This window comes from Euleptes europaea, chromosome 2 (assembly GCF_029931775.1).
Source record: "Euleptes europaea isolate rEulEur1 chromosome 2, rEulEur1.hap1, whole genome shotgun sequence".
Taxonomy (NCBI): Eukaryota; Metazoa; Chordata; class Lepidosauria; order Squamata; family Sphaerodactylidae; genus Euleptes; species Euleptes europaea.
In genome coordinates, this window is record NC_079313.1 from 80,705,037 (window position 1) to 80,776,955 (window position 71,919).

At 42.0% G+C, this 71,919-nt stretch overlaps 3 protein-coding genes across 4 annotated transcripts; 2 read left to right on the plus strand and 1 right to left on the minus strand.

Annotated features, from left to right (window-relative positions):
* Positions 1-3,723: 3,723 nt before the first annotated feature.
* PROK1 (prokineticin 1) lies at positions 3,724-12,281 on the minus strand. The gene is made up of 3 exons (XM_056845457.1): positions 12,196-12,281; positions 4,799-4,924; positions 3,724-3,843 (listed from the first exon to the last, which is right to left on the minus strand). Exons 1-3 carry the CDS (start codon positions 12,265-12,267, stop codon positions 3,724-3,726), a joined length of 318 nt encoding a protein of 105 aa, XP_056701435.1. The 5' UTR covers positions 12,268-12,281.
* A 19,850-nt stretch (positions 12,282-32,131) lies between these two features.
* On the plus strand, positions 32,132-36,724 carry LAMTOR5 (late endosomal/lysosomal adaptor, MAPK and MTOR activator 5). Of its 2 annotated transcripts, XM_056845256.1 has the most exons (4): positions 32,132-32,234; positions 32,368-32,429; positions 34,629-34,746; positions 36,548-36,715. In XM_056845256.1, exons 1-4 carry the CDS (start codon positions 32,200-32,202, stop codon positions 36,606-36,608), a joined length of 276 nt encoding a protein of 91 aa, XP_056701234.1. In that variant the 5' UTR covers positions 32,132-32,199; the 3' UTR covers positions 36,609-36,715. The 2 variants fall into 2 exon arrangements, with proteins under 2 accessions (XP_056701234.1, XP_056701235.1); XM_056845257.1 differs by lacking the exon at positions 32,368-32,429 and having other exon boundaries at positions 32,165-32,234; positions 36,548-36,724.
* Positions 36,725-38,865: 2,141 nt separating this feature from the next.
* SLC16A4 (solute carrier family 16 member 4) lies at positions 38,866-53,021 on the plus strand. The gene is made up of 8 exons (XM_056844798.1): positions 38,866-39,009; positions 39,577-39,709; positions 40,175-40,318; positions 40,993-41,154; positions 41,539-42,099; positions 44,256-44,467; positions 45,220-45,313; positions 52,879-53,021. Exons 1-8 carry the CDS (start codon positions 38,866-38,868, stop codon positions 53,019-53,021), a joined length of 1,593 nt encoding a protein of 530 aa, XP_056700776.1.
* Positions 53,022-71,919: the final 18,898 nt, after the last annotated feature.

Consider the following 71,919-nt stretch of genomic DNA (forward strand, 5'->3'; position numbering starts at 1 on the left):
TGTGGGCCCCATCTTTAACACACACACAAACACACCTCTCCGTCATGCTTTACAAAATCTTGTCCATCTGCCCTTTTCTTGCATGGAGTGCCAGTTATTCCTTGCTCCTTCAAACACCAAGCAAGCACTATGCATCTGACATAGGGTTGCCAGCTCCAGGTTAGGAAATACCTGGACATTTGGGGGCTGTAGCCTAAGGAGGGCAGGGTTTGGGAAGGGGACTTCAATGGGGTAGAATGCCATAGAGTTCACCTGCCAAAGCGGCAATTTTATGAACTGATCTCTGTCACCTGAAGATCAATTGTAATAGCGGGAGATCTCCAGCCACCACCTGGAGGTTGGCAAACCTAATCTGACTCCATCCCCTTATGAAAAGAAAAGGCAAGCAGGAAAATGCCAGTAACCGTAATACTAATTCAACTCACATAGACCTTTCTGAATCCTCCTTCTAGTAGACACTACTTCCCTTTTGCCCCACTGTCACAAACAAGTTTTGCAGATTTTTGAAACATTTTTTGTGTAATTTTTGTAGAGATAGAAGAAGGTTCCCCTGATCAGATTCGCTTTCCTTGCAACCACAGAACTGCTGCAGAGCTTGGATAAGAAACTTCTGTTCAGTCTCTGTGGGGAAAGGGAGTTGGTTTGGGGGCACCTGCACCTGACTCAAGGCCAGATGTGTAGTTTGGTCCTCTGTCTCCAGCCAAAGATGACTAAAAAATCATTACACAGTAAGACAGAAATTAGGTATCTACATAATTTATGATAAAATACAGGAAAATAATTCATATTAGTACACACGACAATAAGGGATGTTACAGGGAAACATTCAATATTGTACAACGGTTCATATTCAGTCTATGTAGGGCTGGGCTTCTGTCCACATTGAAAGTGATGTTCTTTATGTACATAAAATAAGTACTTCAGACATTGTGTTACAGAACATTAAAACCCTTGGCACTTTCATTGCCATCTTTTCAATGCATACATAGCCATCCATAGCTTCAGAGCAATGATGATTATTCAGACTTTACTAGTGAAAATCAGGGGTCCCTCCCACTTAATCAGGAAGTCTTTCTACATGCTTTCAAAACCTCCTGAGACTGAACACTGGCTGGTTCTAGTTTCAGTAGCCCTGACTTGGATGGCCTTGGCTGACCTGATCTCCTCAGGTGTCCTGGGAATGCATCAGAAGCTAAGCTGGGTCAGCCCTGGTTAGGCTTTGGATGGGAGACCACCAAGGATGTCCAGGGTCGCTACGTGGAAGCAGGCAATGGCAAACCTCCTCTGAATGTCTCTTGCCTTCAAAACTCTACAGGGTCATCCTAACTTGGCTGCAACTTGAAGGCACTTTGTAACACCACCAATTTAAATCAGCAGCAGGTGCCATTGATCATGCAGTAGCAGAGCAGCTGGAAGAAAGTTATGATACTTCTCCAAAGATTATTCAGTTTTCCCTGGAATTCTTCAGCAGAGATAGAACATACATTTCAGAGACCGAAAAGGGCCAACACCACACAGTCTTAAGAGGATCCTTTCAGTTCCAGCCATGCGTGTTAGTGGGATGGGTTTGAAATCAAAATATTTTGGCAGCCTTAAAAAAGAGTACATTTTTGCAAGGCATTCCATAGAGTTGCTTCCTTACAAGGGTCTGTAAGGTTCTCTTACGCTGCTCAAGGAAGCAGAATTTTAACTGTTTTTCTGCACTGCTCCTAGTGTTATTGAAATCCTATTGAAATCCAACAAAGCCCGAATCCCCACACCAAAAGATCTTAGTTAAATTTGCTCAGGAGTAAGTCCTATGTAGTCCAATCGGAATTAGCTGTTTCTTCCTTGCCACCAGCAGCTCTGTAATTTCATAATTTTCTAGTCAGTTTCAGGCAGCTTCAAGAATACATTTGTTTTCATTTTTTAAAAGGTGATCTGCACAATTTTACCTGGCTGGCTGCCTGGTGCCTCTCCTGGGCATCCATCAGCATAGTTCCTGCATGGTCAACAGCCATAATCGCCCAACCTTCCCTCCCTTCCAGCACCAGCTGCCTTCTGTGCCCCCCATGCCAGCCTTTTATTCAGGGACATTTCCCTGCAGTCACCCCCACCAACTTCTTTGGGGCTTCCTTTTGATTATGCATGCCTTTTCCACCACATTCAGAGGTCACCTTGCTCTCCCCGCGCATTTTACCCGTGTTTTCCAGTTGCTGTCATGCTTTAGCTGTTGTTTAAGGCATGCATAATCAAAAGGAAGCCCCGAAACAGTCAGCCGGGGGTGGGGGGAGAGCCTAAAATGTGGGGCTTTTAATATGGACTCTAATCTGGAGAATCAGGTTTGATTCCCCACTCCTCCACATGAGCGGCAGACCCTAATCTGGTGAACTGGATTTGTTTCCCCACTCTGGCACGTGAAGTCAGCTGGGTGACCTTGGGCTAGTCACACTCTCTCAGCCCCACCTACCTCACTGGGTGCTTGTTGTGGGGAGGGGAAGGGAAGATGATTGTAAGCCGGTTTGATTCTTCCTTAAGTAGTAGAGAAAGTTAGCACATAAAAACCAACTCCTCTTCTTCTTTTACTGATCATACGGGTGAAACCCAGTGGTGACTTACATGCAGCAGTTTGCTGGCAGATTAACAACTTCCACCAGTGAGCGCTGCTACCTGAAGAAGGGGCATGCACTAACCTTAAAGAGGGTGCGGTGGTGGCACAGGCAGGCAGGCTGCAACTTCAGCACCACACTGACTTCTGTAAGGGTTGCAGTGCCTTAGGCAGGCCATTGTCACCATTGTCTCTGCCCAGTGCTGCTTCCCACTTAGGGTTGCCAGGTCCCTCTTCGCCACCAGCCAGAGGTTTTTAAGGCAGAGCTTGAGGAGGGCGGGGTTTGGGGAGGGACTTCAATGCCAAAGAGTCCAATTGCCAAAGCGGCCATTTTCTCCAGGGGAACTGATCTCTATCGGCTGGAATATCAGTTGTAATAGCAGGAGATCTCCAGCTAGTACCTGGAGGTTGGCAACCCTTTCCCCACTCTATATAGCTGCACTTCAGCTAAAGTAGAAGCAAATGTGCCCTCTACAACTGCCTTGCAATCTCCTCAGGTCTTAGTGACTCCTTTCCTCCATGCAGCAACATTCACCAGTGGCAGTGGGTCATCTGCCAGAAACGGGCACATGCCCTGACTGCTGCTGTGGAGACCTCTTCCTCCCTCTGCTTCCAGACTCAGACGTTGTATGTCCATGCACGTACCTGGCCAGAATGTAACATGTAAAAAAGCTTGATTCATTACTCATCAATAAGGAAAAGGGAATTTCATGCTTTATTTTCTCTCTACCTAAGAAGTGGAAAACTGCTGCATTGGCCTTTCCTGATTGTCAGACTCACAGGGGAAGAAACAAACTGCACCTCGTACATTACAATGCCTATAAGTTATTTTGCACATATTCTTCCACAAACATAGACCTACCCAGATCTCATTGACAGTAATGCCCCCAAGCTTACATTTGCAACTCTGAAACCTCCCTTAATTTGTTTGTAAGCACGATTCTTGCATGTTGGCACTGAAACAATGAATTTTACAGACTTCCTACATTGCTGTAATCCCATGTAAGTCAATGGACAATGCTTGTGCAAATGGGAACTTCAATGACCTTACAAGTATTGAAGACAGACGTATGTAGTTAAGTGATGTACACTGTGGGAATTCTGGGATAGGAAGGTCCAGGAGACTCTACTTTTTATTAAAAGTCTATGTTTTTGAAGTCAACAGAACATCGGTATCGGCCATCAATGAATTTGGAACATATATAATTTGGCAAGCATGGGCAGGTATGATGTTGTCGTTTTCCAAAGAAAGGGACCTTTAAGAGAAAACAGAAACATGGAGAACATTAACAATATACCATCATTGGCAACCAAGGGAAACAGAGCATGGAACGAGGCAACAAGCATGGATAAAATAGCCCCTGGGTTTAATGCCAAATATTGACATCCTTGTCTGTGTGGCCTGAAACTAAACAACTACTATATAATGTTATTGTGATGTAGCTTGGAGCTGAACATTTAGAGTGAAGTGAAAGACAAATGAAGCAACGGATAAGTATTCTTTATCAGGAACATAAAAAGTCCTATTAAATCAGTTCATCTGATCATGTATCCTGATTCCCACAGTGGCCAACCTGATCACCTCAGAGGGTCTGAAAGCCAGGCACAGATACCAAATCCCCCCCCCCCCAAATCTCCAGGTATTTCCCAACTCAAAGCAGGCAACCCTAGTAGAGGTTCATTTTTACTTTACAGTAGCTTCATTTGCTAGCTTTTGATAACCTCTGGGTCTAACCTTCTAGGGGTATAGAAATATCTTGTCTTTGGAAGAAAGTAGTGGGATTTCCATGGCGCACGAAGAGCCGAAGGATCACATAAATGACAGGCACTAGATGGGCTGTTTATATGTACAGACCAACTCACTCACAGATTTTCCTGTAAGATCCCACACATGGGAGGGCACACACAATGAAAATAAGAAGTCAATATAAAAGTGAAAAATTGACTTAAGCCTTCCCCAAGAAAAATAAATTGTTTAACTATCTAGGAATCTTCTTTAATTAATCTCTCTTATTTCTTAGACTAGGCACAGAACAGTTGTAATAGTGGCTTGCATCGTACCATTCTTCTCAGCAACATTTGAAACTTTCCTCTAGCTTAAGTAGCTATTCTCCAACTAAAATAGCTCTTTGACTGGCACAACTGGAACCAGAAGCAGTTGGAACTGGCTAGTGTTGCAGCCAGGAAAGGGAAGAAGCCATTTATGAATACCTTGTGACTGATGGGGTGGCATTCATCTCCTTCTTGCCCTAAAGGAGTGCACATCCGCAGACCACGGAGCCACAAGCTGATGGCACAGCATGTCCCACCTCCACACTGGAGATCCCTCTCACAGGCCTAGAAGGAAGCACCACAACAGTACCCATTAGCCAAAACTTTTTAAGACAGTAAGAAAAATCTGAGAGTGATAAAAGATAAGAGATAAAAAGGGGTTTATAAGTAAACTTAAGAAAATATATAGGATGAAAAAGACAGTAAGCCAGTGCTTTCTGATTGCTTTGGTAATGCAAGGCACAATGTATAAAACCCACACAATGAGAATTAGGCACTAGGGTATCCAACCTCCAGGTGGTGGCTGAAGATCTCCTGCTATTACAACTGATCTCCAGGAGACAGAGATCAGTTCACCTGGAGAAAACGGCTCATTTGGAAGGTGGACTCTATGGCAGTCTACCCCATTGAAGTCCCTCCCATCCCCAAATGCCGCCCTCCTCAGGCTCTACCCCCAAAATCTCCTAGTATTTCCCAATCCGGAGCTGGCAACCCTATTAGGCACCCTGTAGGTTTTTTACTATCTTAAAACCTGTGCCATCTCTGCCTGTCTCTTGTATATATCAAGCCACTTCTGAAATCCAGAGGAGCTTATAGGTGAGTTTGTCAGTGCTATTAAGAAACTCTTGTTCTAAGGAAAAAAAACCAAAAGTTGTGTGCACTAGTGTATCCAAGCCCTTGGGCACACTTTGAGAAGCTCTCTGGACTATGGTGGTAGACAAGAGCTTATGTGTCCCTGTAGAGGTTTATTATTGGTTCTTTGAAAGGAGCGTTGGTCCTCAATAAATAATTTACGAAAAGCAAAAGTTAAGCCATTCGAGATGGATTAAGGTAAGCCAGAGAATATACTGTTTGAAAAATAAACGTTAAAGATAAGGGGATACATCCTGATCATAGTCTGTCTTATGGTAGGATATTGGTACATAATCCTTCTAGTCATCATGATTGATGAGACTGCTGATCCCCTGGAGGTGTTTGATGGAACTTAATTTTCTATGGAAGGCTATGGTGTTGTGCAAATAGCTTTAGGCAATTACGATTTGAAGTCAGAGGCCACACTTGGGGTGCTTCCACACTACCCATTGAGTCAGGAAATATATAAAACATCCATTACTGCTCCTTAGGTCCAATCCAATACTTCTTTCATTACAAATTCCAGAAAATGACGAAAGGAGACCAGCACTGAGCAAATACATCCTGCACTTGAGTCTTCTTAAGAAGGACTTGTTTCATCACTGCGATTTTATCCATGAGCATAACAAAGCACAGTTTTCAGAGCTGTATCTTCATTTTTGGCAGAGGAGGAGACCCAGGTTCAAATTACCATTCCATAACAGAAGCTTGCTGGGTGACCTTCGGCACATCCTACACTCAGGAAGGAGGGAGACATAATCCAAGGCACCATTGGCAAAGCAGCTCTTTGCTAGATGGAAGAGGCTGCTGCTTTCTCCTTCTGTTGCTATGTTGTGTGTGTAATCTACTTTAGCAATTTGGGCTGGAGGGGTAGCAGGGCAGGTGACTGCACAACTACATTTCATACATAACATTGTTTACAATACTATGGGATACAGGAATCCCATTTCTGAGAAACTAGATTTAGCGGTGTGAACTTGCAAGGGAATATCTTCCTAGGGAGCAACACCTGGGACAGGATCAGTAAATGCACTATGCAGCCTCCGCACAAACAACATGTCTGGAAAGGCCATCCACTGCATGTCCAGAGGGCAGGAACAGCCTCATTGCACAAGGTTTCCTACCTTCACACAATTGTCAGATTGACTAAGGATTTGAGGGCATCTTTTCTTGTACCAAGAGCAGTGCCACCTGTCTAAGAATAGTTGCACATGTATAAGAATTAAGGCCACCCAAACATGTTGCATAATTAGGGTTTACAACCTCCAGGTGGTTACCAAAAAAGCAGGTGGTGACTGGAGATCTCCTGCTGTTACAACTGATCTTCAGCCGATAGAGATCACCTGGAGAAAACGGCTGCTTTGGCAAATGGATTGTATGGCATTGAAGTCCCTCCCCTCTCCAAACCCTGCCCTCCTCAGGCTCTGCTCCCTAAATCTCCAGGTATTTCCCAGCGCAGAACTGCCATGGCTTAGTGGTAGAGCATCTGCTTTGTCTGCAGAAGGTCCCAGTTTCAATCCCTGGTATCTCCAGTTATGAGGATCAAATACTAGATGACATAAAGACCTTTACCTGAAACCCTGGAGAGCCACTGCCAGTCAGAGTAGACAGTACTGACTGTGATAGAACAACTAAAGCAGCTACATGTGTTCACGCAAGTGTACCAGTGCAGAATGTGCTGGCTTAAATGTTCTAGTTTGGTTCTGCATTAGGAATAAAATGGAGTTCTGGCCTTTTCTCTTCTCACCCCAGTACCAGCACCTACAATGTAAGGAACACTAATGCTGCAAACACACAAGATGATTTGAATTGCAAAGTGGGAGCTTTTCAACAATGGACCTGTTTGTGATGAGGGCGAGGCATACCAGACTGCCATTTGTGGATTCTTAGCTACCGGTAACACTTGATGTGCCAGGTTCAAGCTAAACCCTGTGAATACATTTGGGTCATACTAAACTTCTTCAAGAACTTGTTGGCCTGCTTGGTCATTTCTGATCGTCACTTACAGCACATGATAAGCTGACAAGTGTAGGCTACTCTGTAAGGGCACAATGGATCCTACTATATTGATCAATGACTTGGGTGAGATATCGGAGGATTGCTTCCAGCCATAATTTTTTATCATTGTAATTCCTTTTGTTAGTGTTTTACAGTAGTGGCTCTAACATGGGTTAATCCTTTTAAAATATCTACTTACGCTGTCATACAAAAAAAAATGACTGACTCACGCGCTACAGCTGTCATGATTTAAATAGATAAAAGTCAGGACAAATACATAATAATGCAATTTCCTGCATCTGTTAAAACTGAAACAGTTTAAATTAAGTAAAGACAAGGGAAAAATAAGCATCAGTCTCATTCAGGGAGATGCTAAACAAATACAAATCAAATCCTGCCAAGCCTATTCATGAGTTCTCATGCTGAAACCATTAGAAGTATTTAGGGAACAGGAAATAATCTATCAAGAATGAAGCTATCAGCACTTAGTTATTAGAATTCAAAGTCTGACAGTTCCTTCCTTGTTGGGTTTGTTATTTTGTTTGAGGAGGGGGCACAATGTTGAATTGTTGTTGAAATAGTTGCACTTGATAATAGGCATGTGCAAATAAACCCATTTTAATTTCTGCCTGCTTTTCTTTTTTTTAAATACTCATTTGGTTTCATTATATTTCTTATTAAAGCTATTTGTTTCAGCTATTCAATTGGCAATTTGTTTCTCTTGGTTTCAATGGGAAACGTATTTCCACCTGTAATCCCCCGTCCATCCCAACCGGGCTAAGATTCTCAGGCATTGTATCCCTCACACAAAAAGTTCCTCTGACAAATTTCAGACAGATAACCAGTCCTGTTTTATAGACATGGTTGACTGAAGGAGGCACTTGGTGACCCAATAAAATAAGTAGCCATGGGCCATGGGTGTTGTATGTGTTAAGTGCTGTCAAGTCACTTCTGACTTATAGCCACCCTATGAATTGACGACCTCCAAAAGCCTTCGACAATATTTTGACCTCCAAAATATCCTATAATTAAAAGCCTGGCTCAGGATTTGCAAACTGAGGACCGTGACTTCCTTTGTTGAGCACGGCATAGCAGGCACAAATGAAATACAAATAATAACTAAAATACTGTCAGGCGGGCACCACGTTTAGTAGAAATGTGGGATCATCTCTGTACTGAATATACAAGGAATGGAATCAGGGGAGGATACCGTTGGCAGAACCATCACACAACACTTCTGCTTGCTCTGTGACATCAGTATGTGAGGATTCCCTCCTTTCCTTCAGCATGGACATACACATTATAAGAAGTTAGGATATGCAGATCTTTTTTTAAAAAAATGAATGGGACTGCAACAAATGAACCACTGCAGCTTCTCTTTATGGTTCTGAATGCAGTTGTGAAACAAGGATAGCAAATGTTTCCTGGCATCTAGGGGAGAAGCAAGTGCAACGTTTCCCTCTTTCTCTTCCCCACTGGGGATGCAAGCAAAATGTCTGCCTTTGTCTGTTCACCCCAGTGGCATTGCTGCCTGTCACCAGAGCAGGGGAAGTACACCGCTATTAGCTTTCTCCAGTGTACAGTGCTTCCTATATGACACCGTGTCCAAGTAAAATGCTTCCCCATGTGCTTAGCAGCCACAGAATCATGGAACTCAATAGCTCAAGCAAATTGGAGCCACTGTTTACAGAAAATCAAATCCCCAAGCAAGGATAGTGTTCATTTTTCAATGTTTATATTAACAATATAAGGTTTTAGTTCATATGTTGTTTAGTTAAATCAATGATTTCAGCGGTTTTAGACTGGAGTAACTCTGCATAGGACTGTACCATAAAAGGCTTCCGTCTTTTTAAAGTTTATTAGTAATATTATTAGTAATTATTAGTAATAGCAATAGTAATATTAAAGAATATTAAAGATTATTAGTAATCTTTAAAGATTACTAGTTGAAGTGTATTAGTAATAAATAACCCTTTCTAGTTTAAACTTCAAAAAGAAACCCTTCTTAATGACACCTTCCTTTTAATTTAATAGGTATCTGATAAATATTGTGCTCTTAGTGGGGGGAAAGAATCCAATGCAAACATGCTAGAACTCAGTGGGCTGGTTCAAATATAATGAAAAGCCATGTTTTAATGCAAATAACCATAGCTAATTGATCATCTTAACCTGTACCACCATATTAACTATGAATAGTTCAGGTACCTCATACTAGTTCTGAAGCTGGGTTGTTAACCACAGGGGTTAGTCTTAACAAGGTTGGATTTTTTGCTGTTGTTTTTATGTATGATTGCCGTAACCTGGCTTAACTGTGGTTTATTTTCCTGTTATCACTCTGTGCTCATTCTGCCTTTGTGGCGGGCAAGTGGTATTTGTTTGCCTGGAGACAGAAACATGTCAAGATGGGAAACTTGGGTGTGAGTTTGGTTGAGTTGCACTAAAATGTGGGGGTTGCACTAAAATTGACTCCTAGAGCCTATTTTCCCAGGTTTTAAGTGAGTAAAAGGTTATCACAAAAGCCTTGCTGCTTCATTAACTAGTGGCATAGGGGAATGGTTACCACTCTGACAACAGCTGAACAGGAGAAGTTGTTAGTATGTCAAGGAGGAGGGTTCTAATAGCCTGATAGTTTCATATTTGCAGATCAAAAAAATGAGAAACACTGATACATATGATCATCCATATACAGACTGAAATGGTGTAATTCTAGGAGGGCAGTATGACTTGATATTTCTGTAATTGACAGCTGGTGGGAGATCCCTGAAGAGGGTTGAAGCAAAGTTTTAAGTGTAGAATCCTTCCAAAGTACTATCTGACAGTTCGTAGCTGGACCTCATTATATAAACAGAAAAATTAAACCCTTTTTTGTCCTATAATACTTTCACTGTTGCAGCTTTTCATAAGTTGCCATCATAAATAAAGATCATCCAGAAATAAGGGTTTGAGTCTCACTCTAAAATTAGTCACTTAAATGTGACCTCGATTCAGTCTTATACATATGTAATGGGAGTTAAATCCAATCCAGGTCAAAGGGACTTACAAGTAAATATGTATAGGGCTGCAGACTCCATTTATTATAATTTTTACCACTTAGGATTACTGCACCAGGCTCTCAAGTATCATGACTACCTCCGTATCTGGCACAGGTTTTAAAAGACATATTTCTTTAATAAGTAACATTGTAAGCAATCATCAAATCAATAGGGTTGCCAGCTCCGGGTTGAGAAATACCAGGAGATTTTGGGGGTGGAGCCTGAGGAGGGCAGGGTTTGGAGAGGGGAGGGACTTCAGTGCCATAGGGTCTAATTGCCAAAGCAGCCATTTTCTCCAGATGAACTGATCTCTGTCGCCTGGAGATCAGTTGTAATAGTGGGAGATCTCCAGCCACCGCCTGGAGGCTGGCAACCCCACAAATCAAGGAGAGTTTTGCCCTCAGCTCCTGTCGAAGAATTTCACCTACAAGCCAGAGCAGCCTTATTGCAGTTAGTTGGTATGCAAAACTGTTTTATGTGATCTGCTCATGTGAAACATGTAATATGTAATACATGAACTCATGGAAGGTCTCTGGAGCTTTCCCCATGGTTAGATTTTTCCTATCCCAGACGTAGCTGCTGTGATCTTCTGTGAGTCCGCAAATCAGGCATTAATTGACATATGGAAGAACATACTGTAAATCTTTAAAAATGTAACATCTGCACCAGTTCAGAGCGGAACTCATCTCATCAATTTATCTAAACAATCTCATGTTAAGAAATAAATCTAATAAAGCTAGAAATGTCTTCCCCTGAGGGAGGTATATGTCATTAAGTGTTTTTAGTGAGAATGGAAAGAAATAATCACATGACACAGAATAACACAATGTTTACTATCCAGTGTTATTAGCACAGCTAGGTTGTCAACCCTAATTTTAAAAAGAAAAATTAAAAGAAAACATTATTTGATCTGCTTATCCATATGAATGCTTGAATTCTTACACAACCGGATGGACACATTTTGAATCCCCTCCCCTGAATTCAAGAGTGTTAAAAATATCCTTTGGAATAAATTAAAGCAAAGTTTCTCATGCACTTCCATAAGTCCAGGACCTGAGACTTTGTCAAAAGCTCAGAACACCACAAGCCTTGCAAGAGAACACAGTAGCTGATAATACTCTATTTTTTTGTGTTTGTATATTTTTAATTTACAGGATTATTTTTTTTACATATTGAATTTCCAGATGTGCTTATAAAATTTGTGAATACATTAACAATTTAATTTCTGTATCCAAAATGAAACTCATCCTGGAATTTCCCTTCGTTAATTTAATTTTCCTTTACCCTGACCTTTACATTTTGACTCAAACAAAACTCATCACTTTGGTTCCAGCTGAATGTAGTTGCATTAAATAGCTACCACTGGTAACATTAAATAACTATCGATTAGTGCCAGGGTCAGCTATCAGTCCACGTTCTGTAACTACTACCAAAAAGTATTATAACAATGAATGTTTCACAGCTGTTTGTCACAGGAAAGCTGAAAAGATGTTAGATTTTAAAACACGCTAGCCCCAAGATCTTAGCTCTAAAGATCATCAGGATGGCTCGTCTTCTTCTGTCCCAGACTTGCCAAAATCACAGTCCACCTTTATTGCAAATGTTCACATAAGTTCCCAACACATGGTCAGACTTCTCCAACAATTCGACAAAAGGAAAATAAAAGCAACTTACCCCAGTGATCACTGCACACTTGTATAAGCTCATTAAGAGAGAAAAGCACAAGACTTGGATAACCATTTTCATGTTGCTTGAGAAAATTAGTCAGCTCTCGTCCTCCTTCTCGGGATCCCTCTCTCGTGCCACAGTTGCACCCCCTGTGATGCTGCAAGTCTTTCTCCTCCCTCTTGCCTTGCTGGTTTCTCAGTGAGATCTGATCACATCCCCCTCTCCCAGCTCTCTATTTAACATCTCAGCCACTAGTTTGTCTCTGTTGCCGATGCGATACTTGCTATGATGATCCCAGAGATCGCAGGATGAGCCTTGAAGCTGTAGCATAAAATATGAGGAGGGGACAATGCGTCTTGGCTCTTTGCAAGATTTATTTGGTGTAGAACTAGAGTACACATACGTTTTGTGGGCGGCTGCTTTTTTTTAAAATGCAATGTTGGCGGGCCTACAAATAATATAGCAATCAAATTTCTGTAGTTCTAATTTTTACCTATGGATTTTTTCAGTTATGTGAATTTTGCAAGAAAGGTGTTGGAAAATCAAACTTCCCTTTTTATAGTGCCCATTTTGTGTCGAGCATCTCCCCAAACCACTTAATATTTCCAGTAGTTATGCAACTGTACAGTAATGGCATTCAACATGGTGGCTGACTGGGTAACCACTGCTAATATATGCTAATAATGTGAATGGATTAGATTGTCCCCCAGGGTCATCGGGGCAAAGTCATGTCGCATTTAAGAACAGCTATGTTCCAGGTGCTGCCTTTGTGTGTGCGCAATAGACAGCATCCCTTATGTTGTTACATAGTGAGGACTTAGGGTTGCCAGGTCCCTCTTCACCACCAGTGGGAGGTTTTTTTGGCGGAGCCTGAGGAGAGCGGGGTTTGGGGGAGGGGAGGGACTTCAATGCCATGGACTCCAATTGCCAAAGCAGCCATTTTCTCCAGGTGAACTGATCTCTATCGGCTGGAGATCAGTTGTAATAGCAGGAGATGATTGCTAAAATTTGTTTTTAACAAGGGAAGAGCATCAATTAACTATCACCTGGCAACAAAAATAATAAATAAACAGGAATTAGAGAAAAAACTCAAAAACATGAAAGAAGAAAAAACACAAGGCTTGACAAGCAACTCGTTTTGACAAGAAAAATGCCAAGAATGAGAAAGTCCATACAGAGAAAACCAAGACAAACAATAGCTAGGAGCTAAATAACTGAAGTGTGTAATTTAGAAAGAAATAGATATGACACCACTGGTAAACATGCTAAATAGCAGGATTGTATAGTTGAAAGTAGACTGCCTGTTCCTTATTTAAATGCCCATATTTAATTATCTAGTCATCTAAAAACACATTAGCAACTTTCTCTGTTGGGAACCAGTAATTATTTCAGAGAAGGCACACTTAGGATTGCCCTAGTGCTTCAATAACGTCCAGCCAGCATAGCTGTGAGTTCATTACCCTGAACCACCAAGGAGATGAGGCAAATAAGTACTTATCCCAGCAAGTGACCAGAAATAAATGTGACAACAGACACATTTGTGAGGCAAAACAGATCTGTGTTAGGGCTTCTTATCCCTAGTTATCACTCTTTCTTCATTTAATTTCAGAACCAGGATCGATGGACTGTGAAGGCATGTGACATCATTCTGGAAGATTGTACTGACTCAGGAGTGGGGCTTGTTGCTCAGTGGTAGACTACATGCATTGCCTGTGCCAGATTTATTCCATGGTATCTCCAGCTAAAGGATCGCAGGCAGGAATAGGGCTGTGCATATTGGTAAACCCGTACTGAAAATAAACCCAAAATTAGCTGTTTTGGCAATATTTGGGTTTATTTTCGACCCAATACCAAAACCTGGGAATCTGCCTGAAGCTGAATAGGCGATAGGGTTTCAGCTATTTGCCTTTGCTCAGATGCACGGCTCTGTGCCTTCTCCCTTTTTTCTATCTTTGACTGGTTTTGTTAGGACCCCATAGTTGGGGCCCTCTTGAAGTAGGGCTCTTGTAATCGGAGCCAGCTTGGTCAGATCAAACTATCTGTCACCCTTCAGTGGAGTAATCTGGATAGCAGAAGAGCCATTTAAAAGACGAGGCTCACTCAGTCCCATCTGGAGGGATATACCTTCCAACTGAAAAGCACTAGCTTCATCAGCTGCTGACCCAGCTTCTGAATTGCGCAGATGAGCAATCTCCTTCAGAAGAACCACTTTGGTCATGACTTCGGCTGGCTCCGATATCACCCCCCCCCCATGAAAACCTGCTCTCAAACTGAAGGTCGCCCTGAGTAGTGGCTTCATTTCCCCGCACCGAGACCATCTCTTGAAATCAGTTTTTTTGATGATTATAATAAAGTATTGTTCACAGGATGTAATTTGCCACCAAAAGAAATGTTTTCTGTGCTGTATTTTTCTTGCATTTCAACCGTTTTCCTCAATGTGGAAGCTAATTTGCATAGACATCATGCTATGTGACCCAAATACGAATGGAGCCCCCAGACTTTGTGGTGTCAGCCTGCCATTCGGCTCCTTCTGTCAGTCCTCAGCAACGCTGACCTTCTGAACCTGAAAACCGATTGACAGTTCAGCTGTAGCCTCTCACAAATGCCTGGAGGATGGGTCGGCCCCTTTGTGGGCCCATAAAATTGGATCCTTGTCCCAAACTTCACCAAACTTCGGTGTCCATCTAATGAGAGACCCTTGCAGCTATGCTGCAAATTTGGTGACTCTACCTCAAAAAACATCACCTGGAGCCTTGAAAATAAATTCTATAGACTATAATGGATCCGAATTTTTTTAGGAAACCCAGAAATAAAGCCGAAGGAATATTCATTTACCTAAAAAAACCAGGTCCAATACAAAATTTACCGATTATTATTTTTTAGCGCACCCCTAGGCAGGAAGCATTGGGAAAGACCTCTTTCTATGCCTAAAACCCAGGAGAGCTGCTGTCACTCTGCACAGATAAGGCTGAGCTAGATTGCCTAATGGTCTTATTCAGTATAAGACAATTTCATATGATTATAATTCACACAGGGAATGTGCACATATATCTTGAACACCAGCAGTCTGGTTTCTCTGAGATTCAGGTGGGAGCCCATCTCTTTTGTACAAGCCTAGATTGTCCCAAAATATTCCTCAGGGATTAAGAAATCTAAAGCTTTCACCTGGAGCCACCTTCTTATCTGCACATTAATATCTATCTATTCATCGCTTATATTTGAGAACCAAAATATCCTTTCCATGTGCTGAAAATGAAGCAGGAGACTGGCTAGGTAGTGAATGGTATCTAGTAAGCCTAGTGAAAGTGCTTTTCTTAATAGGTAGGTAAGATGACCGTGAATTCTATCCAGTGTCTATTTCTCAAGTTTTATAGAACTGTCAAGGCTAAAATGTGCCATATACTATAAAGCTATGCACCTATGCCATTAAAGGTTTATGGAATGGGATGGAAAGCTATGCACAGAGGTCTGATTATTTTTGAGGTCAAGGGAGGTACCACAAAGAAGGCAACTCTGCTGCATCTAGTCATAAACTAAGATTAGGACTGAAAACCACAGATGGTGTTTCAACTACAGAGGATATTGAATTAAGAAAAGGACCTAGGGAGCATGCACATGGCCAAGCATTTTGCAGTGTCTTGAGGAAAGAAGTATTAAAACAGAGAGAAGTAAAACTACAACTGCACAAGGGAAAGAGAGAGAGAAAGCCAAAACTCCTTCCATTAAGCTCCTGTAACATCCAACTTCCTATGGAGCTGGTGTACTCAGGGCTATAAGGGTCACTATTTGTGAATGCCATCATGGTCTATCGGGGCTGAAGAATGTTTGAAGAAGGCCATAGAGGTAGCAGTGATGATGGTGAGCAGGACTTTTTTTTTCTTACCAAGAAAGGACTAGAAGTCTTGTCTTCCAAGGGGTACAACCTCTGTTGTGCAGTTTCACACCTTGTGGTGCACCTCTGCTGAATCTGGTGTAAATATGCTATTTAGGTATGCGGGTAAGTGACTTGTCGAGGGTCATAGAAGAAGTCAGCGCTTCTCATTCTTTATGGTAGGGAATATAGCCTTGGTTACTCACCGTGAGGGCTTATTCTCCCCTGAGGCGAAGGGCATCCTGAGCTGTGGGTTGTTTTCCTTCTCCATCCGGGTAGGCAGGACTAAAGTTTCTGACTTCCTGTGTCCCTTGGCGGGAAAACAGCCTGAGGAAGCCAGTTACCGTCTGTACTAGCTACGTTTACAGGAACGAGACAAACTAACGAGACACTGCATTATAACATATGAATAACCGAACAAGAGACCAGGCGTGCTAACATTTGTGGTTATACACAGTACTACGGCTGGCGTGGGGAGATGCCAGGGGTCTATTTCTAAAAACTGATTATTTGAAAGGGCGGGGCAGGATGCCCTTCGCCTCAGGGGAGAATAAGCCCTCACGGTGAGTAACCAAGGCTATATTCTCCGCTGAGGCAAGGGCATCCTGAGCTGTGGGACTTATAAGAGCTCCCAATAGGGTGGGAAAGAACATATTACTCAACCACACTTTGTAAAACCCTGCGACCAAAGGAGGCTTGGGCTGAAGACCAGGTATGGATTCTATAGTGTCTGACAAAAGTTGAGACTGAAGACCAGGTAGCGGCTTTACAGATCTCTTCTACCGGCGCTTGTTTGTCAAACGCGGTCGTAGTGGCGGTACTTCGAAGAGAATGTGCCGTGATACCCCCCGGTACAGGTTTGCCTTGCGCCTTGTACGCCTCTGCAATACATAGTTTGATCGTGTAACTAATTGCGGCGGCTGACATTCTCTGTCCCTTACCGGGGTTTGAGATCCCTATGAACATGTAGTCAGACCTTCTGATGACTGATGTGCGGTTGATGAATATACGAATAGCCCTCCTTAAATCTAATGTGTGCCATGTGGCCTCCCTTGGACAGTTTGGTTTTGGGCAAAAAGAAGGGAGGTTAATCTCCTGAGACCTGTGGAAGCGTGAATTTATCTTTGGTTGGAATGTGGGGTCGGGAGTTAGCACGACCCTGTCTTTGTGAAAGACACATAATCCTTTTCTGATAGACAGCGCCCTGAGCTCGGATACTCTTCTGGCTGAAGTGACTGCCGTAAGGAACAGTACCTTCATGCGAAGGTATCTCATGGGTACTGTTTTGAGAGGCTCGAAGGGTGGTCTCGTAAGAGCCTTTAGGACAAGGTTAAGGTTCCATGTAGGGAACCTGTGCAATACCGGGGGTTGTATTTGGGAGACTCCTTTTAGGAAAGCAGAAATGTGCCTGTGTTGTGACGTGGGGACTCCGTCTGAGAGAGGTATTACTGTGGAGATGGCGGCTACCTGTCGTCTCAGGGTAGAGGCCTTGAGGTTTTGTCTGACTCCCTCTTGGAGAAATTCTAGTATTGTGGGAATATCTGGGTGAAGAGGGTCGCGTTTCTTTCTCCTTGCCCATCGGGCAAAGGCTTTCCACGACGCGTTATATATGCGTCGGGTGGACGGCCTGCGTGCTTCTATGATTGTGTTGACCACATCTGTAGAGTACCCAAGGTTTAATAGAGTCCTCCTCTCAAGCGCCAGGCGGTCAAACAGAACCATTGGGGGTCTGGGTGTGTTATGGGCCCCTGGTGGAGAGTGGTCTGTTCCGCTGGGATTCGCCACGGTTCTTGGTAGGACATGCGCTTGAGAGTTACAAACCATGGTCTCCGGGGCCAGTAAGGAGCTATCAGTATCACGTCTGCTCTGTGTTGGTGTATTTTCCTGAGGACCTTGGGTAGGATGGGGATTGGAGGGAATGCGTAAAGCAGACCCTTGGGCCATGGACTGAGAAGGGCGTCTGTGCCTTCTGCTCTTGGGTGGAAGTACCTGGAGTAAAATCTGGGAACCTTGTGATTTGACTCGGAGGCAAAGAGATCGACGGAAGGGATACCAAAGATTTCTGTAAGCTGCTGAAATGTTGTGTGGTCTAATTCCCATTCTCCCTCGTCTATTGACTGGCGACTTAGCCAATCTGCACGCAGGTTGAGGTTTCCCTTGATGTGTTCCGCCCTGATTGAGGGAACGTTGGCTTGTGCCCAGGTGAATATCGCCACTGCTTCCCTGTGCAGGGAAGAGGACTTGGAACCCCCTTGTTTGTTGATATAGGCTTTTGTCGTGATATTGTCTGTTCGTATAAGTAGATGGTGTTTCCTGATTGTATGTGTGAATTTTTGTAGTGCCAATTTCACTGCCCTGAGTTCCAGCAGGTTGATGTGGAGTCGAGACTCCTGCTGTGACCATTGGCCTTGGGTTATCTGATTGCCTAAGGTGGCACCCCAGCCCGATAGGCTGGCGTCCGTGAAGATTTGGATGGGATCTTCGTGTATGTACTGTGTGGCTTGGCAGAGGTTGGATGGATTGGTCCACCAGAGAAGGCTGTGAGTGACCTTTGAGGGGATAGCTATTTTCTTGATCTTTTTCTTTACTATGTCTAGCTGGTGAGGCCTTAGAAGCCACTGTAGTGGGCGTGAGTGAAATCGGGCCCATGGTACTATGGCAATGCACGACACCATGAGCCCCAAAAGAGCCGCTAGGGACATGAGCATTGCGGTGTTGTGATTGGCCGTGTTGCGTGCGGAGGAAATTAGTTTCCTGATCCTTTCCTGAGGTAGGGATAAGGAGTTGGTTTTGGAGTTGATTTTGGCCCCCAGGTGGGTCATTACCTGTGAGGGGTGCAGTGAGCTTTTTTGGAAGTTTATGATGTACCCGTGTTCCTGAAGGGTCTGGATGACCCTTTGTGTGTGGGTGTGAGAGAGACTGTGGGTTGGGGCACAGATAAGGATGTCGTCCAGGTACGGATGTACCTGGATTCCTTCCTGTCGGAGGGATGCAATGATGGTGACTAGTATTTTGGTGAAAACCCTCGGAGCTGAGGTCAGTCCGAAGGGGAGGGCCCTGAACTGATAATGGTCGGGGCCATAGGCAAATCTGAGAAAGGATCTGTGTAGTGGGTGAATTGGAATGTGGAGGTAGGCCTCCGTGAGGTCCACAGCCGTCATAAAGGTGCCAGGGAGTAGTGATTCCACGATTGATTTGACTGTTTCCATACGGAAATGTCTGCGGGCCATCCTGTTGTTGACGTACTTTAGGTCCAAGATGGCCCTCCAGTCCCCGTTCTTCTTCGGGACGGTGAAGAAAATGGAATATACTCCCTGGCCCTTCTGATGGCTGGGCACTGGTTCTATGGCCTTGATATGAACCAAATGCTGGATAGCTGTTAATGTTCTTTGGTGTTTTCCCTTTTTGAATGAGATTGGGGAACGTAGGAATCGGTCCCGAGGTTGGACCATGAACTCCAGGAGATAGCCGTTTGTTAAAATCTGTGAGACCCATTTGTCCGGTTTGGACATGGACCACCTTGCTGCAAACTCCTGAAGTCTTCCCCCCACCTGAATGTGACTGGCGTCACTGAGGGGTGTGCTTAGTGAACCTGTCTCCTTTTTCCGATCTGGGCTGGAAGCCCTGGGGTCTGGAGGCTCTTCCCCCCCTACGAAAGGATCTGGTAGTGCCCCAAGATCCCCTGTTTGATCCCCAGGAACCTCTTCTAAATTCGGATCTGAATTTGGGTGAGAACTTGGGGGGACGAAAGGAAGGATATGAAGGGTGGCGATGGTCCTTTTTGATTTGCATGGGGAGCACTTGCTTTTTATCCTTTGTTTCGACGAGTATGCTGTCAAGCTTCTCGCCAAACAGTCTGCCCTCTTTGACAGGATAGGCCATGAGGGTGGTCTTGGCCTTAAAGTCTGCAGGCCAGGCCCTGAGCCAGAGTCCCCTTCGGATAGAAGTGACTGCTGCCATGGATCTGGCCACTGATGACATGGTGTCAAGAGATGCGTCTGCCATTAATGTTACTGCGTTAAGGACCCTGTCCAGACCCCCCAAAACCCTGAGGTTTTCGTCAGGAACTAATTGTATAATCTTTTTTATCCACAGGTATGAGGCTCTGGCAAAAATAGATGTGGTTGCACTGGCCTGAATAGCCATAGCCGAAGCCTCGTGCGCCTTTCTCGCCAGGTAGTCTGATTTCCTGTCTAGTTGGTCCCTCAGGGAACCCACCCCATCCTCAGGGACTAAGCCCGGGGATTGTAGGTCCAGGACCGGGGCATCTACCAAGGGAACTTTAAGCATTGACATTGCGTGGGAGGCCAGATTGTATTGCTTCCTAATATTAGTGGGAAGCTGTCTGTTAGGTGTTGGGTGGTCCCACTCCTCTCTGACTGCATTAATAAAAAAACTCCGGGAATGGAACTGTATTAGAGAGTGACTTGGGTCTAGGAAAACATTCCTTGACTCCCTTCTTTAATTTGGATTTAGGTTCATCTGTTTGGTCTGCCTCTGAGTCTTCATTAAGATCGAGAGCTAGGATAGCTTTGGCTAAGAGGGCCTGGTAATCCTCCCCCGAGAACAGTCTGGTGTGCTGATCTGTCTCTTGGGGTGGATCTTCGTCCAAATCAAATTCACCTTCCTCGATCTCTTCGTCTTCATAACCGGCTGAAGAGAGAGGGGATCTAGAAATTTCAGGCTGAGGCTCCCTAGTCTCGGAAGGCTTAGCCTTCATGGCCACTTTTGTGGGCCATGCCTTGGATTTAGTAGTAGAAGAGGAAGAAGGGCCACCATTCTCCTCAGTATGGGGGAGAGTGGGTTGCATGGGCTGAGATAGAGGGTTGGGGGGAATCCCATAGGGGCCCGCAGCCATGGAGGGAGGGAGGCGAGCCTGGAAGGATTGGAAGGCTTGCCACTGGCGTTGCAAGGCATAGTTGATAAGATCGTCTGCGCTTTGCCAGGAAATAAAATGGCCGCCCTCTGCCGCCTGGTTGGGGGGGGTTGCCAGCTCCCGCCTGGAATGCTCCCATAGCCGCCATTGCCGCGTAATTACCAGTCCCCGCCAGGAAGGGTGAAGAAGCCGCCGCCGGGAGGGATGAATTCGCTGCTGCCGCCTGGTCTGCGTTCTGGGCAGTGCGGGATGCGAGGGAGACTTTTGGCGAAGAGTCGGGTATTTTACGCCCGGCTTTCGTCCCGCCGGCGGGCTTAGCGCCGCGCCTCTTTCTTCTGGCGCCCGGTTGCAGCGGCGCTGACTTTCGCGCCTTTTTGTATTTAATTGGGGCCGAGGAGGTTTCGGCCGCTAGGGTCTCTCCCGGATTAGTAGTGCTCCCTAATAGTCCGTCAGGACGGCCGTTGGGAGATCCGGAGCCCGTGGGGGTGGTTTGAACCAGCCCGCTTTGGAAGTCCTTCTCTGAGAGAAGGTCGTCTTCCCTTGCTAACATGGCGTCGGCCATGTTGGAGGCTATAGTCTAGCACACAGAGGGAAAGGGAGACGGAGGATAACAAGAGGAAGGTAGGAGGGGATTTACAATGAAAGGGAAGACGAGGAAGACTCACGGTACTTAGAAGACAAAGAGACAGGAAATTTTTTTTTTTTTTTTTTTTTTTTTTGCTGAAATGGGCCTAAAGGATCTTCTGGCACAGAGCTGCGCGAAGTTGCCTGCTCCACCCGGATAGGCAGGATGGAAACTGGCTTCCTCAGGCTGTTTTCCCGCCAAGGGACACAGGAAGTCAGAAACTTTAGTCCTGCCTACCCGGATGGAGAAGGAAAACAACCCACAGTTCAGGATGCCCTTGCCTCAGTGGAGAAAGAAGTTTGTACAGAATGAGATCACTGACCACATTTGCCATACTGAGTCAGCCCTGCGGTTGTTAGCTGGACGTCAGCACTAGGGTGAAAGGAGGCTGGTAGCATTTTTCAAGCAGAGATTCTTTCAAAAGCTTTGCTTAACTTCCCCGATCAATAACATTTTAATTTTCTCATCTGACAAGCCAGGATCTATTGACACAGATAGGTCAATTTACTGTAGCTGGCAACCTATTTATATCTATGTGGGTGTTTACAAATGTACACCCCGAGAATAACAATCTTACTGCTTTTTCAGTGTATCTTTTTAAAAAACTGCTTGGCTGGAAAAGCTTGGTTTCTTTGCTACAGGGGACTTCTGTCCAAAAAAGTCAGAAAGAATACAAACAATTCAAAGGAACTGGGGAAAGGAGTCGGAAATTATCCTGTGGAAGCCCCATGTCACATGCTTGGGGGATGTGAAGGAGAACTTCCCAGTGATTTATGCCTATGATCAGTCATTTCTATAGTGACATTTAAGCTGCATTCCTAAACAAGGGTGTGCATTTAAGTGCTGTCAAGTCGCTTCCGACCCTATGAATTAATCTCCTCCACAATGTCCTATCGATAACAGCCTTGTTCAGGTCTTGCAGACTGAGGGCCATGGCTTCCTTTATAGAGTCAATATACCTTTCCCAATATATTCTTCAAGGAACGCTGCACTCAACTGGAAACAACTTACTGGTGGTCCCTGGCCCAAGACATATCCGACTGCCCTCGACAAGGGCCAGGGCTTTTCCGGCCCTGGTCCCGGACTGGTGGAACTCTCTGTAGGGTTGCCAGGTCCCCCCTCTTGATTTGTGGGAGGTTTTAGGAGACAGAGCAGGGGCGGCCACATTCACATGGTGACGCCACTTCTGGGTTTACTTATGGAAGACCCGCATCACTGCGGCCGCTTTAGTGTTCAAACCCGCAGATTTTGAGGGGTTGAATGCTAGAACAGTTGCAGCAATGTGACATCATCGCGTGCATGCAGCCGCACACGCACACAATAGCCTGCCAAAATCACCACACATGCAATTGCCCGCACATGCAATTGCCCACCAAAGCCACCCAAATGGCAACCCTAACTCTCTGTCAAATGAAACCCGGGCATTACAGGACTTCATTCAGTTCCGCAGGGCCTGTAAGACTGAGATGTTCCACCAGGCCTATGGGTGAGGGCAGGAACGGTATTTACATCAATCAGCCTCCACTGCTGGACCCTTCTAGAGATCTGTGCTCCCTGCTGGTGGCATGAGTTCTAAAATAATTCACCCATGGGAGGAAGATTCCCTTTCTTAGAAGGGTGATGGTAACATAGGGGGGAATTTTATTGCTAAGGTGCCATTTTGAGATAGTTCAAGTGCATTAGGTTTTAACTATTGTTATGGATATATGTAGGTTTTATTATTATACTATTTATGATATATTAATGTATTTTATTACTGTTACTGTGGTTAGCTACCCTGAGCCTGACTCTGTTGGGAAAGGGCGGGATAGAAATTATTATTCTTATTGTTATCCATCTCATGTTGGGTCTTCCTCTTTTCCTGCTGCCTTCAACTTTTCCTAGCTTTATTGTCTTTTCCAGTGACTCTTGTCTTCTCGTAATATGACCAAAATACAATATTCCTAAACATACTTGGAAGAAATTTCCCTTGAAAGCAACACCATGGCCTTCCAAATAAACCTGGTTAGCACTGGGATGACAGAGTGCAAAGAGCTTGAATTCCATTCTCCCAACACGTTTGGGCAGCAGAAGGTTAATATCAAAGGGGTAGCCCTGTTAGTCTTTCATAGCAAAATAAAATGGAACTTCGGTGGCTCCGTCAAGACTAAGAGCATTTATTCACTGAGTGCAGCATTGGCGTATTTGAAGCACTCTAGTTCAGTTTTAAGAGAGCAAATTGAAGGAAGCCATTTCACCAGCTCAAGCTGTCTACTGTAACTGTAAGTCATCTCCACTGAATAAATGATTGCAAATATATTTTCCACCATGAAAAGATGACAGGACCAAAAAGCTAATTTACACAGCATCGGTAAATAGATGTGTTTTCATAAAGCAATATCAGCCTTAAACTAGATGTGACCATTGGTGACAGACTCATTTAAATACTGGTGTGCTCCTAGGGTTGCTAGGTGCCTCCTCTCCTCCGGCGGGAGGCTTTTCTTTGTAATCGCGCGTGCGTAAAGCCCTTTACCACTCAAACTAAGAGGTAAAGACCCCTTGCGAGGCGAAACTTCCGGTTCTAAACCAGAAGTGCCGTGCGCCGTATGCACGCGCGCGTGCACGTTTGCCCACCGACCCTCAGGTGGTCGGCGGGCAGAGGGGTAAATGGCCAGGGGTTTGCCCGCTACCAGCGGGCACCTGGCAACCCTATGTGCTCCAATCACGTATAATGTCAGGGGGAGGAGCCGCCCTGGTTTTTTTAAAGGGGGCATGTGGATGAAGGGAGCTGAATCCCTGTTACTTCCCTGGACTTCATTGCCCCACACACTGTTGCCCCAGCTGGGCCCACTTCTGGTATTGGAGTCTGGCTGGGAGACAAATGCCTGGAGGGACAGAATGTAGGGAGATAAACTGTCTGTGGGGAGGGGGTCAGTTTCCCCTTTATCTCTGGATCTTTTCTTACCTTAAATTCCCCCCCCCCCCCAACACACACAGCTTATATGTTGCTGGGACAAAAGTACATTCAAAAGTTGTTCTGCTGCCTTTTTAGGCTTGTAAACTTTTGGGGGGAAATAAATTTCTGTGTCTGTTCCAAACAGCTGCACCAGTAACGATATGTTGCGCAGGGGAGCGTGGCATCATTCGTGATGCTGTGAATGCCCAAGACGCTCCCCCCTCTTCTCCTCCCCTTTCTTTTGTTTTTGCACGTGTGCTCTAGCTGTGATTGGCTGCCATCTCACTGGTTTCATTTTTTGAATAGTTTCCTCCACTATTTTTGTGTGATTCTGGTGTTCGAATGCCATGGAGATATCTGGGAAGGTTTGGGAAATGGCGATTCTCTAGCACACATGTGCCTAATCCACCATTATGCATTGAAAAATGTTAATCTACTCAAAATGGATGCCAAACCTAACCTTAATCCTCCATGCAGTCACCCATCCCAAACAATCAGAGTTCCACCATCCTCTTTACTATTAATTTTGCACTAACAAATCAATGGGGGTTAGTCCAACGCTCCAATGTTCCTTCACTTGTCTAAATAAATCAAATTTTAAAAATTAAAAAGCAGGGAGGGGGAATGGAGAATGGGAGGGAGATGGGCAACAAAGTGGGTGTGGACAACGGAGGAGCGGAGAAATGAATAGCATCTCCAACTTGTCCACACCTCAGGGGAAGTCGTCTTTGAAACGGAGAAAAGGAAAGCATCGTCTTATAAGTAGTTGCAGATAACATGGACATTAAACGATTGCAAAACGTTTCCAATGCCAAATGGAGGGGAAACAGTGTGGACATGAGAAAATAAAACGTTTCATGAAACATTGCAAACAATTGGTGCAGAAACAGCCTATATTCTGCTACGGTGAGGGGTTGGAGAAAGGAGTGTGTGTGTGTGTGTGTTTGTGTGTGTGGGAGAGAGAGGGGGGGAGAGAGGGAGAGAGAGAGATTAAAGAAAGTGGGGCAAAGTAGGCAGTGAGTTGAAAAGCAGGACCTAAAGAAATAATGAGTGGTGGAGATGAGGAGTTAAAGAAAGAAACTCTCCAAGTATTTCCCAACCTGGAGCTTGCAACCCTAACCATGGGGGAACAGAGGCCACATGCCTCTGATGGGGTTACACCATTGCTGGGTCTTCTCTCCTTGTCCTCTGACATTCCATGTTGTCGGGGAGAGTGGTGTTGACAGTGACTACATCGGCAGGTGGTGGGTTGCTGCACCTAGGAGGGATGTCATTGGGTGTCGCTGCCTGATTGGTAGGTGTTGCCAGGGTTGCTATGGACTCCGGCACGCTATGTGGTCTGCACCTTGGCATCCCCACCCCCAAATGTCCATAGGGGATCCCACCAGTGGCACCACTATTACATTGGCAGCTGGCCACCACCACAGCAGCGGTTCTCAGGATTGGGCTTTTAATATCTCTGTTATGAATGTTGTAGGTCAGTGGGGTCCCGGCATTGCAGATGAAATATGTGTCAGCTTCCAGCACTGCCTTATCCCAACTGATTCCTGCTTGCCTAGAATGATGGACAAGTTTTCTCTTCTGTTCACAGCTCCTTCTCCACAGTATGATAAACCTTTACTTTCCACACGTAATTCAAATGACTTTTCACTTGGGCTCGATGCTGCTGATGTGACAGATGGGATGATGTTTATCACACTCCCATAGGTGATTGGAAGTACCAAGAGAGACATTACTCTTTTTGTGCCTGGCTTTCTCATCAGGGAAAGAGTGCTGATGCACCAGAATTAATGTGGCATTTCATTTAATATGCAGAACACAGTGCTCGATTCCAGTTGTTACATACAGCTTTGGGGGGCGGTCACTGGTGCTTTCCAGGAGTGGGGGTTGCAGTCTAGCTCTTCAGAAGAGTTTGGCAAATCAATTCCAACAGGGATTTATTTGTGTGTGTGTGTGTGTGAGAGAGAGAGAGAGAGAGAGAGAGAGAGAGAGAGACCGAGACCGAGACCAGTGGAAGGACAGACAGAGACTGCATATTCTAGTTTTAAACTGCAGCCATCTCCACAACATAAACCCAGGATGTACTTCATGGCATTTTTTTTTGTTTATTTCGATTGGATTTTTGTAAGCTGCTTTGGGTACCTGCTGGGGGCGGGGGGAAGCAAAGAAAAATACCTACAGCAAAACAAATCCAAATTTTTTAGGCAGGAAATTCAGATAAGTAGGTTTTTTAAAAGGTCTGTTGTCATATATGTTATTTGTGGACAACAGAAGGATATTTATTTAACTAATTTCCCCTTCACCCGTTATTTTCAAACATACTCATGGCAGGATACAGTCATGAAATAAAATCCAAACAGAATAAAACACCAGTGCATAAAACAGTAAAAATCGCAACATAAAATAGAGTAGTGGCAGCCATAAAATCATATTGGATATGGTGTGGACGTGTGACTCAGCAGTCTGAAGGTTAATTTGAGTTGCAGTGTTTCATTATTCAATCTCTTTTTTGCTTTATTACTTACTGAAATGTATTTGATTGTGTAGTTAGTAATGTAGGAATCATAGGGACATAATACTCTAGAGAGTTTTGTGCTGCAGCGAAGCACTAAACCAAATTTCAGGGGAAGGTTTTGTGGTGGTATCACTGTCAGGGGGGAAAAACCAAAGCAAGGCACTGAGGTTCATAGTGACCCTACCTACAGGCACCAGTCAGGGAGTAGCATGGTGCTGATGTCCCCACATTAGCCCTACATGGAAAGAACCATCCAGAGCACAGCAATACCAGCATGTCTCTATGATGTAGTTAAACCAATGCACAGTAGCTATTGTATACTTGAGAGAGGTTCATTGTCTTTGGATCCTCAGCAAGAGTGGAGATTTCTGTTACGTGCTTGAATCCTGAAGTAGAATTCCTGTAAGGGTTCTGCAGAAGCAACTATATCAGCCTTTGCTGCCTCTTAAGAGTGGCCAACTCCAGGTTCAGAAATACCTGGCGATTTTAAGATGGAGCCTGGGAGAGGAGGGTCAGGGAGGGGAGGGATCTCAGTAGGGTATAATGCCATGCAGTCCACCCTCCAACACAGCCATTTTTTTCCCAGGGAAATTGCTCTCTGTCATCTGGAGATTGGTTATAATTCTGGGAGATCTCCAGCCCTCACCTGGGGGTTGGAAACCCTACTGCCTGTGCAAAGCACCATTTCTCATAACCAGTATACTCACATGCCTTTTCTGAGGACAGAGGAGTCTATTTTTGGCCTTATACAAAAACAGTTATGGTACCACTGGCATCACAATTCATAGGGTAGCCAGCCTCCAGGGGAGAGCAAAAAAGAACTAGTACGACTCAATCAAGAAATTGAACAATTAATAAAAGTGCTATAATAGAAACCACTACAAGTGTACAATACATACAATATAAACACTATAAACAAGGAAATATTAGAAACAAATGGGAAAAAGTCCAAAGTCCAAAGGTCTTATCCTATTCAATCTTCTTCTGATCCAAACGTGGGTACAAAGTCCATATAGGTCCAAAGATTATATAAAGACAACGGAGGAAACGCTATTCCGGATATCTTAGCGCTTTCACCAAAGCACGGCTTCATCAGCCTATAAAATTCATATAACAATTTTTATAATGTTTTACATTTTTATAAATAATCCATGATAATTGATAATAATTGTAAGGATAGACAACAATAATATTATATAAAAGCTTACCTCTTAGTGTGTTAGAAAGCATACTCATTGGGAGGAATATATTCCATATATTTTGATTATCTTTCTTTTTCGTAAAAAACGTATTAGTTTCTAATAATATACTATTTTTTGCAATTTTTGATTAGTTTTTATGCTCCCAAAGAAAAGGGCTGCTAAACCTTCCGGTCTTAAGTTGAATTGTGATAGACTGTGTGAGCAGATATAGAGCTAATGGGTCACATGCTGCTATACTTACTAAATTCTTAAAGGCGCAGTGTCAAAAATGCGCAGTGTCAAAAAAAAGGGGGAGTCACTCAATTCATAGAAAACAGGACAAATCAAATTCATTGTTTAACCCGTTGGGGGCCAAGGTGTTAAATAAATGTATGAAGCGCATTTCATTTTGAAGGAGCACTTTCTGTACGTCCCTATGGTCATGTGGATGATCATGATAAACCCACAGTACAAAGAATCTCATATCAGTTTCAGAATGTTTGTATTTCACAAAATGGCTCGTTAGTGGAGCCTCAAAGTTCAAAGAGCGCAATCTCGATCTGTGTTCTCCTATGCGCAGCCGAACTGGGCGCATAGTGCTGCCAATGTATAATTTAGAACATTTACATGTGACCGCGTAAATTACGCGGCTAGTGGCACAGTTGGAGAAGTGTCTCAATTGGAATCTGAAATCTGAAGTTGCTGAGCGAAATTCTTTGACAGGAAGACTCAGCGGGCACACGGAGCATTTCCCGCATTTAAAATGGCCGACGGCCGAGACGTGTGGCACAGGTTTTTTAAGGAAGTCAGAATGTACTAGACGATCCCTAAGAGCTTGGGTCTTACGCATTCCAAAAATCGGAGGAACATTGCATCCAGGAATATCTTTAATAATGTGCCAATGTCTCCTAATAGCCTGTTTGATTGCAAAGGAATGTTTACTATAAGTTAAAGAGCAATACACGTTCTGTTTTGAAATTGGTGTTTTTTTGGAGAACAAAGAATGGCGTTCTCTTTCATTGGCTCTATTCCAGGCTTGAGAGACAAGTGCGCCGCGTGTGCCCCTGCTATCGCGAATCTCTTCATGATTGATTTTGAATTGGCTCATATCATCAATAATAATCCTTTTGCATCACATTTATTTATTTATAAACGGTATGTTGATGATTTATTTTTTCTTTTTGACTGCTCTGAAACATTTGATAAATTTGCCACGTGGTTAAATACCATTAATGAACATCTGACGTTTACTGGCCAATGTGACCCTGTTAGTATACCTTTTCTAGATTTGGAAGTTTTTGTTAGATCTGATAGAAAGCTAGCTGTAAGACCTTATAAAAAAAGTATATCTAAGGATTCTGGGCTGCATTACGCTTCCAATCATCCGATTCATCTAAAAAATAATCTTCCCTTTAGCAACTTTCTGAGATTAAAAAGAAATGCAACCTGTGCGGTTGACTTTAAAAAAGCCTCTGAGAATATGACTGTTTCTTTAACAAAAAGGGGTTATCCACCTCAGGTTGTCTCTCAAGCCTGGAATAGAGCCAATGAAAGAGAACGCCATTCTTTGTTCTCCAAAAAAACACCAATTTCAAAACAGAACGTGTATTGCTCTTTAACTTATAGTAAACATTCCTTTGCAATCAAACAGGCTATTAGGAGACATTGGCACATTATTAAAGATATTCCTGGATGCAATGTTCCTCCGATTTTTGGAATGCGTAAGACCCAAGCTCTTAGGGATCGTCTAGTACATTCTGACTTCCTTAAAAAACCTGTGCCACACGTCTCGGCCGTCGGCCATTTTAAATGCGGGAAATGCTCCGTGTGCCCGCTGAGTCTTCCTGTCAAAGAATTTCGCTCAGCAACTTCAGATTTCAGATTCCAATTGAGACACTTCTCCAACTGTGCCACTAGCCGCGTAATTTACGCGGTCACATGTAAATGTTCTAAATTATACATTGGCAGCACTATGCGCCCAGTTCGGCTGCGCATAGGAGAACACAGATCGAGATTGCGCTCTTTGAACTTTGAGGCTCCACTAACGAGCCATTTTGTGAAATACAAACATTCTGAAACTGATATGAGATTCTTTGTACTGTGGGTTTATCATGATCATCCACATGACCATAGGGACGTACAGAAAGTGCTCCTTCAAAATGAAATGCGCTTCATACATTTATTTAACACCTTGGCCCCCAACGGGTTAAACAATGAATTTGATTTGTCCTGTTTTCTATGAATTGAGTGACTCCCCCTTTTTTTTGACACTGCGCATTTTTGACACTGCGCCTTTAAGAATTTAGTAAGTATAGCAGCATGTGACCCATTAGCTCTATATCTGCTCACACAGTCTATCACAATTCAACTTAAGACCGGAAGGTTTAGCAGCCCTTTTCTTTGGGAGCATAAAAACTAATCAAAAATTGCAAAAAATAGTATATTATTAGAAACTAATACGTTTTTTACGAAAAAGAAAGATAATCAAAATATATGGAATATATTCCTCCCAATGAGTATGCTTTCTAACACACTAAGAGGTAAGCTTTTATATAATATTATTGTTGTCTATCCTTACAATTATTATCAATTATCATGGATTATTTATAAAAATGTAAAACATTATAAAAATTGTTATATGAATTTTATAGGCTGATGAAGCCGTGCTTTGGTGAAAGCGCTAAGATATCCGGAATAGCGTTTCCTCCGTTGTCTTTATATAATCTTTGGACCTATATGGACTTTGTACCCACGTTTGGATCAGAAGAAGATTGAATAGGATAAGACCTTTGGACTTTGGACTTTTTCCCATTTGTTTCTAATATTTCCTTGTTTATAGTGTTTATATTGTATGTATTGTACACTTGTGTGGTTTCTATTATAGCACTTTTATTAATTGTTCAATTTCTTGATTGAGTCCTACTAGTTCTTTTTTGCTCTACTTGTTGTTACTAGTATTGTGAGTAATTTTTTGCAGCCTCCAGGGGAGGGCTGGAGGTCTCTCGCTAATGCAACTGATCTCCAAAAAATAGAGATCAGTTTCCTTGAAGAAAATATTACCTTTGTAGGATGGACTCTATAGCATTGTACCCCGCTGAGGTGTTTTCCTTCCCCAAACTACGCCCTCCCCAGGCTCCACCCCCAAAACCTCTAGGTATTTCCCAACCCAGAGCTGGCAGTAGGGGTGGGGTGCTTAGCTGCCCCCCTATACCTCTCAAACCGTAGGATTGCACACAAAATCCGTGGTTCAAATCTCATTTTCACCATAGCCTCATAGTCAATCCTCTAGCTCACAGCTTCTCACACACGCTCCTTCCTGGATCTGCGATAAGGGCAATAAATACTAGTCTACCTTAAAGCGATATTTCACAGTGGGTCGCCGTGTTAGTCTGTCTGCAGTAGTAGAAAAGGGCCAGAGTCCAGTAGCACCTTAAAGACTAACAAAAAATTTTGTTTGGTAGGGTATGAGCTTTCGTGAGCCACAGCTCACATCTTCAGATATGAAGGAGTGAGCTGTGGCTCACGAAAGCTCCTACCAGAAAATATTTTTGTTAGTCTTTAAGGTGCTACTGGACTCTGGCCCTTGTCTATTAAAGCGATATTGTAAGCGTTAGTATGAATGTGAGCCACTTTTAATACATGTGCCATGGAGATCAGTTGTAGTAGCAGATCTCCTGCCACCACCTGGAGGTTGGCAACCCTAGCCATACTACCTAAACGCTAATTAATCAAAGTGACAAACCCCCTATCTCAAACACGTTCGATCGGAAGTAAGTCCCGCTTATCGATGGGATTCCTCTCCGCGTAAATCGGATGAAGGCTTAAAGTAAAACACCACCCGGCCATCCCCAAGCACGCAGCAATGCTCCGGAACGCAAACTCGACCACCGCCTTCTCGGCTTAGAATCTTGGTCCTACTGAGCCGCCGTTTACGTTCCCTTATCAGGTGACTAAAACCAGCTGACCGCACACTTCCGGATGCGGAAGAGGCCTTGGCGTAGAGCAACATGGAAGGAGCGTTGGAGCATCATTTGGAAGACACGTAAGTGCTGCTTCCCTCCTGCCTTTCTTAAAGGGTCAGGATTGGGAGGGAGGGAGGGAGGGACGGAGGGCAGGCGGGAAATATGCGCGTCTATTCTCTCTGGTGCAGTTATTGTCGTTTTCCCCTTTACTAGAATGAAGAATCCTTCCATTGCCGGAGTCCTGTGTACCGATTCTCAGGGACTAAATCTGGGCTGTGAGTAACCTAGAAACTTAACTGCTCATACTTTCTTTCCCTCTGCCCTTAGGTTTCCTTCACTCTCTCCTCATTCTCAGCAAAAACATTAAAATCCAGCTGTCTTTTTTATTGTTTCCCAGCTGTTGTCCACTCCGGATGTTCCTCCTAGTGCGCTATGAAGGACTGTTAATTTGTTTAAGATGGACCACTGGGACACCTAGTAATCTAAGTGGGGTTGTGCTTCTTGAATTGATAGGAATGTGAGTAAGGTGTAGGGATGGCAGCCTTCAGGTAGGATCTGGGGATCCCCTGGAATTACAGAAATCCAATTTAAATTAAAAACTGATTTAAATAAAGAAATCAAATTATTTTGATTTTTTTTCTTAGAAAGTTATTGATTTTTATCCACCTTGGTAATCTGTCAATCCAACCCTTTATTATTTGGCAGTTGCATTCAGTCTCTGGGCAGTTCAACTTAGTTGTCTGATACTGGTGACTAGTATGGTGACTTCCTTGCATCAGTTATTGTCCATTAACTCATTACACTGTAAAGGTGCCATAAAGCTAGCTATGAGTTGTTTCAGGTGTGCAGGCTAAGGTGGCCCAATCAGTGATGGGTGCTATTTTAATCATTCCTGTATCTTTTGAATGCTGATGTGCTATGTGAATGTAGGGCAAGTAAAAACAGCCAGTTACAGTAACTTGGAGCTGTAAAAATCAGGCTGATATTGGCTCCTTTATAGTTTTCTAAGTGACCTGGGGGAGCTAGAGTATTGGGGTCCTAATCTATACATGCTCTTTTTGGTCAATCCTGATAAATTGGCGGCAGGTTCTTCTTATGTTTGGGATTCTCCCGTCTTTCCCAGATCTGTTAGTTAGTATTTCCTGGCAGCTGAGAACAAGTCTTCTTGTGGTGTGTGGGGAGGCGGGGGGGAGTAGAGAAGCGAGAACCTAGACTAAAAAATTGAATACATGGGCTGAGGGAGAGAGAAAAGAAAAATGAGAACCTGAGGAGGGGGAAATAAAAGGATAGGAAATGTGGGATAAGAGTGAGTTAAAAGGGCAGTAGAAGGGAACAGTGCAAGGACAGAGAAACGAGGATCAGATTAAAGAGGACAAAAATTGGGGGGGGAGAAAAGGAATGAGGAAAATGATCATGGAAATTGTGAAGAACAAAGGATGACCAGGAAAAGAGTGGCAATCATTGAAAAGGAGTTAACATAAGAACCATGCTAGATCAGGCCAAAGACCTAGCTAGTCCAGCATTCTGCTCACACAATGGCCAACCTGCTACCTCTAGGAAGCTCACTAACAAGAACCCTGCAACAACATCATCTGGCCTGCGCTCGCCAGCAGCTGATTTAAAGAGGCATACTACCTCTGGCCCTGGAGGGAGTAGATATCAATCATGATTAGTAGCCATTGATAGTTCAGTTTTCCATGAAGTTTCTGCACTACTGTTAGGTTTGCAGCACAGCTTAATTCAAGTCAGGACTCAGCCCTGCTCCATTCTAGAATAAAACATGAATACTTTTGCATATGTGCAGAGTTTCCTTTTTTCACTATGATGTTGCTGTGGCCATCACTGAAATCTGTAAGTGTGGGGGATATCTGGAGAGTCTCTATGCTGCTGTTAAAGGAATTTTTCTGCTACAAACAGGGCCAAGACAATAACAGTGTAGCAGCAGCAAATAAAAACTGAACTCCAGGTCCAGGTAGGCCATTATTTTGTATTCAGCAAACGGCCAGCCATCTAGGGAACTCACCAATGGGGTATGTTTCTTGCCCCAGCATCTGCGAAATGCATTGAGGCCTTTAGCAGACCGATCCTCCCTGAATGTGTCTCTTTTAAAAAGCCATCTAAGCTACAAGACAAAAAACACATATTGTGGAAACAAAAAATTCCAGTTGTTGTATGAACTACTCCTCCCTTTTATCCTTGCTGGAAAAAGGATTGAAATGGGATGTGGGAGTATTGAATTCAAGCTTACAACTCAGTGTTTCTTTGTTCTGATGCAATCTTGGTACATTTCATTTTATTTGAAATATGGGGCTAATAATTAGTGCAAGAAGGCACTGCCAATAAAGCAGGGTTAAAATGTGATCTCACTCTCCTTTTTAAAGAATTATGTAGTCCTGAATTAACACCATTCTGTATATCCTTATTGTCGTGTGTTTTTTTAAATCATTCTTTTGCCATACGGTACTGTCTTTTAGGTCGCGGCACCCTTTCAGATGAACATGCAGGCGTGATATCTGTTCTAGCTCAGCAGGCGGCCAAACTTGCATCTGATCCAACAGATATTCCTGTTGTTTGCCTGGAATCAGATACTGGGTAAGCACATACATCATCATTTTCATCATAGTAGAGATTAAAAAAAAAAAAACACCTCAGTTTGCAGAGAAAATACAAAACTGTTTTTTAAATTGAAAGGGGGATTAAATTTTCCCCTACAGGAAAATTGTCTGCACTTGCCATCCCACAGCATCCCTGCTGCGTATGAGAGATATTGGAGGAAAGGGAGCTGCAGCTTGAATTAGATGGGAGGGCAGAAGCTGCTGCTGGCTCCCCACCAACACTCTCTTTAGAGTGGTGGGTGGATGCGAGCAGGCAGAGCAGCCAGAGAAAGGGGGCAGGTAGGCAGGGGGAAATGGTGAGTGAGCAGGAAAGATGAGTGAGGTTAAGAGGGGAGTGGACACGTTCATGGAGGATAGGAGTATCCATGGATACTAGTCAAAATGGATATTAGTCATGATACCTACCTGATCTCTGCAGTATCAGAGCAGCACACCTATTAAATTAGGCGCTCTGCAGCACAGGCAGGATGCTGCTGCAGTCGTCTTCCTTGTAGGCTCCCTAGAGGCACCTGGTTGGCCACTGTGTGAACAGACTGCTGGACTTGATGGGCCTTTCTCTGATCCAGCATGACTTTATGTTCCCCTCCCCATGAGTTTGCCTTTGCGGGGAGGAGGAGCCCAAGCCTGAGCTGCTGCATCAGCCAGGGTCCATGGAGGCAGCAGAGCTGAGGGTGAGCAAGATGGAGGGATGAGATCCCCCCCCCATGATTATTGGCCCCCACTTCTTTGGATCTATTGTTCTCCTTTCTCTAATTCCTTCAGTAGACCAATACTAGTGTAAAAATGGCTTGCATAATTTCTTGGGCAGCTCTGTGGATTGCTACTCACATGGGGCAGATACTATTTTTGTATAAATGGCTTGGGAGGTCCACTGGTTAAGTTCTCTTGTGATGTGAGTGCAAGCAGGCTGGTACATTTGTACTGCTTTGGGGGGGGGTTCCATGTGAAGATCTTTTGCTTTTTTACTAGTTAGGAGTTTGAGAAGCAATAACTATTATTTAAATGAGTGCAACTCTGTAAGACTGAAACAGGCATATATTTAGAAACACTAGCAACAATTTCTGTTTTGCTCTTTCAAACGGGGGGGTGTAAAAAAATTTTGAGCTCGAACTGGTAAAACTTGTTTTGCATTCCCATGCTACGAGAGCATGTTGCTGAGTCTATCCCTTGAATTTGTACATTTCTGAAGCCACACTTTGCTTGGCACAAACAGACAGCAGAAGCAAGCTATCTAGATGAGGTAACTTGTCTGTTAGTGATACTGGAAGATTTTTCCTCTGCATGTCCTGTGACAGTTCTTGAAGTTCTTAAAGCAGTAATTCCGATCTTTAAACGAATACTTTCTCACCATCTTTTTGTAACTTTGTGATAAAGTTTAATCGTTGTGATTAAAAACTTCCAGATTCTCCAAACCTCAAGAGACTGACTAAAGTTTTGAGTGCTTGTTGGTGTTTGAAACACACTGAAGATCTAAGAGCGCAGTCTGTCTTATTGGAGTGTAGTTTTTTTTTACATAAAAAGCAACACCGTTTGTGCAGATGGCACTAGCCTGAGGCTGTTTGGAAATCCCTATTTCATAGGCTTCTTCAAAGCTGTTGCAATGATAAATGCTACAGGTTTACCATGCACAAACACTTTGAGAATTAGACTAAAAGCAACTGAGCTACAGTAAACCTGTGCTATTTTTGTTAATGTTTAAGATTTGCTTCTGCTATGCGAATGCTCAGGATTATAATAGTGGTATGTTGGGGGAAAAAACCCCTTTCTGTTTCTTACAGTAATATCATGATCCAGAGGCATGATGGCATCACAGTGGCAGTGCATAAAATGGCATCTTGATCTCACCTGCGGCGTGTCTCCTTGCCCTTCAGCAGCTCACTGTTGTAGACTGCACTCTTCTCCTGCAGATTTAATGTGGATTGCATATCCAGTGTCACTATAAGAACCCAGTTGATTCGGACTGTAAATCCTTTCCCTGTCTTGTAAGTTGACTGGAGAATCTGATTTGATGTTTAAGACTACCAAACCTGGAAAGCTTTTCTGAGGTGTGGCTGCAAGAAACAACACCTTGGCAGCTGCCCCATCCTCCACTAGAAGATACTGAATAAGAGGGAAATACATTGCAGTTTTGTCTAAATGCTGTGTGTTCCATTTTGTATTTCTGGCTATACTATGGTGTTCAGGCAATGTAGCTAACTGTTAAGAAGCACTGTAATGTTCTTCCTTGGTGGACAGGATGCCCTGATACTTACAGCTTCATGTTTTACAAGCACTGTTAAATTTGCAAGGAATGTAATGGTTACAGTCATGTGACTTCTCTCAAATACAGCTATTTATGCTTCTAAGTGATGAGTAACTTGGGTGATAACTGTGTGGACAGATGTAAATGCATGTTATCCAGCTTCTTAGCCTATTCTATCGAATTCTTTTTTTTAAATTGCACTGCCTAATCAAGAGATACAAAGACGTTTGGTATTTCACTAACTCCTGAAACCCATCAATCAGATAGAACCACTCCAAATCCATACATTTAAAGGAGAGCTCAACATTGTTAACCCATAGGATGATAATCTTCTGGCAACTATCCTATTGAGCAAATAAATAAGATTTGCAGCTAGGCATATTCTCGCTTTTAGATCAGGTGAAACAACTGGAAAGGAGCTTCAGAATGAGATAGCTGCAGTATGTGATTCTTTTGGATACAGATTCCTCCAGCTGCAGGCAAATTAAGCTCTTATTAAATTCTGCCCAGATTCAATGGTGGAAAGCAGAACTGAACCCAGAATTATTGAATGCCAATTAAGGACAGGCAGAACATGTGTGGAAGGACAGCAGATGTATTACTGGCACTCACGTCAGGTATGGAAGGAGGGTTTGGCTCTGACATCAGGGTCTCAAGTATCTTTATAATCTTCCTGTGAGCATGTCAGGGTGATGTACATGGTTCATGTATCAACCTTGTGAAGTAAATTAGGCTGGATCCAGCATTACTTCTGGAGAAGCAAGTTAATGCAGCTGTAAAAAATGCTTTCTTCCAACTTTGTCAAACCTGGAAGATGGCCTCCAAACTTGACTCAGCTGATCGTCACCTGGATCCATACTATGGTAATAGATTAAACTGTTGTAATGCACTCTATATGGGTCTACCCTGGGTCAGCCAGTTAGTACAGAGTTCCACAGTTTGGTTAATAATGGGAGCTAGATGAGGCATGTACATTACATGGATTCTGCAGTCATTCTACTAGCCACTTATTGGCTACTGGATTCAAATGATTTTCCCCCCTCCCAGAAGAATCAGCTGCCCAGGGAGGTGGTAAGCTTCCCCTCACTTGCCAGGGATGCTTTAGGCTGACTAGATGGTTTGTATGGCCCCTTCCAACTCAATGATTCTATACTGACTACCACATACAAAGCCCCGCATGGTCTTAGATCCTCACATATACAGGACTGCCTTTCTGTGTTCTGCCACAACAGCTCTGCTCATCTGTTCAGTGCCAAACTAGACACTATTACCAATTTAAGAACTATGAGGCAGCATGGCGGGACCATGCACTATTGCCCCCCCCCCCAATACCTTTCCAAGTACTGGAACAGCTACAAGGAAACACAGCCATTTGGGCATCTGAAAAGGCGCAGGGAGGGGTGATGGGAGAAGAGTGTCAGCCCCTCTCAGCATTTTCAAATCACCTGCTTTAGGCTTTAAAATGGCAGCAGCGTCCCTGATGCCACCACATCTAGCTTGGCCCTCAAAGCACATTACACAGTTTAAATCAATATCAATCCATACAAAGAGACAAACAGCCAGGAAATTACCTGATAAAACAGGCCCCTTCGTCCCAGCACAACAAAAATCCACAAAAGATATTTGTCTCCAGTGGTATACAAAATGTCCTCTCTGCAGGACTCTTTCGTAAAGTAACATACAGTGTGACAGTTAAGACACCTATCTTGCTCATAAGATATCCCTTTTATAATACTTGCCAATGTTTAAAAACATGGTTAATGGTTAAGTGGAAAGATTAGTATTAAAGCAGCTGGGCCAGCTTGCATTCTTAGAGGCCAAGGAAGAGTCTCTGAGCTGAAGGGAGCTTTGAGAATGTCAGTCGTCACTACAAAATACACAGTAAGAACACGAATGAGACAAGACCAGCCAACAGTGGTAAAATATGGCGAAGGCCGCAACAGTATAGAACCTCCTGATGGCAGTTGGGGATGGATGATCGTGCTTCACTTTTTTCTGGTAAGTAAGAAATGGAAACAAAGGGGGTTACTTTGAACATCATAAGAAGTCAGCTCAATAGATTTTTATTATGCTCAGGAAACATACGTCGAAGAAAAATGGAAGCTTTTTATTTATATAAGCTGGACAAAATAAGAGGTCTGCTCTCTTTGGCCATCACCTATCAGGAGTGTCCTAATTTCAAAGATTGGGAGAACTGTCAGATTTTCTGATGCCTTCAGTTAAAGCAACATAGGCTGCCTGAACACAAAGTGGTGAGGAGCTTACATGATAGACAAGCAAGTGTATATGGGCTGTGAATTACCCATAGTCAACTCCCAGTAGCAAGGAAGGGGATGGCGGGCTTTCTGCAGGTGTTTGGCTGTGACATCAGGGTCCCAAGAATCTACCAAACTGGAGATCTACCCTAGGAGCCACAACTGTACATGGAAGGTTCCCCCAGCTACAATACAAAATCTAACCTAAAATGAAAAGTACTATGTTCTACGGAACAGGAACCAGCAGGAGGTAGCAACTGGCATTCTGTTGCAGTTAACATTGTACTGAGCATTTTTTGTTGTTATTAAGGTAAATGTGTCAGTAATGGGAACAATGAAGAACTTTGCAATTTTCTTTGTGGCCTTTCAAGAAAATGTTGGTGGCTCTTCCGAACACATTGGATGGATTGGCTCTATTATGAGTTCTCTTCGATTCCTAGCAGGTTAGCACAAGTATGTTTGTTTAGACAATACAGAGAAATTATCACTCAAAATGTTATCAACATTACACTGCAACATTTTCCTGTTTTTTCTTGTGACTTAAGCTGTTTGTAACAGGAACACCTGAATCCAAATTCCCATCAGGGGTGGGGGGGGGGACCTTACCAAGTGGTATTGGACCAGACATTGTGTCCCAGCCAGGAAACCACATCTTTCCATGAGATACCATGAGATACAAGCCTCTGGTCTTAATCTTATGAAGCTTGCCTGCAGCTTTCTTCTGGTACAAGGAGCCCTGTGCCACTAGAAAAGTCTACTGTGTTGGAAGATTCCTTGCACCAGAAGAAAGTGCCACCATTAGTTCTAAATTATTCAACCCACTAATTCTGCCTGCTAAATCCTTGCATTCTTCCTCAAACTATTATAGTGTTTTTTCTGAAGGGCTTTTTTCTTCATCTCTGTTCCAGCTCCACTGGTAACCACTGTATGTGATATACTAGGAGATCGGCATACATCATTGATTGGGGCATGCCTGTTTGGTGCTGGCTGTCTCATTAGCACACTGGCCACTAGCATCTCCTTCCTTTGTGTATCTATGGGATTTCTATCAGGTAAGCATAACCTGTTAACCTGTCTGGAAGGAAGTCAGCTCCAGAGCTCCAGATTAGAATCTTATTAATAACTGGCAACTACAGTTATAGTTTTACAGAGCTCCTCCTGACTGAAGAAAAATTATAGTTTCCTTGCACAGGAATGTTTGGAACATGAGACACAATTAAAAGAAAATTACAGCTCCGTAATCAGGTGAATCCCCTGCTCTTTGGGCTATGGGAAACATTTGCAGGCAACAGTACCCCATTTCCTACCTATGCACTTCATCAGTAGAACAGAAACTTTTTTTCAGAGTTCGTTACCTTGAGGTGCCATGGTTGTTGTTAATCACCTTGTTGTTTTTAAGATATATTAAGACTGCAATCCTAAACATAGTTACATGGAAGCACTGTAGGGGTTATTTGAGTCAACATGCTATATCTTTTAAAATCAGAACTGAATGCAAGCTTAGGGATAGTAACCTGAAAGAAAGTAGACTATATAGCCAAATGTCACATGAACCAACATCTGGTGCCTCTGCCAGTGTGTCAGACCTACTCCCCCTCATTGCAATACATATTGCTATTTCTGAACAAGACAGCTATGGTAAACACATTCAGTTTCAATTAGCTGAGGATAGGAAGTGCATTAATACAAGAGTAAATGTTTCGGTCTCTATATTTCTCCATTTTAGGGCTGGGTTTTGCTTGCTTGTATCAGGTGGGAGCTGTAATGATTGTTAAGTACTTCAAGAAGCGGCTGGCTCTAGCCAATGCAATCAGTCGCTCAGGAATGGGACTGTGTGTTTTACTGGCACCTTTTGTTCAACTCCTGATAGAAAGTTACGGTTGGCAAGGTTAGTAGCCTTCCCACATCTCAACTTGGACAATACTGCAACTTGGCTTTTTAGCTCTGACATACTTTATTTGAGCTCTAAAATGTCACAATTATGTTTTCCTTCAGCTGTTAATCAACAACTGAAATTGCTGATGTTAAACCTGAACCAGATCAAACAGTAACTTCATTTTTCTGCTCAGCTTATCTATTCTGTAAATGAATCAAGAAACCTGCAATGCCACTAAAGAGAGAATACATTGTTTCAGAGGAAGAATAAAAAGCTCTTAATAGCAAATGTTGCTTTTCATGCATGTGTCTCACATTGAATAAAAAAATGTTAACCAATTCTGCTTTCCTGGTGGTATTATGGAAAATCTCATCTTTAGTCTGTCCATTCACTTAGGTTCTCTACTGATATATGGCGGCATGATGCTGAACCTTGTACCTTCTAGCATGCTACTATGGCCGGTTAACATGAAGAGACCCAAAGATGTAGGCATTAGAAATGATAGTGATCAAATATCTACACACTGCAAGTTTCCAGAAACTTTTGAACACTGTCAAGACAAAATCTGCACCTCAGAATTAGACAGAAGGGATCCTGAAAGTCAAGAATGTGCTGGCACCAGCAACTTGCCACTGGCTGAAGAACAGCTGCCAGCTCCAGTGCATTACAAGCGTTCTGAAGCACCACTGAAAGGCAGCCTTATGGGCAACGATGCAAACAACCAAACCAGCAGTCAAAGCTACTTTCCACCCCAAAAAGAAAAACAGTCCAAGCCTTTCCCCTGCAAATTATGCCATCTTGATTTTTCCCAGCTGAAAAACCCTTTCTTCTACATTTTCACCTGGTCTTTTCTTTTCAGCCAGCTAGCCTACTTTGTTCCCACCTTTCATCTTGCAGCCAGAGCCAAAACACTGGGCATAGGCCCAATGGATGCTGCTTATATCATTTCAGTGGCTGGTAAGGAAAACACAGCTTTTCTTTTAAAATGTGGTGTTCTTAAGGTCTTTGTGGGTTGGATCCAAAGGTACTTAAGCTTATATAAGGATGGTTCCATTGATGTTTTCAGATTTTCTACTCAAATTACAGCCCACAATGATCAGGAGGGGGGAAGAGAATGAACCGTAGGACCAGTTTCTAGGGTGATGTGTGTGTGGGGTGTGTGTGTGTGTGAAAGTGGTGGTAAGATGTGGGAAGGATCCATTCCACCAGCAGAGCCTTCCTCTTTGGATCTACTCCTGTGTATACAATCCAAAGGACATAGGAAACCAGGAGCATAGGATGCAATACTTATACTACATGCTGATACTTCCTTGTGACTCTAGAAACATTTTTAAAAAATCCAAGAATCTATTGATTCTAAGGTTGATTTAAATACATTAGTCACAAAGGATCTCGCTGCACACTATGATAGGCATAAACAAATTAAATGTGATGCTGTAAATTGCAAGATAATAAACATTAAGAAAGGTTAATTGGAATTTTGGATTAGTGCTCCCTGGAAACATCAGCTGTAGGCAGAAAGAACATTAGGAAAGAGCTAGCTAATGATGATGATACAGAATATGTCACTGTGTAATATTTGTCTCAAAGGTATGTTTATTTGTTAATGTGTGCACTTTTCACAACCAATCCATAAACAAATGGTTCTCAACAAAATCTGATCCTTCATTGGATAATTATATTACAAAGTAAGAAACATACACCAGTAATTAAAATGACTTTATTCAGTGCAAACTTTAACTGTCAACAAAATCACTTCTTCAAATGTTCACTTAAAAAGTTTGGGGCACAGAATAGGGATCCACAACTGAAGTTCCCATAGCCAAATTTAACCCTTGAGGATTATTATCTGGCCTCCTGTTGCCAATCCAAAAATAACAGAGGGGCATCAAGTGAATTAGCAAGCCATTTCGGGGTAAGGGAACCAGAGACTCAGTTCTAACCCCCAATAACACTGGCAAGGCAGCCCCTCAAAAAAAAATCTAGTTGACAACTATGGACAGTAATTTAGAATGGAAAATAATGGGAAATGGCTGCAATCCAGAAATGTCAATTTAGCTGATAATGCATATGCAGCTGTGCAGTTTATTATTTTTTGTACCCCCAAATCCTGTCAGCATAAAATCTCTTTTTACTGTTGAGGGGCAAAAAGGGAGAAACAATTATTTGTGCCATCCTAGTATTAATTCAAGAGCCCCGTGGCGCAGAGTGGTAAGCTGCAGTACTGCTGTCCAAGCTCTGCTCACGACCTGAATTCAATCCCAACGGAAGTCGGTTTCAGGTAGCCGGCTCAAGGCTGACTTAGCCTTCCATCCTTCTGAGGTCGGTAAAATGAGTACCCAGCTTGCTGGGGGTAAAGGGAAGATGACTGGGGAAGGCACTGGCAAACCACCCCGTAAACAAAGTCTGCCTAGGAAACGTCGGGATATGACGTCACCCCATGGGTCAGGAATGATCCGGTGCTTGCACAGGGGACCTTTACCTTAGTATTAATTCACAAAATATTTCACAAATGATGGAGGCTGTGGCAATTACTGAGATGCTTATGAGAGGGCCACCAGGCTACCAGCATTGGCTACGCGTATCAATGAAATATGAAGTGTTAACAAATTGATGGTTTCCTAGTCAAATTATAAGATTAACAAAGATTAGCAAAACCAGTGGCTTGGAAGCCACTATCATAAAGGGTGAGTTAGTTTTAATGTGGCATAAAAATTGATGTTGTTTAAAAATCACTGGTGCCTTTTTAGTTAGGGTAGGAGGTGTTTTTCCTCACACCGGTTCTCCTTGATATTACTGACAAACAACTTAAGGAAATTCTCCTGAAAGTTTAATACAGTTGAAATTATTCCAAATAGCCTCTTTTTTCAAAGTGCTAATCTGCTTGGGGGGAAATGGAATATTATGAAAAAGAAAGAAGTTTGAGAGAGATGTCCTTTTTCATGAGCATTGTTTGTAACCTTTAGGCAATACAACTGAGCATTTTCACATGGACTTTATAGCTCCTGCATATGATACATACTTTAAAAAAAATGAAAAACAGGTGCCAATGTTTTAACAATTCTATGATTTGTTTGAATGTACATGAAGCCCCCCCCCCCCATATTTTTTAGGAATCACAGAGACGGTTTGCTTATTGCTTTCTGGCTGGATTGCAGATCAGAACTGGATTAAGAAGTATCATTACCATAAGGCATACCTCATTCTTTGTGGTGTCACTAACCTGCTGGGTCCTCTAGCCACAACCTTCCCAGTATTGATGACCTATGCTGTAGTCTTCGCCATTTTCAGTGGTGGATACTTGGCCCTGTTGCTTCCTGTATTGGTAAGTGGAAAGAAGTCATTAGGCAAACTTTAAGATCGGTACAATACATACAATTTTCTGAACTCTGTAAAATTGTGGGCGCAACCCTGACTGTTAACTGTTCTGCATAATGATGTCAGTAACACCTGGAGAATGAAAAATACTTTTAAGGTGTCTTATTTCAGGTTTCTTTCAAACATCAAGTTTTTGCAAGCTTTGGTTCTTACTCCCTGATGTTCCTGTGCCTTACTGATCAAGTTTCGTTGACCAATGAAATACACGGCCAATTAGGTACCCCCAGAAAGTCCACAAGGAGGACCAACCCTCTCTCCCGTTGTTGCCCCTAGTATTGGTATTCAGAGGGCTGCTTCTTCTGAATATGGAGGTTCCATTTAGTCTTCATGGCTAATAATCATCAATTTACCTATTGACCAGGAATCTGTCTAATCCCTTTTCAAAGCCAACTAAACTAGTGGCCATCACTACAGACTGTGACGGTGAATTCCACAAGATAATTATTTGAGTGAAGAAGTACTTCCTTGTGTCTGTTGTGAATGTACTGGCCCATCAACTTCACTGAATACTCACAACCCCGAGTGTTACGGGAGAGGGAGAAAAGTTCTCTATCCACTTCCTCCACCCCATGCATAATTTTATGAACCTCTTATCACAAGGGTCACAACATATTCCAAATGGGTGGGAATTTGTCAACATAACATGCTTTAGCTATACCACAAAATAAGCAGGAGGTAATAAATATGTTTCTTCAACAGGTGGATCTTGTAGGTGCCCCAAGCTTCCACAGTGCTTTGGGACTCTCTTCATTTATTGCTGGTTTTGGAGTCATTGCTGGTCCTCCCATTGCAGGTATCATAAGCAAAAACAAAACTTTCATTCCCTTAAACTGAAAGGCATCTTATTTTGTACTTTATTTGTTTTTAAATGCAACCAGCTGTGATCTGATAGATTATTTATGGGCTTTGAGTCACTTAATTGGAACAGTCAGCACAAAAAGGGTGTGTTTTAGCCCCACTAAAGATTCAGGAAAGGATAAAATAGAGCATGTTCCTTCCCTCTGTCCTAAGGCAGACAAGTATCTTTGGGGGGTGGGGGAGACAAGAAAATAACAATGAATTTCACCCAGCCTGTAGGAACAGAAGCAATAGCAACTGTGCATCACAACCTAAGCAATATATAAATATTGCCTATTACAACTAGTCATCACAATTTGCCTTCTACCTTATTTCTTCCCTTCTCTATCCATTTCTTACGTTCTCTGCAACTTTGTATTTTCATTTTCAAGTCCTTTGTAACAGATGTATTCCATCTAGTTGTTGCTACATTAGGGCCTTGTTATTCCTTATTACTACCATTGTCAAAGTTTCAGCCTGTTCAGCCCCACATGATGATGAAGAGTTGGTTTTTATATGCCAACTTTCTTTACCACTTAAGGAAGAATCAAACTGGCTTACAATCACCTTACTTTCCCCACAACAGACACCCTGTGAGGTAGGTGAGGCTGAGAGAGAGTGACTAGCCCAAGGTCACCCAGCTAGCTTCATGTGGAGGAGTGGGGAAACCAACCCAGTTCACCAGATTAGCCTCCACTGCTCATGTGGAGGAGTGGGGAATCAAACCCGGTTCTCCAGATCAGACTCCACTGCTCCAAACCACCGCTCTTAACCACCAGATCATGCTGGCTCTCATGAGGGGTTTATTCCCCACAAAGGAAGAAATATGCAGCACGTAACCAACGCACCAGCAAAAAAGAAAGCACGTACCTGATGGTCAGGCAAGCTGCATCCACTGAAAAATGTTGACCAAGATTAAACTGTGGAAAATAAATCAAAGATAATTAATGCTCTACGTGGTCTTAGCACAGGGTACTGGAAGGACTGTATTCTTCCATACACACCTGCCTTCTGCTTAAGATCTCTATCAGAGGCCCTGCTTTTTGTGGCCTCATCAACCATGGTGAACAAACACCTGAGACAGGTTTTTCTCTGAACTGGCAGCTAGGCTATGGAACTCTTTCCCTAAAGAGGCTCCCCATTGCCAGGTGCCTCAATGCTTACAGATCTGGAGCAAAGACATTTTGTCCTCCAGAGCCTTTTGTAATTCTGCTTCTTTGGGAATTTAACTGAGCCCCTCCCTGAGCGCTTATTAGTGTATATTTTACTGCCTGAGGAATGCTTGTATGAATTTTTACACTGCTATTTTTTTTAGTGCTGGTTTGGCTTTTATTGGTCTTATTGAATGTGTGCCTTTGTAATCATGGTTTTATGGTTTGTGTTTGATTTTTTTACATCTATTGCCTGTCAATATGGCTTTATTATGTTAGTCTATTTGTTTTTTAATTTTGTCTTCTAGTTGTTGATTCCAAATTATGCTATAAGCTACCCATGCTTCATTTCAACTCAGCACTATTTCCCAATGACATAAATGTCAGGAAATGCCATTTTCACAAACACTAAACCCTTCCCCAACCCCCGGACTGGCACTATACCTTATTAGGAATTCCTCCAACCTTTCTCTTGAGGTTATAGTGTTTTTTCTTGAATAATATTTTGTACAATTTTTTTAAAAATCAATTTTTGGATATAATGTCTACAATTGCACACATCTTGTTTTGGCTAATGATCTTTGTATATCCCACATCACATTTCAGTCTGTTCTGGTCATGACACATTTTGGCAGTTATGATTCTGACATTCTATTTTACTAGAAATTATAAGATAAACAAGGCAATCTGCTTATAAAAGCTAATTTGAAAAAAGGAAACTTCTAATTAACAAAGAATAAACTGCCCTAAACCTTAAAAGGTCAAGGTCTCCTGTGCAAGCACCGGGTCATTCCTGACCCATGGGGTGACATCACATTCCGCCATTTACTAGGCAGACTTTGTTTATGGGGTGGCTTGCCAGTGCCTTCCCCAGTCATCTTCCCTTTACCCCCAGCAAGCTGGGTATTATAGAATCCTAAACCTTAAGATTCTATATTATCCCTCAATACCAGCAGCAGCCTGTGAGTCCATGTACGAAAACAGCCCATAAGCTATTTTACAATTAAGGAGTGGTGTTAATAGCCATTTTGTAAGTCAAGGTGTTTGTCCATTTGTTGTGGTAACATTCATCCTCCCAAATTTTCATCCTCCTGTACATTACTCCTAAAAATAAAATTTTAACACTGGAAGGAACAGACATGCACACATTACTAGCTGATTCAGCAACAGGCCAGCTATTTCTCAGTGTGTAGATGATACAGTGAGGATTTAGATTTGTTCGAAACAGGGGAACTTTTTTGGAGAAACTGAGCCTCTGGGGGTGGGGGAATAGAGACCATCTCAACTTAAAATCTTAAAATTCACAGAACAGCTTTTACACTGACAGAAAGCAAACATGAAATGAGAAAAATCTGATTTGGAGTAAGGAAAGATGCAGATAATAGAAAAATATCATAGCAAAAGTTACATGCAAAAAGGCATATAGAGGGGACAAAATATATAGTTGTGTGTTTGGCTAATGCTAGAAGCCTCCAGACCATGAGGGGCAATCTATAGTTTTAAAAGAAAACAAATTGGGGGCCTGCAAGGAATTTAAAGGGGAGGGGAATGGACTATTTGAAAATCCCCTATCTCCCCTTCTATGATAATCTCAGGGGCTTGAGTAGGCTAATCCCCCCCTCCTCCTTTCTCAGCTGTTCTCTACATTCCATCCCTTTTGGCACATTTGCAATCCTAACTGGGCTGCTTATTAAGATTCCCCCCCTTCTTTTTAGTTGATTTACAAAGTTTTATTTTTCTACGTACCTGGGTAGTCCCTTAAGAATGTAGAGACCCTTATCTTGTCTATGGGTAGCCTGTTTTTGCTGCTTTCTTCATCAATTAGATAAAGTAATATAGCGAAATCAGATCATGATAGAATGGTGATAATCAAGAGGGGGCAATTGTTTATCCCTGAATAAAAAGTTACAGAAAGGACAGTGATGGGGGGGGGGTATTACTGTGTATGTTCCTTGGCTAAACCCAACAGTGATCTTGAGGTGGGAAAACAAGTCCATAAGGCAACCAAGAGAAAACATGTAATGATGGGTTACTTCCGTTATTTTCTTGCCGAGTGGTACATGTGACAGTCATGATGCAGTTTTCTAGATATAAAAAAAAATTGCTAGCGTTAGTCAGGAAGCCACAAGATGAACCTTCATTTAATGCAGAACAGAGCCTATGTATCTTGCTCACAATGTGTGTTGCCAAGCAGCCTAGAATACATGACCACAACATTATCAAATTGAACACCAGCATAAATAGAAATCACTAAGAAAGTTCTCTGCAGCCTCCTTAGTTTCAGATGAAGAAGCTTCTTAAAAATTGGATCAGTTAAAAGAAGCTGAAGAGAATGAAAAGGGTCAGGGAGCTATGTAAGTTATTTAAATCCACAACAACAGAAGCTCAGCTAGAACGCATACTAGTTGTGGAAAATATGATCAAGTCCACGACGATGCCTGTATGGTAAATGAACAGACTCAAGGGGATGAATTACATGTAGCATCAGTGTAATAAGGCATGGAAACAGATTTTTCCTGCTGCCATCCTCCAGCGGCTATGAATGAACCTCAAACAGATGATGTGGGAAGCAAGTGCAGACCATATTACTTTAGCAGACAAGGATACAGAGTACTCAAGGAAAAATAGGAAGAATGCCCAGGCACTAAATGAATTATTTGCATTAGTGCACACTATGGATGCTTTAAAGGGTATAAAGCTCTGCACAGGAGTGCACTATCAAGTCTAAAATACATAAGATGCTGTACACACTCCTCCTCCATATACTCTTACACAAAAGCCTTATTTAAAGCCATCACACAGGGAGTGCAATATACAAACTATTTGAACATTCTTCATTCATACTTGTAAGAATTTCAGTTTACAGGTAGATGCTCTCCCTAACTATTCTCTTGTTATATTGTCGAAGGCTTTCACGGTCAGAGTTCATCGGTTCTTGTAGGTGATCCTGGCTGTGTGACCGTGGTCTTGGTATTTTCTTTCCTGACGTTTCGCCAGCAGCTGTGGCAGGCATCTTCAGAGGAGTAACACTGAAGGACAGTGTCTCTCAGTGTCAAGTGTGTAGGAAGAGTAATATATAGTCAAAAGGGGGTTGGGTAGAGCTGAGTCATTGTCCTGCAAAGTATTAAAGGTAATGTGCTAATCATTGTCCTGTAAGTATCAAGATAATGTGCTAATGAGGGTGTGGTATATATTACTCTTCCTACACACTTGACACTGAGAGACGCTGTCCTTCAGTGTTACTCCTCTGCAGATGCCTGCCACAGCTGCTGGCGAAACGTCAGGAAAGAAAATACCAAGACCACGGTCACACAGCCCGGATAACCTACAAGAACCAATATTCTCTCGTTGTTTGGGAATATGCCTATCAGCATCACCAACTGAAAGTTGTCAAATCATTAAAATAAAACTACATTAAGTTACAGTGGTATCATGGCAGACCAGCCATGGGACTGTAACGTAACCAAGCTCACCTGGGTTTGGCACCAGTAAACTCACACAGTAAAAAGCTAAAAAGAGCTTTATTAGAGAAAAGTAGAAGATATTAAAACAAGGCACACAGTTCAGTGGTGACAGGATGCATAGAAAACTAACAAAGCTAACTTGCTGACTATTTACTGAAGTCCTAACACAGGGTAGTTGGTTCTTGAGGTGTAAAGTTTCCAGAGTGCAATACTGGAAACTTCTGACAGCAAGGAGGGGGAAGGGGGAAAAGGGAAGAGAGACTATTCTTCTCACTAGCTGCTTAGCTACCTAGGGAGGTGGTGAGCTCCCCTTCACTGGCAGTCTTTAAGCAGAGGCTGGACAATCACTTGACAGGGATGCTCTAGGCTGATCCTGCATTGAGCAGGGGGTTGGACCAGATGACCTGTATGGCCCCTTCCAACTCTTATGATTCTGATGGATAAAGCTGGCCCTAGCCTGCTGACCCCCCCCCCCAACCATAGGGCTGTTGTCATGGAGGCTTCCAGAGAATGAGTGAACTGCCCCACTCCCAAGTGAAATTCTCAGCTGAAGCGCATGTTCCAATTAAGCCTGCCTGAGAACATGTCCTTGAGAGAGACTGGTATGGGGAAGTGCACTCTGCACCTGCGAGAGACAAACTAGTTCAGGCTGGAAAACTCCTTCAAAATGGACACCCTCTTGACGAGTGGCTGTGGATACAGCTTATTAAACCTTCATGCTGTGAAAGCTACCACTTGTGTTCTGGATCCTTGTCCATCCTGGTTGCTGAAATCATGCAAGGACCTTATTAATGAGTTCTTGATGTCTATCATAAATCAATCACTGACTCACTGGTTGAGACAGCAGAAGCGGAACAACTCCATACCTTCTTAGAGAGCTCATTTGCTCTGGACCCTTTTCAGGCTAGGCTACAGCACAAAGACGGCGCTAGTGGCTTTAACTAATGATCTCCATCTGAATGTAGACAAAGGCTCACATTTGACAACTCCTTTATGTCTGTATTTATCTGCTGCTTTTGATACAGTAGACCCTGCTAAAACGCTGGGAGGCGGAAGTTGGTATCAGGGGATGTTCTTTGGCTTGGTTTACATCATTCCTTACAGACCGGACTCAAAGGATTGCTGTTGGAGACGAGTTATCCATGTGCGATTCCACAGGGTGCAGACTTATTCCCCATGCCATTCAATTTCTCTTGTAAAGCCTTTAGCAGAAATCACTCATAGTTTTGAAACTGGATACCACTACTATGATGACACCCAGCTCTATATCTCTCTTTCCAAATCTCCTGGGTATACAGCAGAGGTCCTGAGCCACTGCCAGACCGCTGTGATTAAATGGCTGAAAGGGAAGAACTTGAAACTGAACCCAGAAAAGACAGAGGTAATACTGGTGGAGAAGCCTGATGTCTTGAAGGACATTGTGTTTTCCACTTTTGATGGGATTCGGCTGACCCTTGCTAACTAAGTGAAGAACATAGGGATTATACTGGACCCAGTATTACTTCTGGAGAACCAAATTAGTTTGGCTGCAAAAAGAAAGAAAAAAGCTTTCTCCAACTTAGTTTAGCCTACCTTGACTCAACTGATCTGGCCACCTAGACCCACACCACAGAAACATTGAGACTAGACTAATATGATGTATTCTATACAAGTCTTCCCTTGAAATCACTTTGGCAACTCTGCTTAGTGCAGAATGCTGCAGCTTGGTAATTATCAAGAACTAGGCAGAGCGTGCGTATTACGCTCATTCTGCAGTCCCTCCATCAGTTACCCAGTTCAATTCAAGTTACTGGTCATCACATACAAAGCTCTTTATACTCCTGGAACCTCAAAACTGCAGGATCTCCTCTCACCATATGCCCTGCCACAACAACTTCACTTACCTGAACAGGGCTTTGTACAGTTGCCACCCTGCAAATGGGCAACATCAACAACCGCCAGTATGCTTGCTTTATCTGCAGTGCCCCCCCCCCCCATGCTAAGGAATGGCCTGCCTGAGGAGGTCAGGAAGGCTCCCACACTTTTACATTCCTGCAAACTATGTACAACAGAACTGTTCAGGAGGGCATTTTTATAAAGGAATAGGGCTGTGTTAGAATTATTCAGTAAGCCATTTCGATAGAGAAATCAGGACAGTGGACTATACTACTAATGTGTATTATCTGTTTCTGTATGTTTTTATATTACTACTTATTTAACATGATTTCTTGTTTAATACATGGTTGTTTTCAGATTTCTGCAGTCCTAGTCCTTTTACATTGCTTACTGGACATCTCATCCCAGTGATTGCGCTGACTTATATTATGTAATCTGCTTTGAGTCTCAGTGAGAAAAGGGGACCACAACAAACTTTTTAAAAATAACATTTTGCCTCAGTGTTATCAGCTTTTAAAATTGTTAACAAATAATGGGTTCAATCCAGCCAGTTTTTTCACTCAGTCTCACCCAATTCCCCTCCCTAATACCTCCCCCATTGCTTGTGGCTTTTTTACATGCAGGTCTCATGATCCACAATGTAGATTTCTGGGGTTATCAAATGGGACTTTCTTTTCACAACCAAATATTGTGTTTATTCTATATACTTATTTTAATGTCAGGTAAAAAGCTATGCAATTGAAGTAAGACTTCTACCTAACCTTTTAAATAGTGAGATTTGGTTTTAGTTTGAAATATGTGTCTAAGATTTTAAGGCTTTTCAGATTTTTTTTACTGCAAATGAATACTCAGCTGCTGAAAAGCAAACAATCCTCTCAACCATTTTTCTGGTTCACTTGTATCAGGTCTGTAGCAGCAATTGCCTTGGAAGAGGTGACAGTAAAAATATACTTAATGGAATATTTTCTAAATTTTAATTTTGGTGGAAATCCAAGTGCTTTAATAACTGAATTCTGGTGTGCCTCTTACAGGTTGGCTGTATGATTACACTCAGACGTACGCCTGCTCCTTCATTTTTGCCGGCGTCTGTTTCCTCATTTCTCCAATTTCACTCTTCTTCGAGCCTTTAGCCCAAAAATGGAGGCAAAAGAAAGAACGTGAACTGGACATTTAAGCAGATGAAGATCTTCACCAGTGGGAAAAAGCTAAATCTTGTTGAGATAATGGTTAAATTTACTGACGCATTCATTATGGGAAAAAGGAATAAATCAAAGAACTTTTACCCAACAAGACACCTTTCTGAAACTGTTGTCTCAGCACCTCAGCATGAAAGTAACCTAAGCTTCAAACCAAAACAATTCCGTTCCTGAACATATGCCAGGAACTCCAGACTGAGACTGAGGACTTCCACCCACTGCCAGTTCCCTTGTCTGCCAGCAGCCTCAACATGCTATTTCAGTAATCTCAGGGGACAGTCAGTTTACTTTTAGATACAAAGCAGGTACCTCATCCCTCCCAAATCTTGAGAGGTCCTTGATTTTGTTGTCCAAAACATAAGAACAACCAACTCACCTTTGAAGACCCCAGCTCTGTATTTGGAAAGTGAAGACTGATACCATTTAAAGAGTATACAGGAAGCCAGAGGAGGAAACACTAGTGAAGAAGATGGAAGAAATTTATATTTCATAGGAAAAAATCAATCAATCACACATTAAAGGGTAATCTGCCAAATACAAATCCACTGAGAATGAGGATAGAAGATAACACTGCTGGCTCATGTCATACAGCTTCCTAAAAGGAACTACATGACCCTAATACGGCACAAAGTTTCCTATTTCATCAATATCTTCATGCACTGGGCCTTTAGTTACTATGGGAAAATATGTGAGCAGAGGAGTACTAACAGCTATAAATAAACTACTTGTAAATGGATTCAACACGCTCATATAGGAAAGCACTTTCTTTGGCTAAATAAACTGTGCAAAAGCAAACAAAGCCAGAAAACCATATCAATCAGCATGTGACTTTTCATATCCTATAGCAGGGGTGCGGAACCTTTTTTCTGCCAAGGGCCATTTGGATATTTATAACATCATTCGCGGGCCATACAAAATTATCAACTTAAAAATTAGCCGATCAAGCCCCAAGCAGGCAGCTGCCCCAGATGACCCCACTCCCCCACATGGGCAAGCAGGTAGGCATCCAACCAGTGGCACAGGATGGACTGTTGCACCAGCTGGGCGTAGCCGTCCAGCCGCACGCCGGAGTTGCTCCTGCTCTGCATGGTCGGGGCCGGATTCTACAGCCGGCTCCTGCTACCTTCGCAGGGATGAAATGAGGACACACTGGCTAAGAACTCCACCACCACCCCCGCACATTCTGGCCCTGCCTCCTTTAACCCCTCCATTGTTGTCACTTCCGCCCCCAGCCCTCTTGTAGTACAGAGGGAATACGTTTCTCCATGGCCCAGGTGGGAAAGGGATAACACAGTTTCTTGGGCAGTCCTAGCAGCTCCATAGCTAATGATCTTCTGCAAGGGGGGGGGAGGTTCCTTTTCTCGGCAAAACAAACTCACATCTGCCTTGAATAGAGGCTATTCCTGTCCGCGGGAGGGGGCGAATCGCCAGTCTTAGATCCTTCTGAGCTAGAGATCTGCCAGGACCCACGAAGGGCCAGACCAAATGATTTCGCGGGCCTTAAATGGCCCCCGGGCCTGACGTTCCCCACCTGTCCTATAAGATGGCTCACACAAAACAAGCAGGATAACCAGTGAACACAATCTCTTGTGTAGTTCATGTTATTAAATTGGTATTACATCTGCCTATAGACAGTATAATTATCATCACACACAAATGCTTTGCTGCAGTGTGCAAATACCAGTCACCTCTTCCCTATACTGAGAGCACATATGAGAAGGAAGGATACTGCCTACTCAGGAACCTTCAAGTTAAAAAACTTCTAATCTGAAAAGTGACCCATTCTATATGGTGGAGCATTTCACAACGAAGATAAAAGGACATATTGTGAAACTTTATCAGTGGTGAGCACATGTGGGGGGGGGGACTTCTTCCTCTCCTACCATCTGTTCACCACTGGTATGAACACTCCACACCCAGCTGATGGCACGTGGGACAAAGCAACCACAGACAACCAACTCTTCTATCATGTTGCCCCTCAAAGGGATACAATGGGATGCATGGGGGAAATGGCCATTTTTCAGTTTATGCAAACTTTAGCTGCCTAGTGCTAAACTTTGCTAGCTGCCTAGTGATGAGTTAGATAAAAACAGTTATATGGCCAAAGCTGTAGTCAAAGCTATTTAAATCTGGTCATTTGGCAGCCAAAGACACAGATCCATGTAGCATGTTCAAGTGGCACATGTCAATGCTGAAGCAAATGGTTTTGTCTTAAGATTGCAGGCAATATCAGGGAAAGGAACTCAAGCAGCTTGCCAAGTAGTACCTGTGCTTGACCTCAGTTTTTAAAGGGCCAGGCAGGCAATGGGTGTATCAAGTCCCTTACATGGTTAGTTGGCCAAGTTCAGTTTCATGGATCACACATCGAACAGGCTGGTGACAGTGCTGGGCTAGGTACCCTACAGAGCTTTATTTCCCTTGAGTAGGTCTGACCCTACTGTGCAACATTTGTACTTAACCTACTTCTTTTCCCAGAAAACATTATGCACTTAACATGTACAAAGAGAATGAAAGTGTTGGTATTTGGCCAGGACTGCCACATAGCAGGTTTCACATGTTCTTCTTTGAGTCTTTCCCTTGGCCACCCTTCCAACTTCATATTGGAAGATATTTTTACTACATGGAAGACAAAGGATGAGATCAGATGACAGGAAAATAGAGACTTTAAACCCATCAACAGAGATCCCTAGTTTGGCAGCCATGTGCTAGGAGGAATCCTTGACCCAGTACCATTGTACAATACAGCCTCACTTTCCTAAAGGCATAGATCTCCAATTTCTTCCATCAGTGGGCATCTGCCTGGTTTACTAAAGGTAAACATTCCTAATAAAAATTTCTTGCTCGCAGATTTTCAACATAAGCATGGAAACACTAGCCATTATGGCCAAGAATTGGATTTCATGCAGAAAGTATATCACTACTGCACATCTTTCACTTATATACTTAGCAGCAGTAATAGGGAAGCCAATGGTATAGAGTGGTTTGTGTCAGGCTAGAATCTGGGATACCAAGGTTCGAATCCCCATTCTGTAAAAGGAGCCAATCACATGGTCTCAGCCTACTCAGGCTTGTTCTGAGGATAAAATGGAGGAGAATGATATAACCTGCTTTGGGTCCATACTAGGGAGAAAGGTGGGGTATAAATGAGGTAAATAAATAGGTTTCTATGGCTGCATTCAATCACGAAACCTAAAATTGGTTTGCAATGTAAATGATCCTAAAATCTCTGGGCCTTGCAGGCTCCTTCCCACCATTCCCCCTCATGAAGAACTGAAACTGAAAACTTCCTGGTTTACAATATTTTCCACCTAACTTCAATTTGCTGAGATTTTCCCACTTGTTCACTTAAAGAAATCAGGGTTTCTTCTTGCCTACAAACTAGGATTCTAAACCAATTTAATCCTCTGTAAGAAAAAAATCGCAGTTTGTTAACACGTCTCAACTTGGACATCACAAAAAAATGTAGTTAGATTGAGGACTTGTCAAACCAGAAAGAATTTAATGTGCAGGGAGAAGAAGAATGGCACACACTAAACCAAGGATTTCAGGTTATATAGATTATGAAGAAATTAGAGCTTGTTCATGATACCTGAACACACCATTTTACTCTCTTGTTTGTGCTTATATATGAATCAAACTTCTGGGGATTCAAAATCTCAAAAAGGCAGATTCTAGCATAGTGGATTGGGTTTATTTGTGATATTACTAGCTACTTTCAACACTGTGTGTTGTCCAAGAACATTCCTTGTCCTCAGTGGGGTGAACTCAGATCAGCAGCCTTTTGCATGATCTGCTACTAATAAGATGCAGTCCACACAGTACCCTAGTACCTGTGACCCGCTTATCCTGTACCATGCTTCACTTCCAGGATGTTTTGTGGAAAAGCATGTACTCTGTTGAAAGGAAAAACAATTCCCATAACTGGTCTCAATTTAAGTCTCATCTTCTGCCCATATCCTACCCTTTCACCTCCCCCATTAAAAAGGACATTTCCATTGTGGTTCATTAGAGATCAGGTTTAAATCTGACTCTTTCATGAACTTCACTGAGTGACTTTGGCCCAGTTGCACTCTCAGCTGTACCAAGAGGTAGGTGTAAGGATAAAATGGAGGAAAAACCATCTGTGCGACCTTGATCTGCTTAAAGGGTAAGATTAAAATGTGACAGTAGTAAGTGATTCTTTGAGCAATGTCCTCATGCACCTGCAACAGTAAGTGCAGTCTCAATCTCTATTTAAAAAAAATCACAAGAACTTTTCTGTTAATGACAGCGCTTGTTGGGAACAGATATGCAAATGTGGCCTCCAGAAACAGGGAATACTACCCTTTGCTTGGGTCTAGATTAGGGACCTGATACAGTCCTTCTGATATGCCCAGCATTAGGCACATGTTGTCCACTTGGGAAAGAGCTCCTGTATGGAACAGAATCGTGTGATAAAATCTTATGTGGTTTCTCATGCAAAGCAGGTGGGTTGAGAAACGGAAGAGTTATCCATTTATTTAAACACTAATATTACTTCAAATAGAAGCTCTAGCTTAAAAGCACATTATATACCTATCAATTCTCCCCTATTTTCGATGCTCAAACAGCAAACTTCCCAAACAAGTACAGTAGAGAATTATTTGTCAATATCTGCATTGGGATCTTTTCTTTGATCACTGACTATTTCAAGGGTTTCAACTATTTTGTCCCCTTAAAAAAAATATATATATATATATATATATATATATATATATAGGGGCAAGGTTCATCTTCAAAAAATCCAGGTTCTCTTATCCTGTGTAACTCTGTCTGAGTGCTGCTGCAGACAGTGGGCTAAATCTAGGCTAACTTTTCATCTCATGCAAGGCACTTCTGTCAGTGGAACAGAATGTTCCCGCCTCCCCCCTCCCACTGATCTCCCAGAAATGCTGATCCTGGGAGTCAGGGGACCTTCAGGAAAAGCATGAGGCAAAATTGGTGGGGGGAGGGGGTCTACAGTGGGAAGAGGGAATTGGTAAAAATTATTCCATCCCTCACCTGTTAACAGAAAATTTAGTTTGAATCCAGCCCATAACACCCTGGTCTCTTAATCTCCACTTTTCCCTTCATGCCCTTAGCCACTCTTTGGGGTTATGTCTGTGCTGTTGTTAATCATGGCTGATGTTAGCAAGATCTCAAGTTTTGCACAACTGCTTCCACTACTGATTAAGTAACCCTAGTTGGCTTTAAAGCACTGTGAAGGATGGTACTAACATAATTAATCATTACTAAGGCTATTGGCAGAAAAACAAGAGAATTCATCTGAGACAAAAGATACAAGTTGAATGACAAGTTCATAAATTTATAGACTCCCCACTTCCTTAGAGTTCTTTTTTGGAAACTGGTGTCACAATTATTACCTGCCAATCCTCTGGTTAGATTTAGTGGTATGTTTTAGCTACTTAAGTTAAACTATTGATGATAACAGGACAAGAGAACCAGGGATCTTAGGGGAGAATAAATAATTATGGGTAATGACCTAAACAAATATGGGAGAAGGCTTACCACCAATGTATACTGGGGCTGATGTTACTTAATACATGATCAATGTGGAGTTTGAGGACAAATATTCAGATGACCCTAAATCACTCAGGAAATGCTGTACAAGGAAATTTCTAAAGGGGATGAATGGGCAACAAAATGAAAGTTATATTCAACAGAACAAGTAGGACAAATAGGGACCAAAAATCCTACATATGTTTATGGGGATCAAAACTGGCTATAAGCATCCAGGAAACAACTTGGGGGACCCAAGTGAAATGTCACTGAAGATCTCAGCTCTGCATACCACAGCACTTAAACAAAAAATCAGAATTCAGGTTAGGAAAGGGATTAAATAAAATTGTATGGTTCAGAAATGCCACTATACAAAGCTTAAGCTCAGCTATATTTAAAATAATATGTATAGTTCTGGTCAGTTTACCTCAAAAAAGGATATTGTAGAATGGAAGAAAAAAGTGTCTCTTCCTTACAAAGGAAGCCTATAGTATTTGGGCATGTTTATTTGAGATCAGGAAAAGGGAAGGGGGAGAAAAATTGACCATGGTAGACAGCCACAAAATTATGAACAATGTAGAGTAAATGGGTAGTGTGAAACGCTTCCCTCCTCAACAGAGGAACTTAGGGTTACCGACTACGATTAGTTAGCAGTAAATTCAGGACAGATAAGACAGAACTTCTTTATACATAGCTTACTTAATTTATGGTCACTTCCCTTAAGATGAGATGATGGTTATTAGCTTTTAAAAGACTGCAGTAGACAAACTCATTGTATCCTTTTGATATCACCAGAACTGTACACAGTACTCCTGCATACACCCCCCCCCACACACACACACATATATATATAATGGCATTATAAGACAGTTTTATTTTCTATCCCTTTTCTAATGTTATCTGAATTTTCTGTTCTTCTGTAGCACACTGAGCTCCAGAGAACTGCAAGCAGATCTCAGCTCCCACTCTCTTCCCACAAAAAAGTCAATCCTGAGCATCACTGGATCTTTCAAAACACAAGATGCAACATGGGGAGCTACAGTGGGAAGAAGGATCACACTCACAGAAACACTCTTCCATGGAAATGAGAGTTTAAATCCAGCAGCATCTCTCTAAAATCTTTCCTAGCTAATCACTTACATTCCAGACCCTTTTGTGTGTGTATGTCATTTCATTACTCTGAATAATCTGGCATCATCCACAAATTTGGTCCTCTTACTGTTCACTCCCATCTCCACATCACTCTGAAATCCGAGTTATGTAGCTTTTTAAAAAATTAACAAGCTTAAGACAACTTAAAAATAAAGTAGTTTAAACAAGAAAAAACAAGATAAAAAAGGAAAAAAACCTAAATATATCTGGTGTACATATAACTGAAGTGTACAGTAGTATAATGAAAATATACAACACTATACAAATCAGTCAAAACTGATTACTTAAATTTATTTTCTGGATGCAGGGTAACCAAACTGAATCTAGCTCATTTAAGTATTTACCTTACTATTTATAAGTTAAATTAAGAAATATATTTCCTTACTTTTTTCAGCCCATTCCCAGATATTGCCTTTTTCCAGCATCTAGCACCAAGAATTCTAGCTATAGTGATCATGTGTAATGTAATGTCCTGGAATCTTTTAGGGAAGTTCATGACATTATTTAACAGCAACACTTCAGGAGCAAGTGGTATGTCCACACCCAACTTTTCAACAATAGTTCTCCAGTATTTAATGCCACATATGTAAAAATCCTGCTTCAGGTTGCTTGCAAAACTAACACCTACTCAAAGAACCATAAATTTTAGCAAGTTTTTTTGGAGTCATTTACCAGAGGTAAATTCCAAACTTGTTCTTGATGTATATAACCAAGAGGCTTACACCACTTTTCACAAAAAATAAAAAAGTGAGCCAAAAGGCTTTCCTCACATGTAGAAGTAAGCTGCAAATCTTAGATGTAAGATGTTTATCACCGTTCACTAATATTTGTTCAAATTCAGAACAGTTTCTGAAATTGACACCATATAATCTTTTTGTACAAAATACTTCCAAGTTGAATTTATTCAAAGGGTCTACAGACCACTGAAGGAATCTCAATACCATATGACCTCATATGGTATCATCTCATTGTTAGTGATCTATAAGAGTCATAACCTATTTTTCCCATTTTAAAAAGGAGGTAAATTAGTAATGCTGTAATCTACCTAAATCAGTGGTTCCCAAACTTTTCGGGCCACTGCCCCCTTGCCATAGGTAATCCTACCGCCCCCAGAGGGTGGTACTGCCCACTTTGGGAGCCACTGATTTAAATCATGGACTGCAGAAGCTAAAGGTGCGACTTGAGATGATAAACTTTTACTATAATGATTTCAACAAAATAGTAAATTATTTATCATGAAATTATCATAAATGTATACCTTTTTATATCTTAGGAATCCACAAAAAAGATTTTAAAGGAATACTGATATTTATCTGCTCAATTACTATTTCCAGTTCATTATCTGAAAACCATCTAGTTAACCATTTTAATTTTGTAACATCATAGTAAGTTTTGACATTTGGGATTCCTAATGCACCATTTAGACTGTGCTGTAAACCAGTTAACTCTTGGTCTCTTGTTCTCCCAGATAAATCATTTTCTGCTGAGTTACACAGTTTTGTATGGACTTCGCATTAGTTCATTAACTGTATCCAGACCGCCTGATAATCATGGATGAAAAACAGAAACAGATTGGTTCCAGATTGGATTGTAGCAACACCACATCTTTGTGCAATCTTGCCTACTAGCAACCTCATTTGTTCACTAAAAAAAGTGGAACTAGAGGGAAACCTGGAGGTCACTGAAGCAAAGGTCCTGGCTGGAGAGGAATCCTTTATCACTAGAGATGTGGAGTGCAATTTTTTCCCCAGTGTTTTATTCATCAGTGGAAAATTTTCAGTTTCTACTGAGGAACGGTTTCACAAAATTAAAAAAAACAATGAATGAGAGCCATTGCCAATACAATAGCACGTAAATTTGGTAGGTTCAAAGTTGTAACTAACATTTTCAAGCCAATTATCCCCAGGAATTGTGTGGATCAGTACATGTGTGTTTTATTGATCTGTAAATTAGGGAGAATGAAAGCACAAATACATATAATAATCAAAAATAAAAAAATCAAGTTATGAATTCACTGAATGCCAAACGTAAACCAAAAAGAAAATTCTTCTTTATATAACTCCTTACTAGACAGAAGGGATACTGTAATCAATCTGTTATGAAACTTTCTAGTAATGCTTCAGAGAGTGACAGTGAAATTGAAGTGCTCCGGTGAGAGGTCAACCACATCTACAGCATATCATGAGCAGTTATTTGGATGTGCTAAAACTACCGTGTCAATGTTTTCAGTGACTTCTGGGTCCCCTCCCCCTTATAGCATGTACTTTCCTGTATTTTTAACTTTTTAAAACTACTCCAATAAAAATAATTCCCACATGACACCATGTTGCTTTCTAAATACAAACCAAAATGAACATGCTAAATCAGCTCATTCTATACTGGGCATCAGAATATTTTCCAATTCAAATGTTTCCAAAGAAAACCATTCCATCTATCATTATCCTCCTGATCCTCCCTGGCACATGAATTTCTATCCAAATGACTCAGCTTCTCCTTGCTGCATTTCATTAGCCACAACAGTCTTGAGTTCAACTGGCAAGCAGCTTCCAACATTCCCTAAAGGTCAACCCACTATATCCAAGTAATGGGGATAGATCTAAGCCTTCAATATTGCCAACTCTAATTTTGGGCTTCAAATAGCACCCCCTCAATGTGAAATCAAAAGGTTTTTCTTCTGCACAATATCACATTGTGTGCAAAATGGCTCAGTTCCAGAGTGAACAAAGCTCAGAAGCAGCAAGCGATTCACTAGCTACAACTGTCAAAAGCACTAGCAGCAAACAAGGGCAATTTGTTGCCCTTTTGTTGGAGCAGTCATTTGACTTCAGCACAAACACTTCGGTCCTAATCTCCCTTCCCAATCATCCTTCATAAATCATACACTTAGTCAACAGAACACCTGCTTTAACGACAGTCAACCTTTTATTTTTCATATCAACAAGGCCAATGAGACTATTCCTCTAGGTATCTGGAATCTTCGCTAACTCTTGAATCCTTCAGCAAAGAACCAGCCTGCCCCAAGGGATTACGAGGTAGCAGCATTTATGCCTTCAAAAGTTAATAGGCAGCATGATCTCAATTTTCAAGCCAGCATAAGACACAGAATCCTGTTGCGCCCTGCTATATTCAATGAGACTTCAGCAAAGAAAGTAAGATCCATAGTTGTCAGAGCTTAAGGAGTGCCAATAGCTTTCTGGTACACCTCCCTCAGCATTTCATCCAGAACACCAGGTCTGAAGAATTTCAAAAATAATGTAAGAGTCCAGTACCGGAAGATCTGCCAGGGACATGCAACGTGGTTGCTACTGTACCCATCGAATCAGTCATCCAGTTCCTATGAAAAACAGGCCACGAATATTTGGCAAGTACTATCTTCAACAGCAAAATATCTTTGCACTGCTGTTCAGTTTTCTTCATTATTACAGTGTCTGGCAGACTGGTCACCACAAACACTGCCCTTGTGCAAGTTGTAAAAGAAAAGCACCACCACTCTTAATCTTGCAGGTAGCTCTTTTGTCCACTACTGGCCCTGCAATAACCTGCAGTAACCCACAGTATCACTGACCTTAACTCTTAAGCAGCACCAAGGCAAGGAGATGAGACACCTGTCCTATCTGCCTTGATGTCCTCAAAGTACTTCTCTCTTCTTTCGTTATTGGTACTATTGCTGCAGCTGCTTGACTTCAGCACAAACACTTCTGCTTCTCACCATGACTTCAACAGGCTGCTAATGGCCTCCTGCTCCCCAGAACAGCAGAGACTCTCAGGAACAGATTCTCATAGCAATCATCAAAATTTACAAGAACAACGCTGGCTTGCATGATAATGTCAAGCTGAGATTCCTCAGAAGATTAAGCTATGAACTGGCTACAGAGGCTCATTCCAAACGGAATCAACTTTGAATTCACCACCCCTTCTCAAAAACATATAAGTAGGTTGATCACAGAACAGGGATGGCTTCTTCCTGAACCGCTGCAGCTGGGAAGACCGAGAACTACCAACATTCATCTCCAAAATGGGATGCTATTTAGTTTATGGAAGAATGCATTAAATATGTCAAACAAGTGATAAGAGGACTGAGGGCTGGTTTCAGGTTATAGGATGCTCTAGGCAAGACTTCCCAAAAAAGGAGAAATTTGAAAGGCTACTAGTTTTTGCTGCAAGCTTGCTATACCACTAACTGCTCAGCTACAGAAAGAATCCCATCTGATATGGCCTCTGTTGTTTCAGTAGCTAATTTTATACTACTCTTAATTAGACACCGAACCTGATCCTTTTTGGTATAGTGGTTAGAGTACCAGAGTAGGGCTATTTCAAACCTCTACTTTGCCATAAAGTATTACTGGGATACTTGGGTCACCATCTCTCAGCCCAGCCTACCTCACAGGGACGCTGAGAGGATAGCAAATGAGTACATGGCAATCATATGACATCCTGAACGCCTTGCAGGAACAGTGGGAAAAAATGAAAAATACTACCCACAAACTATCACCATTTCGCTTTTGAAGATCAATATGTTCACGGCAGACTCAAAGAGACAACTTGCTGAAACAGACTTCCAAGAATACTACAGGTTTACCTGGAATGTTATACATAGCCGGTCAAAGAAAAAAATACAGAACAAACACTCTGTATATCAGATTTTCTAGCACACTCAGTTGCCAATTTGAGCTAATCTTAATTGCCTGCAGTTAAGGGCTATGCATACTTGGCCTAAAAAAATGAAAGCCAAGAAAAGCTAAAATCACCCATTTAAATTATGCAAAGTTGCATATATTTGCTGTTTTCACTGCTTTACTTATTCTATACTTATAATGAGGCAAGAGCACAAAAATCTCCCCCACCCTTGGGCCATTAAGGTTTCACCAGGCATTTCTACACACTTTCTAATCCAAATCCATGCACACAAGGGGCTAAAATTTGTTTTAAAAATTCAATGCTGAGAATCTCAGGATATTTGCCTTTTGCAGCCACTACAAAAATCTCTATCTGTACAGGTCACACACAGCCCTGCATTTGCTGTTTTTTGGCCACAACAGCATAAATACACAGTACTATTATTGTATAAAAAAACAGTACAGGTTGAATATCCCTTATCCAGACATCTGATAGCCAGAATGATCCAAAAACCTGACGTTTTGAGCCGGCATGCAGGCTTGCACCATTGATGGTTCAGTGTACACAAAATTATTAAAATATTGTTTAAAATTACATTCAGGCTATGTGTATAAAGTATACATAAAACATACACAAATTTCACATTTAGACTTGGGTCCCATCCCCATCTCATTATGTATATGCAAAAATTCAAAGATATTCCAAAATACGGAAAGATCCGAAATACGGACTACTTCTGGTCCCCAAGCAGTCCGGATAAGGGATACTCAACCTGTATATGCAGTAACTAGATGCAACTTGTAATTGGAGACATCACGGAGACATTCTTCCCCACAATGCAGTTAGATTTCTAACTTATTTGCAACAGCGTAACACTTAAGGCCAAATAAGTTTTACAGTATGATGTACAGTTAATGCCTGCTCATTCATGCTTGATATGGGAGCAAAAGATATGATGTACTTTTGGGGGTCCCTCTTTAACTATCTCTAAAGTGCACTCTATTTACTAGAACACAGGTTCTAGCTCAAGAGTGGGCTGACTTCAGTTTTGTACAACCTGCTTTTAAAAACTGAAAACTAGAATCCCTGCGATCTGCCAATATATTTTACAAATTCGTAAGCAAGCGCATAAAGGACTGCTTAACAGAAAGAGTAACTATCTTGAACGTGAGACTCAAACCAGCTTACAATCACCTTCCCCTCACCTCTCCACAACAGATAGGTGGGGCTGAGAGAGTGTGATTTGCCCAAGGTCACCCAGCTGGCTTTGTATATAGGAGCTGGGAAACATTCGCCACTCATGTGGAGGAGTGAGAAATCAAATCCGGTTCTCTAGATCAGACTCCACTACTCCAAACCACCACTCTTAACCACCATCCTCTCCTCACTACAGCCACCCAACTTGTGCGGCTGTTAGTACACATAAATCCCTCAACCCCAGGAATAAACTTCTCTGGATTGGAAATGGTTCTGGGACAAGCGGAGGGTGAGGGAGATTCTGCAATCTTTGCACCTGTGGAATGCAGTCTTATGTCTACAGTTCTAACCATGGTTAAAATCATTTTGCCTAGTATTAGAACAGAAATCTCACTTCGATAAAAGTTTCATAAACACAGCTGCTTTCGATAGTCACTTTAACTGTTACCAACCCAGCAGAAAGTTATCTGTACCTACAATCCTCTCTTTGTAGTCCGTCTTCCCTTGCTGTAAAACAGTAACTGAAAATCTAGAACAATATCTTGCAGAGCACATGTTCTACAGAATCTGAGGGAAAAATGGATCCATCCTAAAACTGAAAGTGTTTCTTTTTCCAGCGCTTCTTCAAGGACACTTGGGCATAGAAATAAGAAACAGAATATTGGTCAAAGCAAAAATAACCAAAACAGTAGGGAAAAAGTACTATTCTAAATTGTTTGATATATTGTTTTCTACACATTTAAGGAAATGTTTAGTTAGAACTTGGATTAGTAAAGCTAGATTTTGCAGCTGCAGTCCTATACATGTTCACTTCATAACACACTTACGGAATTGGATAAGATTTACTTCTAAGCTGGTGTATATAGGATCAGGCTATATCCAATACAAAAATGTGTTATAAAAATGAGTTTGCCTTGTTCGTGTTATATGGTGGATGCCCTAAGACTAAACATTTCTGACATGATGCAACCAAAGTTTAGCATTTGTCGGTAAGGAGGCTCAGACACTCATTGGTTTGGGTCATGTTTTGTTCACCAGTCACAAACAGTGAGCTGATTTTTTTGATCATCAGTTCAACTGTTTATCAACTCATTTGGTGCTGTTCAGCAGGTAGCTTTGTATCCCTTATTCACCATGCAGTACAGCACAATCTTTTTGCACCTGTGCATTCACACACAGCCAATTCTCTCCTGCCCTTGCTGCATAACTGCTCCGCTCAACAGGCAACAGTTTATATAGACTAATCAATCAAAAATCATACCAATCAGCTATTTAGGTGAATACCTTCAGTGTTCACCTAAATAGTCCCTAGCAATGTTAACGGCTAATGGTTGGTTTGAATCAGCAGTCTCTTTGCACATGAGCAGTTTTGCAAATGCCTGATGTAAGCCTTGTCAGCCGTCGCTCATGGTTGCTCACCATGAACCAAACAGATTGACTGATTAGCTCACATCTGATAAGACACCTTCAAACACAGTAAGTTCAACTGTCAAACACATCCATAGCAAAATTCACAACATCCCTACTTGTGAGTCCAACTGATTTCAGTAGAGAAGCTAAGCATCTGCTCATCTCAGAGGAATCAGTGGGGCTTAAAAATGTGTACCCTTGGTTAGACTGTGCTCTTAATTTATTGAAGAGTATTCCATTATTCAGTATAAGCAATCTGAAATACCTTGACCATACAGTGTAATTCTGAACAAACATCATCTGAAGAACCACCTACTCCTGTTTGGTACTTTTAAACTTAAATCTGTCTTTTCATTTTCTCATACCTCATAGTCCCAGCCAACGTGAGCAGCAGTATTTTAAGAAAAGAGTACAGTTACCTTTCAGACAAAGATGTCCCTCTAACCAATCCAGAGGGGCTGACCAAGCCTGTGAAGAAATAACTCACTATTATGTAACAGCCATTAGAGCATCTTCCAGTACCACAAATCAATGCTGTTAACATTACTAGGGTAAACAATAAGACTGTACTATCTACTGCTCAATTTTGATTCAGAGTGAACCTGCTTGATTCAGCTAATGGGTCCTCAGACTACAGCTCCAAAAGTGATCAATTTGTTAAGTCACCCATACATTCACTCCATCTGAAAGTCCTCCCTAGGTCCAAATTGCCTGCATTTTAACAGTAGTGAATTTTTAACCAACCTCTTTACATTCCTCTGTTAAAACTGGCTGTTTTATTACAATACCAAGACACTCAAGGGAAAATTCCAGTTAACTGTCAAATCTAGTCTAGCAATGAACTTTGCATTATCCTTGTTTATAATAGCTTTTAAACTAAAGTCTGCTTCAGCATTCAATCAAGAACTATTGCATTACTAGCCAGACTTCATTATACTCAGAAACATTAAAGAAAAATTCTGAATCATTAAATGACCACCTATTCACACACAATGATCTTCCTGTGGATATTTCATATTGTCAAGTGCAGTCATGTGATAAACACACCTGTGTCTATATTGTCAAGTATACAGCAAGCAAAACACATTTATGCCTTCTTCACATGACGGGGTAGTTTTTCTTACAAAATAATAATATTCACATAGGAAGTCATGTATGAAGCATCTACTATAACCAGGCTAAATTGCAGCAGTGTAGGTTGCTCAACAGAAATGTTAACATTTATTATTGGATCAGTGCTCTACAACCCCCAACAATTTGCACAATTAAAGCACTCAGAAACTAGCTGGAAAATGATATTAAGTGACAGTGACAAGTATCATATTAGTATTATATTCAGTCTGGAAGTCATTGCAGCGGGATAGGTTAGTAAGTAACTTGATGGTCCGGAGGCTATGAGAAAAGGTTTAAGGCAGTAAACCCAAATCCCTAGAATTACAATTTAGTTTGACCTCTTAAAATCCCCTTACCTGTTTAAGAGTTTTATACAGCAGATTGCCATGGGAACAGATAATTTGCAGAACACAATCGGTGGATCCTTTGTTGATAAGCACCTGCTGCCTAGCAATCATCCTGCACGGACACAGGACGGTGCTAATGTTCTTTATCCACAATACGTTAAACATTTCAAGGCAACCAGAGCAAGCTTGCATTTCAAGATGTCTTCCATCTGCATGTCAAATGGCAACTAGTTAATTCTAAGACAGACTGGCAAAAAAATGCAGTTTCTGCAGCCACGGTGCAGGGCTGTGCTCTTCCTCTTGACCTCTGGTGAAGTGTTGTCAGCTGTGCCCCAAAGTCTCCTGCAGCAAAGAGTTGTACTCCTGCACTGTGGGAACAGCTTTCCAAAGCTCAAGAGCCCCAAATGCAGGAATTATAGCACATTTTTTCAACGTGTCACCACTTTTTTCCTCCTCTCATCATCTGTACTACAAACTACAAGTTTGCAGTGGTACCTACGAAACGATCAAGGTTGCATGCACATCCAAGGTGTGTAGAGCATTTGCTTCAAAACGGGTCAAGTAAGAGCACCAACACCAATGGCACACGTTTTAATGACAGCACTCTAGCTCTCAGGAACTCTTCATCCATTCAGAACTACACCCAGGACTGTATAACTCTGGTGAAAAGCCCCTGGATGTGGAGGAGCTCTTCAAGCATGTCTGGAAACGCGCTATCATTTAATTTTTTTTTAGGAGTTATGTTTTTCTTTTTTCAATTTGGTGAAAAGGTTTTATGCGCAAGATGCAATGTAATTTCAAACTTTCTTCAAACTAAAATCAGAACTAAGGCCAAACAAGTTAGATGAATAAAACAAATCAAGAACTTAAATTCAGGAACTCCAGCTCTTCAAAATCAACAAAGTCCCAGATTTGTACACTGTTCTGAGACTTAAGATGCTTTCCCTGCTTCTTGCATGCCAGCAACAGCACCATTTCCTCGTATAGATGAGGAGATAGCAGCCATTGATCCCCATTCACTGTAAACAAGGGGACACAGCAACACAACAGACTAGAGATTCTTCAGATCTGATACAACAGGATGGTCAATATCAAAGCGTCGGTCTCCCTGCTTCTTGTGCCAGACCAACAACTATCGGATCGAGGAGGAGGAGGAGCAGCAGCAAAGTACCCCCACAGCTGCAAACAAAGGGGTCAAAGGTTTGTCGTCAATTCATTTCCAGGCAGAAAAACCATTTTCCTCAAAAGAAACAATTTATTTAGAATGAAACAAAATCAGCTCGACTGTGAGCGCATGTTTTGAGTGACAGCTACTTTAAGCTGTGTGAGCCATAAAAATGTTTTTTTCCTTTACTTTTGCAGAAATCTTGTGTACACAGCACAAAGCAAAGAGGTCAATTTTCCACTTAAAACACGGGCATTGGCATCACAATAGCAGATACACAACTTTTTTTTTAAAGCTGCCATTTTAGTAAAATGCACAAATACTAAACAGATAAGCTTTCTTCCATGAGGCCCATGTAAATTCCATACAAGCCAAAGCTTTTCTTCGCAAAGGTCCATCAGAACTTGGAATCCCTTGTTGTCTTCAGCAGTTCACCAGCCTTGCTTTCAGGAGGGAAGAAGAGGTTATTCAGTACAAATTTTTATAACAGATTTGCCCTCTCCCTAATATTACAGATAAAGAACTTCAAGGCTTTTACTCAATACTCTAGAGTCTGAAAGCACCAATCACCCCTCACTGGTACAAGACTTTTGAAATGAATTATCTTCTATGTATAGATGCACAACGAACAGTTCAGGGGTTAAAAATGTAGTTTACAGATTGATAAAGTAAACCCAGGAGAGAGAAAAAACTGAATTCTTTCACATCTCATGCCATTTCTCATTGTCAAAAAGGCAACTCAAACTAGAACATGGAATTTAGTGTTCTGTTTGTGCACGTTTTCTGTTTGTGCATGTGTTGTGCACGTATACTTTGCTGTATATCTCCACAGAAGCAGGCTCATCAGTTACTGGAGGGAAAAAAAACCTATCTGTGATTTATATCAGACACCCCCTCCCCATTCTGAATTTTCAAACTAAGGCAATATTCAGCCAGTTTTTCCAAAACATTGTGGTTTAGGTAGGAATAAGTAGAAATTTCTAGTGAGATACCTGGAATATTTATCCTTATTTCTACCTGCAAAAAAATAAAGACATACCAGGGAAAATCTATTTTTTACAATGATTTTTTTACATCCAATTACTCTCCAAATTAAGCTATTTCAACAGGTGCCCTACATGTGTTTTAGAGGCAGCCCCTATATTTTCCATTTACCATCCAATACCAGATAGTGTGTAGGATGCATCTTTTGCTCTAAGCTACACTCCAGTGGCTTAAATATGTTGTCCAAGAAAGTTTTAATCTCCCATGCTCAGTGGAAGTTGTTTTAAAAATGCTCATATTCTACTGCCAGAATTCTCCTCTGAACCACCCAAACTCAAAAGTCCACTCTACAAATACAGAAGTGGATCTTATAGTAACGAGGTAGCCTTAAGTTTATGCTGCACAGCCAGCCAATGGCTGTCCATGTATTGAATTTCCAAGCATGCCCACTCACTAACCACCAAAACAGCTGTTTAAGTTTCCAATTGAAAAAAATTACTAATGATGGCATGCTTAAGTTCATGTTCCTAAGCTGTAAAAAAAAAAAAAAACCAACCCAAAAACCCTACGATGTTCAGAAAATGTCAATCCTCCATTCTAATGCTATACACTCAAATGGAGAAAGACAGACTTGAAAATACATGTAGCATTCAAGTACGGTATGTACTGTCCCTACTAAAACCCCATGCTACATATTGACTGTTTTCATCTGTGCAGAAGTGGCATTAAATTCAAAATCTGCTAGTGCTGAATATTTGCCAAGATGGCTCAAGTGGGTATGTAACTGAACTGTTTTGCATACACAGAACAAAGAGTATAGCCATACCAAAAAAAAAAAAATTTAGATTTCAGGGCAGTTGCAGCTAAGTGCTGAATTATAAGTTGTTTTATCTTACAAAGGGCACATACAATTCTTTTTATCTCCTCTAGATACAGATGGACCACTTTTTTTTGGAAAAACTGGCATCTGCAAATCTATTGCCCATTTCACTTAACCTCTATACACTTCAAGTCATGAAGATAAGCAGCAGAACATAATTTGTTTTCATTTTCAATGAGAAAGAGTCCATGGTGCAGTTTCCCCAACGTCTGGTTTCCAGCAGAATATGCTAGGAAGCAGGCATATTCACACAATTCACTTCAAACTGAAGTTCTGCAAAGCTTTTAACAAATGAGAGCATTGCATATTAGAGTTAACACATGCTGACTTTTAAACACACTTACATCTTATATTTTTGAATAGTGGGTGACCATCTTTAAATTATTAAATAGAATAGGCTCCCTCTCCAAACAAATGCAGTAAGGTGTAATTTGCCACCAGTGCTTGATAAACACAGTGGCACAGACAACACAGTAGCAGTAATGTGATGCAGT

Bases quoted from the DNA above. Each gene is read 5' to 3' on its own strand.
- PROK1 (XM_056845457.1), bottom strand. From the start codon at position 12,267: ATGAAAATGGTTATCCAAGTCTTGTGCTTTTCTCTCTTAATGAGCTTA. The intron at 4,925-12,195 runs GTAAGTTGCTTT...GCTTCCTTCTAG, and splicing joins AGTGTGCAGTGATCACTGGG to GCCTGTGAGAGGGATCTCCA. The intron at 3,844-4,798 runs GTATTCATAAAT...TTTCTCTTAAAG, and splicing joins GCCACCCCATCAGTCACAAG to GTCCCTTTCTTTGGAAAACG.
- LAMTOR5 (XM_056845256.1), top strand. From the start codon at position 32,200: ATGGAAGGAGCGTTGGAGCATCATTTGGAAGACAC. The intron at 32,235-32,367 runs GTAAGTGCTGCT...CCCCTTTACTAG, and splicing joins GAGCATCATTTGGAAGACAC to AATGAAGAATCCTTCCATTG. The intron at 34,747-36,547 runs GTAAGCACATAC...TGTTTCTTACAG, and splicing joins TGCCTGGAATCAGATACTGG to TAATATCATGATCCAGAGGC.
- SLC16A4 (XM_056844798.1), top strand. From the start codon at position 38,866: ATGTCAGTCGTCACTACAAAATACACAGTAAGAACACGAATGAGACAA. The intron at 39,710-40,174 runs GTTAGCACAAGT...TCTCTGTTCCAG, and splicing joins TTCTCTTCGATTCCTAGCAG to CTCCACTGGTAACCACTGTA. The intron at 40,319-40,992 runs GTAAGCATAACC...TCTCCATTTTAG, and splicing joins ATCTATGGGATTTCTATCAG to GGCTGGGTTTTGCTTGCTTG.